Raw genomic sequence first — 54,265 nt, 5'->3', positions numbered from 1 at the left:
GACAGCTGGAACATAAGATGTCGTCAAGGGATCGGAACCGCATCACTCAAAAGATCTTGGACTTTGCGGCCGACAGAGACACTATCATACGGAGACTTATGGCCCTCCGGAGCAGCATGCAGGTACTTCGTCAACAGAGGTTACCGAGGGTGGTTTTAGACTATGTCCAGTTGTTACGGAACCCGAGGATTAACCCGGCCGTATACATCCGTGAGCCACCCCTGGAGGAAGGCCAAGTCAAAACCGACCTTATCCGTGAAACTGAACCCGACAACTCGGGAGGTAACGACGACCACCCTAACGTTTATGGCGCGGAGGATAGTGAAGAGGAGCGACAGTGGCAACTAGCCCTGCTGGAAGATCTCCGGGTAACATCAAGACTCTCAACTGAGCCTCGGTCAACGAGTGGACGAAGTAGGTCCCCGGTGAAACAGGTGTCCCCAACTAGGGCTCTGTCTCAACCGAACCGGTTACCCAGTATGACCCCTATCCAGCCTCCGCCACCGAGGTTTTCTCCAAAACGGACCCCTCGGCAAGCCTCACAAGAACGGATGGACACTTCGTCTCCGGCAAAACTGCAGATAGCGGCAAAAGAGCCGGGCAGCACAGCATCGATGTCAACCTCGGTGCCGGACATAGCCGCTGAAGTAACGGTTGAGAGTCAGGTACAACCGGCTGTGCAGCCCCAATTAGGGCCCGCGGTTAGTAACCAGACCCACCGCCAGTACCATGATGACCCGGCCATGGACTCCATAAAGGACTTAACCATGACCGAAAGGGACGATTGCATCAATCGGGCCGCGAGCCCGGAGCGTAACTATTACAACGCCCTCAAGAGCCGCCGCGACAACCTGCCCGACAATGACTCCAATGAGACCATCCGTGAGTATCATAACCTCACTGAACGGATGAAAGAGATTGTGCAGCAGATGGGCGTTGACTATCGGAAAAAGCGAGCCACCGGCGAAATCCCGGCACCGCACCCCATCGAACCTTCCCCGATTAGCGGGCAAACAGCCTCGAAGGCCACGGTACCCCAAAAGGTGTCCGTGGTCCCGTCAAAGAGGATGGTAGTCCCTAAACGGCGGCCATCCGTGGAGATAGAGGACGAAGAGATGCCCGCGTTCAGTGGCTCAGTGATCCACTCAGCCAACTCCACTACCGTACGAAAGAAGCGCGAGGCTAAGAAGTCGACCTCAAAGAAGGAATCTCCGAACCGACTGCCTAAGAAACCTCGCGGCGGCGGAGACACCGATGTCTCGGACGTAGAAGGCCGCCGGAACAAGGCCCGAAGAAGGGTTCGACCCGAGCTATCATCCTCGGACAGCGAGCCAGAGTCAACATCAAGCCGACAGGAACCCGACAAGAATCGGGGGCCTAGGCCTGAGCTTAAACCTGGCCAAAGCGTCGAAAATTGGATCAACGAAATCCGGAACTGGGCCGAAGGGAAGCCTCCAAAAGAGGTACCCAAGGTCAAGAAGGAGAAAAAGGAGTCACAAGGAGACTCCTCCCTTCCACCATTTCTCCAGCGGATGGTTGACAACATCCAGCAGAGGGACCGGGATTTAGAACGCTCGGCATCCCCGGAGATTGAAATGGATGATACTCCGGTCAGGCGGAGGCTCAATGAATCAGACCAGCTGGAACCGGGCTCGGCCAAACATCTGGCCGAGGGTCCCCATGAAGAGATGTGGGACTACCATGCTGACACCGATGAGTCCGACCTGCCAGCTCCGGATAACACCCGCAACAGGCTGCCAGACAGACAACCTGGCGAGCCGGAACCGACCTTTTCCAAGGTGATCTTTAAGGAAGACGTCCGGCGGATCATCACAACAGCTGACGCAGAACGCAGAGACGTCTACCAGGCCCTAGTGGAGAAGCTCACCGAAGAATACCGGGTGGAGCGAGGCCATTTTCTTACCGCACAATTTATGCGGAAGATCGTCAGTTGGATCCAGGACGAATGCATGGCCTTTATACTCCACCGATCTTGGGACCGAATGGGCGAACTGGTACTCCCGAAACCACCGGCCAAGCTAAGCCAGAAGGAAACACCGGAACAACGGATTGTTAGAGCCATCGGCTATTACAGGAACCCAAGAGGTACTACTCGCCTCCAGATTGCTCGGTTCCTCAACAAAATGTACACCTACGGCGACAAACCGAAAGGCGAGGCCGAGATCGAGGACACCATGAGGGAAGTAAACCCTATCCTCGAGGCTATGGTATTACGAAGGGAGCTGCAGACTACCAACGCGCAGCGCAGAGTCCACCTTCGGTACACCGTACCAAACTTCATCCCTGAAAAGAATCGGAGGGAACAGAAGCTTCGGATGTCGTACCTCCACACGAAGAAGTATGACCCGGAAGGAGCTGAGGTCCAGGTCAGACCAGAGGAAGACCCTGCACCCCAAGCCAGAGTGTGGCTGGAGCTGGCCAGATCAACGGCAGCTTCCTCGGGTAGCAGATTCCCCCAGGAACGACCAAGAGCCCCGGGCGACTTGCAAAGGTCTGTTTCAGCCGACCAAGACCCCAGCAGCAAACCTATTAGGCATTCGGCCCGGGATAGGAGAGGCAAATTCGTCAAAGACACGCAGTCGGCCCCTCCGGGATCCCCCATGGACTTGTCGACTTCGCAGGCTGGAACCTCAACAAGGGGCCAGTCTGTGACTAAGACTAAGAAGCGCAAGAACAAGGGAAGGACATCGCGGAATGCTCAGTCCCTTGAGGAGGAAGAAGAACCCTCCTCCGAGGACGATGATGATAAGGACGCCAAGTCAGAACAAGACTCTGACAAATCCGATGACTCGGATGGCGACGACGACGATAATGAAGATGGTAAAGGGCAGCCGCCAACAGCGGCACCCGAACATCCAGAACCGGATGATGAGCCTGGCAACCAGGAACAGCCTCCGGCAGATGACCCGGATGATCCGATGGAAGAAGCCGGATCAGAGGTACCTTCTCATCAACAATTTGCGAGCCTCTTCGACCAAAGGACCCCGAGTCCTCCGGCCGACCAGCTACTCATGAAGTGGCACGAAGATACAGCGCAAGTCCTGCCTCGGGAGATCCCGTCGAAGCCTATCATCCGGCTTCCCCGGCCGAAACAGCCGGCAACCATGCGGGCATCTAAGCCGAAGCCTCGGATCTCCGACACCGACCCCGGATGGGTGCATGTTCACGCTGCACTCAAGTCGCTGTCATGGTCGGGCCCAACCTATGCAACCCCGGAATTGGCTTACCAGCTGCTGAAGCATTGGCGCGTCGATAAGGACGGAAGCTGGTTCGACCTTAGCCTAGACAGGGTTAAGACCTACTGTCGGATGGCATATGAGACCGGTGCCATCCTCCGGGTGTATACTAAAACGGAACGGGCGTACTACGTCTTTCCGAGGGAAGAACAAGACCCTGCACCGAAGACATACCTCGGATGGCGGGATGCAGTAATTGCCTGCTTGCGGACGGATCGACACCCGGAAGGATTAACTCGACGGGAGATTTTGAACCACCTAATAGGTCGGTTCGAGTTCATCCTGATGTCCGCTTACCCTCAACTGGAGGACGCACGGTACCGACCGGTCCGACGAAAGGAAACTAACTTATACTACCTGGCCGACGAGCTGGAATATGTCCTGGAGCAAGCCTGCCGACAGAAGGTCCTCGGATCGAGTGAAGCCTACAAGACCCACGGGCAGCGTTTCTCCGTCTTCTATCTATCTGAAGACTTCGGACAGCACCTGCCTAAGACGCGGGCAAGCTCGGCAAGCCCACCGAAGGCTCCCACATCGGCTGAAACGGAAGCCCAGAAGCGGTTAGCCCGGGCCAAGTCGACCAACCCGGCTGACCTGCCGAAGAAAAGGAGCTAAAACGGAAGTACACCACTGGAGGTTTCTTGCCCAATAGGCGAGACCCTATAACCTCCGTAACAGGGATATTTCTCTTGCCCAATAGGCGAGAAGAAAAAGGATCGGACAAGACCTGACCGTACCCGACCGTTTAAGCTCACATCTAACCATAGAACGTTTAACCCAATAGGTTTACGTAATGACCCAAAAGGTTTAAAAATGAAAATAACTTAACAAAATTAAGTTAAGTGTTTCTGACCATAGCCGCCCCAGCCCCGGACGGAACCTTATGACTCGGGTTGCCAAACGTGCCGAGCCAACAATAACTCACCCCGGACACGCCAACCCTGCGCGGACTGCCTGTTACGACATATGGACAGACAGGCCGGGGAGGACCGAGTCACACGAAGGGACCAGGCTAACGCCCTGTATCTCCAAGTCGTCACCGGGAACCTGAGCGCGTATACATACTTGATCCATAACAGCAGAGTCCTCGACCAGTTGGAAGGCCGGGAGTTGCTCCATATGTGGGACCTGCAACGCTACCGCAGACGTACCCACGAGCCTGGTTGGGACAACACCCCACCAGTCCCGGACAACGCCCGACTGGTCCATGCCCGCGAACAACGACGGGAGCAAGAGCGCGAAGACGACCGCCGAGAAGTAGAGGCAGCGGACCGGCGGATTGCCAGGGCTCAGCGTGAGCATGACAAACGGACACGCCCGAAGGAGGATAAGCTCCCACCTATGGGTGTGGCCGGCGACTCATTGGCCCGACTAACGGTGGAACCCAATAGGTTGCCGGACGAGCCCTCCGCCCCTCATAATGTCTTTGCAGAAGTGTTGAATCCGGATGGGACCGCGAATATACCCAGCATTGGGAGTGCATTCTTTACTGGTCCCGCACCCCTTACCGGGATGACGGTCGCACTTACCGGACCCGACGGCCATCAATACATGGCCCAAATCCTTCACCCCCACCAGATGGAGGCTCAGCCGGCCATTCAGCGGAGCCAAGTGGAACAGCAATTGGTAGCCCCACAAGAAGGTGGCTTACCTCAGTAAACGGCCAGCTTACCCTCGCAGCCCCCGACTCAGCCGGTAATCCGATCGGCAGAGCCATCGGTGACGGCAGCAGTGACCCCAACAGGGTCCACTCCGTCTAACCGCAGAACCCAGAGTGTGTCGGACCTGACGCCCGGCGACTTACGCCATAGGATCGGAAGGGATCTACGGCACAAGCTAGAGGCCCAAAATAGGCCCGCGACGGCGCAACCACCAGCTGATAAGACTTTGAAGGATCGGACTCGACCCTCCCCCGGCAAGCGATCCGGATCGGAGGATAACGGGCTCGTCGTGGACTCCAACAGTAAGTCCCGGCGTAACCTTACTCAACCTGTGGCCCGACATCAGGCGGCTCAACACCCAGCCTTGCGACCACCCCCACCTTTGGAGCAACTGGATGAGTTGCCGGTGCCACAACGACCACTACCTGACCCAGAACCGATAGTGCCGAGCCAGCATGACCCTCGGTACGACCATGCACGCCGACAGGGTATTGCGGTGGAGATCCCACATCCGACAGAAAGGACGAATTATATCATGGCAACCATGCAGTACCGGGAAGACCGACGAAATCAAGTCTGGCACCTGGTTAATGACCTTCGAATCTTCCTCGACCACTCCGGATACCAACAGATGTTCGAACATCGGCAATGGTCCGAGGACTTTGAGATGAATGATCGGTTGGCCTATGGCATCGGATTCCCGTATTATCGGACGAACGGTCTGCCCAGCGCAACCGACCCAGCAACATTGGGACTGCCACTCGACCATCTGGATTGGTCTCAACTGAGCCAGCTTCCGGTGTATGCCTCGGAACGAGAGGTCACGGATCACACGGAATGGGTGGCGCAGTTCGTACTCACCGAGGCACAAGCAGCCATGGTGATCACTGCAGCCAGAGCGGCCCAGGGTTTGCCCGAATACCTTGGCAACACCGAACCCGAAGCCCGGGGAGATGCTCCGATGGCTTTCCAGACGGCTTTGCAACTGATTTTCGCGGCTCGACTCGGCCACCATCTCAGCCATTACACCCTGTACTGCGCATACCGGAACAACAACATTCCGCCCCGACTTCGGACGGCGGTGGCCCAGTTGAGTACGCCGATGAGAGATACAGTGGTAGGATTATGGCTGCGCGACTTCCTGCTGACGGCAGAGCGATGGCATAAGGAATACCAGTACCATCCGGACGACGAAAAAGACGTTGATGAGGCTTCGACCCTCTCGGAGTGGTGCCGGACCCATCGCCACTTGCCACCCGGGTTCACATCACCACCGATGCCCGAAGGCAAGTCATCTTACAGGTACAACATGTGGCCTGGTTCATCATCCTCGGGCAGGAACCGCCGAAGACGCGAAGCTCGCCGAACTAAAGCCGAAAAGCCCGGACAGGAAGCCTCGGAATCGCAGTCAACCTGTACCCAGGAGGCTACATCCTCGAGCCACCCAGGACGATGGGAAAGGGATAAAGACGATGACTCGGAAGGCTCTCACTTTGGTGGTGGAGCCCCGGTCAACGTGGACTTAGAATAAAGAAAGACCGGTAGCCGGACCCCAATAGGGTTAGGCTAACCGTGAAACCGGTCAAATGGACATGACGACGTCTCCAACAGAGGCGTATACCCCTGATGGAACCCAACCGAGGAGCCGCAGATCGCTGGCCGACCATCTGGTAGTTTGAATTACGACGAGCTACCATCGCAGACCGCGTCCATTAATCACGATCAGCTACCTAAACCGGACCCTCAATAAGGGACACGGTGGTAGACTTGACCCTGTATCACGACTTGACCTTAACTACGACTGACCAACCCGTCTTTCGATCCGAGCAGATTGCTCGATACCTCACCGGACCCTAAAGGCTCCGGGGTATGAGGCCCAATAGGCCTCCACCTGCAGAAGGATCCAGACCTCGGCACCATATAGGAACTCCCGTTCCTATATCTTACATAGCTCCAATCCATTGCCGAACCATGGTCGGAACCCCCTTCGACCCGAGCAGATTGCTCGATATCTCACCGGACTCTAAAGGCCCCGGAGTACGAGGCCCAATAGGCCTCCACCTGTGGATGAACATTCTAAGTTCCGTCCCTCCGACGCGGGAACGGAAATACCTCGGATCGAAAGACAGAGTCCAACGGGTTGGACCTGACCGGACTCCACCCCATAATGGGCTCAACAACTACCTTGTGAACCCAATAGGTTCCGAGGCAAGTGCCCACCTAGGCCTGATGAACCCTTAGGCCCTGGCCAGAGTAGGTTTGGCCGACTGGGAACCTGTCCACTCTGGCCAGGACCACCAAAATATGGATCTCACCACACCTTCCGGAAATGGACGGTTTAAAGCGAAGGCGAATGCGGCACACGAACCTATCGATAACTTCCCCGTGAACCCAATAGGTTCCAGGGAAGGTGCCCAATAGGCCGCCAGAAAGTTAGCGGAGCCTAATCCCCTACAGACGACTAAGGCAGAAATTTAGACCTCGTCGTCAGTAGAGGACAACCGAACCGGCAACCCTCGGACTACCGTAGTTCTGGAAGAGAAGCCTCCTAAACCTTGCTAGTCTGGACCTTCGCACGAAAGGCGGTTTCTCCGCGCAGATCAGCATGACCTGCTGTTCTGCACGGATAATCCACTCCGGCAGAAGACTCTGGAATCCAACCTCAGATGGATCCCTCGGATAGACCCGATAAGTACGAGTTCAACCTGGACCGTACCGGACGTCTCCCCTGGTTTCCCCTGGATGAACCGGACGGAATGCTCCGGTCTCTGGCGACAATGACAGGAGGCGAACCGAGCCAAGCAGCGAGGGGATGCAACCGAACTAAAGGGTTAGCCGACCCCCAACGGTTAGCTGGCTCCAGCTGGATCAGCGACTCCGCCGACCCGCTATCCCCGAAGCTAAAAAGGGAACATCATAGGCCGTGGTAGAAGCCCGACCCACCATTGACTCAGGGAGTAGACCCCAATAGGGATACCCCCGATGTCCAACCCTCCGACCCTCGGACTGGCAGGGTCGAACTTATTGAAAACCTCGGTTCACCGGGATAAATCGCACGAATAGCGGCTGGCTAGCGGTGAACTGTGACTACACAATTCATCTCTCGTCAGCCACTCCGGCAGAAGGATCCTGGAGGCTGATCCCCGGATAAAAAGGAACGTCATATCGGGAAGAATCGTACGAATAGCGACTTGGGCAAGCACAACTGCGTACGTACGCAACTGTCCTTGCTCAAGTCCCTCCGACAGAGGAACCCCGGATGATCCGTTCCGTAACTTGGACTATAGAGCCCAATAGGCTCTTACTCTCAGATCTTAATAGCCCGGACCTCGTGGATATAGGCAGCGAAAACGTCCTATATCAGCAAGGCCCTGGTGACAGCCTCAATATCGGACCCTTCGCACGAAAGGAGGTTGTCCAGGGGTTCCCAGCATGACCTGCTGAGCACTCCTGCTCAAACCCAGCCGGCAGAAGGACCCGGTGGACATACGGTTCCATAACTCCAACCCTCGGAGCCCAATAGGCTCTTATCCCTCAACCGAATGCGGACCGTCTGGATCGGGAAGCGATATCTCCTGACCAAGCAATCTGCACGACTCAGCCGAGTACGGATCACGGCGACCGGGGAAGAAATACACCCTCGGTCGGTGGATCCGTATACCCTATTTCCGGAACTCAATCCAAGAGGATTCCGCAAACATGGCGCTGAAATAGCGAATTTCAGCACCATGTTCGCCACCGACCCATGGACACCCCGGGAATCGGAGTAATAGCTGGTTGACTGACCGTCACTCGAAGTCAGCACGAGAGCCCAATAGGCCTCGGCAGCATAACTCCGGCGGAATCCATCGCACGAAAAGCGACGGGACGGTGCTGCGCGGCGCGATCCGCTTCGCTCCACCGGCCTGTCCCTCCGGCAGAAGGACCCTCGGAGGAAGCAAGCCATCGCAGATCGCGTATAACCACGATCTTTACCTCACCAAGGATGCCTTTCGAGGCCCAATAGGCCTCCATCCCACACCGGACACGGATGAAGTGGGACATTAGGGCACACTCACACCTTTACCTCAGCTCATGAAGCTGGTGGAAGGTGGGAGTGACCGGCATGACCATTTCACCGCGAATTGGACTGTGGTCACCGGAAGGATGTACCAGGACGTTAGGGCACTCGTTAGTCCCCTGAATAGCTATGACAGCCCGGCAGAGGATTGACGAGTCCGGCACGACTGCACGCCCAGAAGGAGGCTACGGACGCCCATAACTACGCCAACAGGCTTAATAGGCCTTTAGCCCCAGCATCATTCCGGCATCCCGGGTGTTTCCGCCTAAGTGGAAGCACGGGATCAGCCGAGGAACGGACCAGCATGGATTCCGTCTTTAAAACCCAGAGTGTCTACCTCGTGGCTCAGACCCAATTAGGTCTTATACAGCCGCTGAGGAGCCTCTTTTTGCATGATTTTTGCTAGTCGCCCGGTGGACATCTCCAGCAACAAGCGGACTCCCACCAGAGCATGTTGGGCCAGTCTCATCACCGAGGCTCGGACCCTGTCCAGAGGCATCAACCCTCTCCATGTTACCCAATAGGTGACGGGAGACGTTAAAAAGGGTTTTGCCCGGGCAGAATGCCTTAGGACCAGCCTTACCAGATGCTGACTACCTCACCACCGAAGCTACCCCGGACACAGAGGCTGCCCCGGGTAGGAACTTCATCTTACCGGTGCGACCCTCGGTAGAGTTGCCCAATAGGCGACCTACACCGTCAATAAGGGTTTTGCCGGGAGGAAATGACTATCGGACTATCAGACCGTCAACTATTAATCGACCGAGGCCAATCTACCCTTGGACCCTCGGACCTTAACCTTCCAAGTCCGGAACCCACTATCTCTGAGTCACCCAATAGGTGACAGGAGATATATTCGGGATTTTCGACCGGACAGAACACCCAGCACATCGCGTAATTACGCTCTGCCATCACAGCCGAGGGTACATCGGGACTTTACCTCGAGTACCGAGGCTGCACCCATCGACCTTCCGAACCCCGGCGATCATCCTCTCCGAGTTACCCAATAGGTGACAGGAGACGAACATAGGATTTTCAGCCGGACGGAACATCCTTGTACCCATTTGCCAGTGCAGCCGAGGGTACAACTCGGACTCTAACTTGAGTACCGAGGCTGCCAATTGGACTTAGACTCAGCAACCGAGGCTGAGCTTGGACTTTGATTTTGCAACCGGAGCTGACCCTCGGGTACCGAGGCTACCATCGGACTCCAACATTTTGAGGCTAACCGGATACAGGGTCGGACTCCCGCACAGAGACCATACCTTTCGACCATTCAACCCCAGGGAGACCAGGCATTAACCGGTCCTTGTTGTCCAATAGGCGACAGGACACACCTTTACGGTTTGCCTGGCTCGAACCTCGGATCACCGGATTTCCCCGGAGGATCCACCGATCAATAGACCCAATAGGTCTTATTCTGCACTCAGAGGGGGTACCTTACGGTATTCGCGAATGCGACAGTGCCTCTCCATCAACCTCACCTGATGAACCTCGGCTGGACGTAAGTACGACTCGTCTTACCCGGCTAAGAAGGTTCCAATCAAACTTCTACCGGAGGATCCCGGTCGGAAAGTGTGTTTCACGCCCGTTTCGCACCCGACAATGGAGATCCATACTCTTACCCGAAGTCAATAGGGTCGAACCCTCGACCCTCGGTGAATTGAACCGGTACCATTGGGTATCCCGAGAACCGATGCCTCGGACCTAGATGACCGGACTTCCAGTGGACTGGAGCCCCCGTGAAGCGGACGAGCTCTAGTCGGAATAAGCACCCGGCCCAAAGCCCCGGACCAAAGACTTTGAGTTTACTTTTACTAATCTCGAAATGATGTTCTCATTTTATTGATCTTTTTTTAACCTGCTCACCAGGAATTGTGATGTTATTTTACTAGAGAGAGACAGACAGATGGAATAATACTTTATTTTTTTTTTACTTTTCTCGCCGTTACGGACTCGACCAACAGATGCCTACACCGGTCCAACAATACCACCGACCGACCTTCGGATTTCGGCCGTGAGTTGTATCGCCACCACGGGTCCGGAGGAGAACGCGGCGCGAGATACCCCATCATCGGATACTTCCGAGGCGCAGCCACCGACCCCAATAGGGTCGTGTGCGGAGCGGGCACTGGAGCGGTATGAGGCCGGTCCTTCGCAGGGGCTCGGACTCCCGCCCAGAGGCATGTTGGGCCAGTCGCTATGGCAGCCTACGAGCAGGCAGCCAGCGACAGTCCCGCTTCCGGTGTGCTGACTCACACCGAGTCGCACTCGCTGTCGAGCGCTAGATCGGCCTCGACTCAGGCAGCTTTCCGCCCAGCCTTACGTCTCGGCCAATCATCGGCCTCGATGTAGGCGGAGCCACGCCCCACTTCTCCATCTCGGCCTATCAGCGTTCGTTCGCTCGTGTTGGATCTGCCCAGTATGCCGCATAGGCTTTTCCCATGCTTTGGCTCGATATGCCGTTCACTTTGTTCACTAGCATTATCATTCACTGTACTTTCACGATACTGCTCGCACCTCGAGCCTTTGTGTTTTGGTTCCTCACTTTATTGCTATCCACAATAAAGCCTTCTCTCACTATCGTGAGCCTTTGTTCGCCTGCTGTCACACTACTGCTGGTTGAGCGCTTTGAGGTTGGTTTTATCCATTAGTCAATACTGTCTATCTGGGGCGAATACGAAAGTTGCTAAAATTATAAAATACTGCGCAGAAGCTACCAACCGATCATTCGAACCGTCGCGGGAAGCGTTCGGCATCTGACCATGAGTACCATATAATGCAAACACGCAGTTGGAGGTCTTGTGGCAATCACACCCTTGATCACCCACCCAAACCTTGATAGCAAAATGTTTATTCCACACATGGAACTATCATATTATTGATTTTACGGTCACACCCATGCTTGTTAAAATGCGCCATCTGGCGCTGCACATATATCGTTGCCCTTTTGTGCTCGGGCACGCTTTCCTGGTCAATGGGTGCACTCTTTCGAATTTTCAACCGTTCATATCAGGTCATACACGTCTACGCTGGTTAACGTTGTTGCCGGGCGACCGCTCTTGCCGGCCGTTCTACTCCACTCATCTACGCCATTTAAGCATCTAACAAAACCCTTCGAGAGTCCGCGAGTTTTTTCCATTACGGTGATCGTATCGGCGGGATTGACACAGCTTAGCGGGAATGTTAAGATGGAATGCTCTTACATTGCATGTATCTGTATTGCGGTGCAGATTTTCTGCATCTTCGTTATTTTCTGCACCCGTTGTTTGTAAGTCACTGAAAAGAACGTTGCGACGCAAGAATTCAAAGGTCAGTTTAGATGGTTTGCGATGTAGTATGTATTTGTCGTACGACGCACTGCATGTGTGACACCATGTACCCATTCAGCAATTACATGGTTAAGAACTTAAGATCTGTTACAGCTTCCGTCCGACGCTTATACTCGTAGTTAAAATCCTGATTAGCACGTATTACAATAACACTGGAAGTTCACTGTACTTGTACGCTTAAAATACCTCGACAACCGTTGTATTCCTCCCATAAAAGTAATTTATTTAACCACACAGTACCTTTTTCCAAACCGGTGTCATAATGACGCAGTTACCGAGGACATGCCTGTGGCTCATCGAGTAAAAGTTATTAATTGGTAAAAGATGTGAAACGCGTCGGCCATGGAACACTTAATGCCACTTTGCCAAAAAAATTTGAACGTCATTATCTGTAAGTCCTATGAACTTTTGATTGGAGTTTATCTTGATACGGAAAATATGCCAGCATGCGCCTTGCAATAAACCAAACGTATATTTTCCGCACAACCTGTGCGTTCGGGTCTTCCATTTGATTTGACTATAACTTATGGTTCTAGAGCTATAACAGTATGCGAGTGTCCCAGACCATTTATATAATGGTGATAGCGCCGCGAAAACACGTCACATGCATCGCTGCAATTTTAGTAGAAGTACCGATTAACACTGTGTTGTAACCGTAATTATATGCACTTTCTTTTTCGCATAACAGTAAGGAAAATGGTATATGTGTAGGATTGGTGCGGATGGTTTTCCCTTGTCACGATGGGTTATTCCATTTCCGGCCGAGTTGTACTGCTCATGTTTTTTCGGGTAAAGGAAACAAAAATGTACCCTTTGCCAAATCATACAATTACATTAGCAGCATGGATGTTTTTCTGCAGATCCTGCAATCGAATGCGCAGATCTGGGGGAGCAATTATCGCATCGAAGTGCAGTTTGCGCGTTTTGACAATCCGTACGGCATAATCAGCAATGGAAAGCGCTGCGATGTTGCTACACGTTGCGACCCAGTGCTGTACTCGTATATCGATATGTGAGTCAAATTCTGCAGCAAAAAAGTTTGCATAGTGCTAATTATAATACAATCATGTCGGGAAGTACATTATTTGCACTGAATTTTAATATTTCGTGCACATCGCAATTATTTTCATCAGTTTTTTAAAATGTTTGAACTTTCTGTTAATTTTAATCCGCTTACATAGCTGACATAGCACTGATAATACTTCGTTGCAAACGCATTTTCCCGTTGCATTGATTTTTGCCTTTTGTTTGCTGTGGTAGTGCATATGAAATAAAGCATGCAGATATCTTTTTGTCGTTTTTGAAATTTTTTATAGATTGCACTAATTTTATTGGCGTTTAAATTGGTGCTAAAATATGTGTGCCACGTTACATAAAGACCCCCCAACGTTCGTGTACAATTGGCGATTATACTGACACTTTCGATTATTTTCAGCGATAATCCAAGCGGAAATTTTCCAGGAAGTGCGAGATCTCTGGGCGACTTTCAGTTATTTCTGGATAGGCGCGACGCTAATACGGTCAATATGAATGCACGCATCATAAAGAATGTCTGCAATCGACTGCGACTTCCTGAAGTTAGTAAAAATTATACACGACATCCATAATTATGATCATGATCGGTTACGGTAATTGGTATAACCTTATCAAACTGCATTACCTGATTATAAAGGTGTGGTACACTATAAAGTACCGTTGTATATTGTAATAGTTCTTTTAGCAAACAAAAACGGCATCAAAAGTTAGTTGTTTAAGGAGTTCTATCAACCATAATTACTGTCTTTATTATTGTAAACTTTTAGCTGCATATTGACAAATTATTTCGGGAAGAACGGCCATGTTCGTTTGCGATTCCCTTCTTGTTTGTATAATATAAAAGGAAATGTGTAAATCTCCAGCTGTGTGCATTCACCTTGTTCACTTTTTTCAGACGGTTAACGCCCGTGTGGAAGGATTTGATTATGATTATTTCACGCGTTGGGATGTCATTGAGAATTTTGAGTGCATATTTCCCTTCATACCATCGCCGCGCGAAGACATGATTTGGTCCGATCTGTCGGAATGCCGTTCCATTTACCAGCCCAAGCTGATTAAGTAATAATTTCACAACTTACAAGTTAGATGTAATTGGCACGTAAATCCGTTATTAGTAATAATTTATTGTACATTTAAACCTGCTTAGTACAAAAGCATTTTATATACCAAAAATTTAATCGATTGACCGGCGCGCATCATATGTACGAGTATGCAATCTGCAGTATAACTTGGTTAAATTGATGCATTTACCATTTATTTCACATACAAGAACCTCACATTATGCGAAGCCGCGAAAGCAAAAGTATTTACACATACATATTTACCAGAAAAATAAAATCGTAACAAATTATTTACAAAACAGTTGGCATTGTTGTACTTACGTTGAATAAACCTTAACTAGGAAATTATTTCACCAGATTGTACTACCGCTGGCGAATCTTCCCTATCCGCTACGGTGAATGTCAAAGCCAGCAGGAACTCCTTCCCGTGGCGCGTTCACCCTCCTCCCCACCGGTGCTGGTCCTCTCTCCCTTTATCCGCGGCCTGTTTCCGCAGACGACCCTTTCCCCCGGCGTGACCTTTCCCACGGCGCGCACCCCCGCCACCCCGCGCCCCAGCACGGCAGTACCCCTGGTTAACAGCACGGAGGAGCCGTTCTACGACTACCACGATGCCTATGAAATTATTCCAGCCGGCGAGGAGCGCTTAGTGGTGGATAGTATTGCGTGAAGCGCGGCATTGCAGGGTGAATGTGTTCAGCGCGGTGTTGCTGCAAAGCACTGATGTACATCAGTCATAGAAAACGGCCGGTGGTAATCACAGGTTGATCTAATAGATCTGATAACGTAGTGGAGTTAAATGTACGGGTTTTGGGCTTATGCAGTAGAGTAACAAGTTTACTTAATTGACGATTGCTGGATTGGCGCGTTTAGCGGTGTTTTCTTTTTTCTACTGTGCTTTTTAGGTTTTGTTAATACTGGCGTGATATTCACTGTGCACGGTGCAGAAGTTCCTATATGCATGTTTTATAATACAGATTGTATTAAAGTATTTAGAAGTAATTGACTATTCCTGTTTTGTGTACATTAATTTGTAGGAAGATATTGTGAGCTTGCAGTTGCTGTAGTTAAATCATTGCCATAATTGTGCTGCATTATGCAAATTTTGCATCAATGTGACTGACCGGAAGTGCCAGCTTTCGCTTCGTGCCTGGAAAATTACGATAATAACTGTCGGTAATTTATGACACACATATATTTCCTGTAACCGTATTTCCGTTTCTTTGAGCGACGATATTTATTATAGGTTCACGAACAGTAAATAAAGCAAATCTCTTTGTACGCACTACGCAGTCTGAGATCACCCAAATTAATGGGAATTAAATGCCGGTGCCGGGAAAAATCGATGTGTACGTGGTATGCTGCATGAGCGCATCCCGCAGTTGCGTTTGGATTTACTAATCATCTGCGCAATTTTTATGATGGCATAATCCACTTTTATACAGAACCGAGTTTTATTTCTGTTAATTGCTCATGTACAAATGAGTAATATAATATGGCGAGATTTCCATCGCGATTGCGTACCGCCGCGCGCTTGTTGACAACATGCTTATCCGATCCCATGCGCTGTTTCCCGTGAATATCAGCATGATTCACACCGCAGTACGACGTACTGGATACGAAATTAACGGCAACGTGTGTTTTGAAAGTAAAAAGGGTACTATAACTTCTGCAGCACGTATATAAGGTTCCTGGATTGAACCTCAGTTTTTTTAACAAATTTTTGATGAAGTAAAAATCCTTTATACAAGCTTTTCGCTTCCAGCTTTACTAACATTTCAATTTTCATTTAAGCGTCCAAGAAATTTTCTGAATAGATTGCTTTTTGATCGATTGCAGTTCCTGTTACAGTTCGGCACGTTTCTGTAGGTAGCGTGACATAGAGCAAAAATGGCTTCCTTCATATATTGCATTTTGTTTCCGGCTTTGGTAACGCTGCTGGTAAGTAAAAAATGTATGTTTTGCGCACATTCTGAGGGAAAGTATCAAAATAAAAATTAATTGCCGCATTGGCTTACGGTAGTAACTGGTAGTCTGTATATTAACTGGACCAACTTTGTTATTACCAATATTTCATCATATTCGTATGTGCACTGTTTTATGTATCAACTACCTTTATCAGTCGTATTATTAGCTGTAAATTGGGTGCTCCTTAGGTGCTGGCATGGGCTGACCAGGACAGGGAACAGGGCCACACATTCTACGGCATCGAAACGGAAATCATCGACCTCTTTAATAATCAAGGCCAGATTAGCAATGGGAAGTTTTGCGATGTTATGACGAAATGCGATCCGGTGATTTATGGATTTATCGATATGTACGTTAAATTTTCCATGCAGATAACAAACTTTAAAATTACGATTATATAAACCCTCGAGTGCAAAAGTGCGCAGTATTTAAGCATAAAATGTAATGCAAAATGCAGTTGCGCTATACAGAGTACATAAACGACAGAAGATAATTGAGAACCGTTACCGGATATATGTCTATTGCTCATGATGCATATATAGAAAATTATTTTTAGTGAAAAGCCTATTTCCCCATGGCCCGGTGCGATCCGCCGTCTGGAAGACCACGAGTACATTGGAGGTCACACCAACACTGACAATGTCAGACTGAATAAAATCATTGGCAAAGTCATCTGCGGTGGCGCCTTTAATGTACGTTTTCTATGCATAACTGTTCGAATCGTCTGAAAGATTTTAACAATACGTTGCATAGTTACCACAAAATCTTTATATCAGCTTTGAATTGAATTTTCTAACGACACTTTCACCGCTATGCCCATGCTCTTTCTTCCCGTAATGTCAACGTCGTGAACTATATTTATATCCTCGTTGACTTGCAGACAGTTAACCTGCGCGTAGAAGTCTACGACCACGACATCTTCACCCAGAGCGATCTAATCGAGCAGTTCAACTGCTTCTTTGTCCCGCACATTGTGGCCGACAGTCCATTGTTGTCGACCTGGAGTGAGACCCGCGTCTGCAAAGGCATCCATAATCCCAATAATACCCGGTATGTACACGTACAATCCCTGCTATTTCGGCATTTCTAATGATTTACCGGCAAATTCCCCTGAACGCTTTTCTTCCAGATTAACATATCGCTGGCGTCTGCATGCACTGCCGGCGTCCGCCTGCGGACTGCGGTATAACGAAGCGCTGACATTAGCCAGCCAGCAGAAACCCAAACGAGCTGTTGTATAAGAAGGACATGGGATGTGTTAAAAGATTAAGTACTTATTTGTTTTCTGATGCATTCACTGGCGGAAAGGGAATTAGCGTGTCGCTTGTAACGCACTTTTCTAATATTAATCTCAGACGAAGAATTGGGTTTTTACGTTTAATTATTCGCGTACTGAAAGCGCAGTACGTTAGTCCAATATTATACTGTACCGGCTTTGCTATGTATAATACATGATGTTCATCCAGATTCCAGAGCAAGTAAATTAAAGGGCCGACCAGTTCTTATGTACAGTTAAATTTATACTTTATACATAAAATATATTAAAACTTTATCGAAACGTAATAAATTCAGCTAAGATTACATAATACATAGCAGTCTGTACCCTTTTAAACATTAAGTGGTATAATTCGATGGAATCAATAACTACGAGTTCATGATATTGCACTTGTGGTTCATTAATGACTGCATTTAAGCTGAAAAAGATTAAATTTTCCGTTGCAGGCTTTCACGTACACAGAGCTATGCAGATCTAATGCGTGCAATGGGTGCGTTTGCATATAAAATAATGTTTACCATGACAAGCTACTTTAATTTTTAATCTTATGAAATACATTCCAGTAATGTAACCACAATTTCATATAATCATATTATTTGATTACCCAGGAGTGCGCAGAATCGTATCGCATAAGATTGTTTAAATCTGCTGCTCGTTAATTGAATTAAATTCTTGAGAAAAAATATAATAAGGAAAATTGTGTCATAATAACTATTATTTGATTACCCAGAAGTGCGCAGAACCATGTCGCATAAGAATTGTCTGCAGATCGATAATCGAATTAAATTCTTGAGAAAAAAATCGGTAAATATATTAAGGGAAATTGTGATACGTAACCTTTACAAATTAAGTGCCTTCACTTCCTGTGCGCGTCTATTGCTAAAGGGCAACTGTGTTGACCGGAAAGGAAACATAAGATGTAAGACATCTTAATAAATGTCGACCGACTGACGCAACATTCAACTGTAAGATGATATGTGCTACGGCTGGATGTTGAACGTTGTCCTATAAGCCCAACTTTGCCGGCAGCAACAAGCACGCAGCTTCCGGAAATTATTCTAATCACCTTGGGTTAGCGTTATGACACACGTCAGTTTGGACATAAAGCAATGATAATGCCGATAAAATTTTATACCCTTTTAATTTAAATAAAGGTTATTGAATCGCATAATATTGTTCAGTTTCCGCTGGTACGCAAATGACCCAGCTTATGTTATACAGATAAGATACTTTATTGATGTATATGCTTTGCAATAATTTTCATAAGACACTTCGTCGTACAGACGAACTATAATCGGTTTCATGGTTTCTTAAGGTTTCTTCTTAACATTTCTATACATAAGGCGTGGATGCTGTTAAAATAGAGAACAGCCCATTATTACTGCTATAATTTTTTTTTGTTTTTCGAACACAGACCGCCATCACAATGGAAGGTCAATTTATTAAGATACACAGCATTTGTTGTAGCATTATAATACATTTTAAGATTTTAACGATCCCAATACAGAGGCAATTTTGGGATTATCCAAATTAAGCAGCACAGGCGGCTAAGCAAATCATGCTAACGATTACATATTCTGGCGTTTATTATACAGGAGCTTGCTTTCCAAAAGGCGGATCAGCTGGGTTTTGCAAGCAGTATATTCCACACAGAAAATTCTCAATGGACCGCTGTTCATCGTTATAATGTTGCTCCCAAAGTCTCGTTCGGGTTTTGCAGCATCAGCCAGCCGTTCACCTAAAGGAAAACAAATATTTGTTCACTAAGGTTATCAGTGCAAGTCAGCTATTTTGCATCGCGAAAACTCTACTTTATTTAATTAGTTGCTGCATCAAATAGCTGTAATGTTAGTTACAAAATTAGTTACGGATTTTCGTAATTTCATGTCGGTTGCGGTAAAAAAACAATACTTCCATTAAACACAATTTCTTGTGCATATTGCTACTAAAATATTAAGTAACTGAATGATTACGGTACACTGGGTGCGCCTAATACTATCTAAGCCGAAAGGTTTTTAATTTTTAATCTCATAAAACGCATCTTGCAGTAAAGACACAATAACGTAATAAGATATTAGGTGCGTCCGATACCCGTTTCAACTGACAAGCTGCATTAATTTTTAATCGTATGAGATACGTCCCAGTAAGGAGGAATAATAATGAAGACAAAAGCTTTTGAATCTCAAGTATTTCATACAGCCTGTTCTGTAATACTATAAAATACTGTAGACAGCGTGCAGAGACATTCGGCGGCTACATAACAGACGCACTCTGCATGCTGGACTTTTTGTATTTTGACAACCGGCACAGAAGACAATTAGACCTCCATGCGCAGCGGCAATGAGGAGGCTTCGAAAACTACGATAATAACTAACCGGAAGTTTGCTTTACACCTACTGACACAAGACTTGGCAACCCTAGTGAATGTCACGCTAAATCAGAGTTAAATTTGAAAATAAGATAAAAGAACAGCTAAAGCAGATAATTATGATGACATTCACTGGCTGTAATTTTATTGTAGCCTCAACCAGATTTTCCATTTCCCAGGCGCATTAAGGCAAATGGAATTTTCTTTTTAAGGAAGAGGCTAGTTTAAAGCTTACTTATAATTTGTATGTTCCGTAGAGCTTAAGCGTTATAAAACTTTAATATGAAGCAGTAATATGATCTTTAATAATAATAATTATTCCACCGCTTTCATGTTCTCAATGCTCCGCATTTTGTTCCACTCCGTCATTTTAGCATATCATCAATGAAGAAGATATGTTGTTTCCAGTTATACGAATGCATGCATATTATTACATATATGTGCTCATAAGGTCATGAAATTTATATAAGAAAGATACTGGATAATATAGTATTTTACAGCTGCCGTTTATAAATAGTATCTTAGCTTACCGGCCTGTCCGGCGGCTCCAGCCTTGCCCAGGGCAAAGGGGAAATTGAATCCATGGACGGCCACAACCAACACCACCAGCATAACCCCACACTGTACGATCATCGAACCGGCCATCTCACGCGCACCAACTTCCTCTCGATCGTATAATATAATTCCACCGCGATCACCTGCGAATGATTACCGTGGCCACTGACACCGTGCTGCCGGCTTTTATACTATCCAGTCGCTCTCCCGTACTCCACACGCTACACCGGCGCGTACGCTCCTCAGGATGTCACACCTTATCCCGCTAATTCACCTGTACAAGCACAGCAGGCGACTGTACCGTTAACGCGCGTCTTTTGTATACACGGCCCAGGACTTGATTGTACCGGGTAATGGACGTCTTTTGTCCCGTGTAGAGCGTTTCGGATTGTTCCCTGAGTAAGAGACGCTAATGCACGACGGATATGGTCTTGTGGACCATCCGGGTAGCGTTGTTGTTGACGCGATACGTCACTGTCGTTTCATATATGCGTCTCGGGGTGACCGTGTGCCAGTGATCAACAAGAACGACGGTTGGCTAATGGGAGAAGAAGTTGCAGGACAATATAACAAAGCGCTGTTTACCGATTTCTTAACGTTGTGCAAAATATAGCGTGAGCAGAACGGCGAGTATGACCGGAAGCTGCATTTTGTTGTAGTACTGCCCCGGCTAATCGGATTATCGGGCGCACAGCAATTGCGCATTGGGAAGGATCCCAGTGAGATGTAAATAGGGAAAAAAATAAATTGAGATGATATTGGAATGTACTTAATGCAATTGGATGCGTTAAGCGGATAAACAATTACTTTCTCTGATTTCCGTCCGCGTGTTGCAAGACCGCGGGTGTGTCGGTGTTTCTCGTCGTAGTAATATGCAGGTATGGTGTTTGTGAATAGTTTTCGCAAATCACATGCATTATATGTAAAATGCAACATTTATTCGAGAACGTGATCCCGAAATCACAGAGCTTGCGTTTAAATAGGCAACAAGAAAGGAAATTTTACATAAAATACATGGACTTACAAGTTTATAACGGCCGCAAATTACGGTTACGCCGCCGCGATTATAGCGATTACTTTATACTGTGCATCCGCGTTAACGTGTGCTGCACCGAGTGCGCCAAAAACAGCCATTTAAAAATACCTACCTAAGGAGGTAAGCTTTTGAGCATTCAATACTAAAATGTCGTGAGAAGAGCGATCTATTTTCTGTATGATAAGTAATTTTTCTATGCATTTATTCATATGAATTTCCAATATATATAGTTCGGAATATTTTTTATAAGGCGTCAAAACGTATACCTGGATTCGCATCTAATGTAAAAGTGTAATATAATATCCAAAACGCAAACGCAAAAGTGTAAACGCAAAAGTGTAATATAATATCCCAGAATCAACTGGCCCCACAAATTTGTGGTAAAAAGACAGGTTCTAATTTTCAAATAGCGGACTGGCGTCCATGTGCATGTCTTTGAAGGTATATAGTGCAATTATTAATACGGTAGTAATATGGTGAATATATAATATTCATGCCTCCCAGTTACAACATGCTATGTTATCCTGTAGTCGAATAATTCGTTTGATTTGTGACAGATATTCTGTTATGCCACTTATCACTATCTAATTACATATTTACGAAATATTAAGACAATCACGAACAACAACAAAGCGGTTCGCACAGCTTGAGCGGCTATGGGTCAGACCAACGCAAAAGCTTCGATCAAGCGTCAACGGTTATGAATCCACGTATGCAGAACCATACGGTATCTTCGGCAAGTGAAACTCGTCGCTTGCGGCTGTGTTTGTACGGTACCGGTGTTCGCACCAAGTCTACCGCGTGCGATGTCCGGCACAGCCACGTCCAATAATTTCGCATTTTCCGCATATCACTTTCGTTCCTCGTGGTATGAGCGTGAGTTCGGCAAGTACAGCTGAACAACAACAAGGTATGATCGACAAACTATAGTAGAGCATTGTCCGCACGGCGGTGCTACCGAAAATTGTAACGGAATAAACTGTGATGCCGGCATCATGCCGTATACTGCAAGACATCTCTTGCGTTTCAGTGTGATTCTGGGAGCGATTTTTTTGCTAGCGCCTTTAATATTAATCGGCACGTCCACGGTTACCAAATTTTATCATCCTGAGACGAGTGTAGCAAAGTTTAATTATGGATTCGGCGATCCCGTTTCCGCATTATTTGTGGGCGACAATAAAGCAACCGCCAAAAATATCCTTGCGGATTTAGCCCGCCAAAATAATTCTTTGGATGTTTTAACGCCGTCAACGACTACGGAAGCACCCGAGCATCTGCTAGAAAACTCCGCCATTCCAGCGTATGTTGTAAGGAAAAAAATCCCGGGTCTACAAAAGCTTCCCGCCGATTTTGCTGCCTATTCCTTGAAACCGGCAAAAGTCGCGCCACAGTACAGTATTTCTCCTCAGCCATGTTCTTCCTATCCAGACCCGATATTTCTTCTGATTATCGCCGTGACCCGCCCCGATGGGTTTGCCCTACGGCGAGCGGTCCGGACAACATGGGGATCCCTGGCGGAACCCCGCTGCGGGGTGCGACTGCTCTTCATCGCCGCCCGCACCCGTGACCTAAAAACGCAGGTGGAGCTACAACGGGAAGCTGGCGAATATGGTGACATCATCCAGTCTAACGTGTTCGACGATAACTACCGGGCCCAGGCCCTAAAAGCCATTCATCTCTTCCAGTGGGCGGGAACCTTCTGTCCCAATGCCACATTTACCGCCAAAATCGACGACGATAATTGGTTGAACATCGAGAAGTATGTGGGGTTTTTACGGATCAACGCCGAACGGGTCGGAGCGTTTGGGGGAATGTTCTGGGCGGGTGGGGACGCCATCCGGGATGCGGAAAATAAGTACCATATCCCGCGGGAGGATTATGCACATAATCGATACCCGGAATATTTGACGGGGATGTTGTATGCGTATCCGACGAAAGTCCTGCCGAAACTGGTGTATTTTGCCCGGAAGTTGAATGCCGGGTTGAACGAGGATATGTTTATGAACGGACTGGTGGCGACGGCGGCGAATTTAACGCGGATCGCCGTGCCGGATTATGGGTGGGGACGCGAGCCGAAAGCAGAGTGCCAGAAGCGGGACGCGATGTGTGTGCATTATACGAAGGAGAAGGACATGTACGAGACGTGGAATAATACGTGTTATACGTATAAGAAACTATGCAGTTAGATATACGATATCTTCCTGATCTTTTCCTGTTCAATGTCAGTATATTATACTGCTCTTTAAAAGCGTATGCTTTAGTGTTCTTTAATTTTATTTCGTTGATTGCCGGTTGTGGCTATAATTTGTTTGTTCGAAACACCCAAATATTTTATCTGTGATTGATGAACGTTTCATATATTTCATGCTGCAGCACAATGACGAGAGTAGTATTCTATCGTTATTGTTGAGCATACGCTCATTAAAGTCGTGATTGCTGCGCATAAGTTTGGCATCCACGGACCGCGGTTAACGAACTTCGATTATGCATAGACTTTTGAACAGACAAGAGTTCGACAATTTGTTTTGAAAAAGACCACGCTGACATTAATGCACGGATACGAAACGGAACTACCTACACCGTCATGGCCATATATTTATTCATGCAGCACATTTGCAATGGAAATTTATTACGAAAGCAGTGTGGTAAATTATTCTTCTGTTTGAAATAAAGTTTTATTGGGCGGTAGCTGCTGCATCTAATTGGTAATAACCAAGTCAAATAGTTTTTATTAGTCCAAATTTGTTCCGGAAGTATATATACAGTTATTGCTATACAGTCAAATTATGTATTAGACGGAAAATTCATTTACTAATGTTCTACCAAAGAGAAATTGCTAATAATCACCCGAGTTATCAGCCGTGCTTAACAAAAAAGAGATCATACAGACTCATACTCCCTCTTTTCGTGCCAGTTCCAGACGACGATCCTTCTGTTCCCACATAAAGCAGAAGTATGCAAAGATCAGCCCAGTCAGCTAAGCAATAACAAACAGAATTAACGTCAGCGTTGTTTTTTTGCATAGCGCTATGCACAATGTGAATCCAGTGGCACACTTTCGTTCAGTGTCATATCGGACAACAAACGAGCTCATTACGACTTAAAATACGCAAGTGTAATTGCAGGTATCGTGTAATAGACATACAGACACACAGAGTACCTTGGCGGGTAGTGAGTATAGTAGTTTCGATCAGAATAATAAGCTATAAATAGAAATACTTGATTGGTCAAGCTTATACAGCAGCTTACGCTGAGCACTGTCCCCTGGGTTAGCGATCCTATTCCGATGACGTGGAGGTGCAGCGTGCGTTTGGCGAAACATACTTTAGCCATCCGATCCAGCAGCTCCACAATGTTTACCTGGCTCCTCAGCTTTGCCGGGAAGAGCCGCACTCTCGAGCGAAGCCCTTCCAGCATCTCGGTAGTTCGATGCTCCTGATTAACAGAAATTAAAATTACTTAAAAATATTTACTCACGTAATTAAGCAGTACCTCTGTCGACACAGCCAGCATGGCTTGAAAGGTCATGGTTAATCCAGCCATATACATGCTCGCCGATACAATGGCTCGAGAGCCGTTTATTCCGTTCCACGTCCCCGCATCCAAGATCTCTAGCATAACCGTTAACATACAAGCCACTTCGCATAACAGAAACGATGAAAATAAAGTGCACAGTTCGGTTCTGATTTTTTTGGCGATGCCAAGCGCCCTTTCTCTTGCGGTCCATGCCAGTCGCACTTCCTCTTCGCTCAGTGAATCCCCAAACTTTTCAAGGAAGAGTCGCGGTTGGGCCGCAATACCGCTAGCAAATTTAATTAAAAAGATGGAACAGTATGCAACGCACAGTATTCGAAGACTTTCGGGATAATTTCTCAATACGAACATAGCGTACTCCTGTACAGGCAAGGTCACCGGTAATAAGGTCAGCCCGAATGTTAAGTTAGCTGGTGCAGTTTCCACAAAGTACACACGGGTTACTGTCACCACGATGTTGTATGAAATGAAAATAGTCCAGGCCATCCAGACTATCGTATTTATCTGCTTTCTTACAGAAGCTTGATTAGAAACATCACTGGTTATCTCAAGATAAATTGTTCGCAAATTGCATTGATTTTTATATAGTACGATAAAAACTAATAAAGCGGCTGCAGTTTTGATAAAATATTTAATGTCATAAGCAAGATCCAAGAGGTTCAGCGAGGCACCTGCACGTAGCTGTAGACTCGTATCGGTCAAATTGAACAAAGTTTCGTAGAGGCAAGATGTCAAGGTCATTAAAATTATTAATAATCCGGAAAGTTTTCGAACGCAGCGGCATAGGGGTAGTCCTGCATAATTGAGAGGCTGAATTAGGCCCGATGCACCGAGAAAACCTTCCAGAAGGTTCTCCATGGTAGATCATTAACATCCTCAAACCACTAAAGCCAGCTCCGTAGTTTCTCTACATTTCGAATAACTTTGCCCAACACGCTAGGAAGAAACATGATGCAGTATGTTTGGGTTAGCACAGTTTGCACCCGTTCAAATTTTCTTGCACTGCGAGCAGCTTTACTCGACTGCCAAATACGATCATTCATATCCAGCAGCTCACTCAAGAGGAGGACATGCGCGGCTAAACTGATTACTTACACGAGCACCTTTTAATACTAACGGTTTTAATAATTTTGAAATTTAACGAATGCTGTCGCCTGTCAATATGCTCTAGGTAACAGTATCTCAGAGCAAACACACATATATGCATGCACTGCCACCGGACCTGGGATTGGTTCGATCTAGTATCTTTAACAAAGTCCAATAAACAAAGTCTGCTTTACATGGATATCTTGTTCAACTGTTCTCCAATCGAGCCTTCCAGAAAATCGGAGTCCAACAGCTTAACGTAAACTGCATTCCGTTTCTCTTCGGCACTCAGAATGCAAAAACGGTTTTGATCGTGAGCCTTCCGGCGCCATGTAGGTAGGTGGTATGAGGTACAGCTAGCGGCTCTGTTTGCGCCCGAATTCAAGGCGACGATCCTTCTGCTCCCACATGAAGCAGAAATACGCAAACAAAAGCCCAACAATCTGAAATAGAAAGCTGTGCCAAGACAGACATTTCGGCCTAAGGTGTTCAGTCAAGGGTCAAGGAATTAGCGTTACTGTCTTTATAATAACCATTAAGATTCACGCGCCAAAAACACCGCTAAACAAAGTGCAGGCTGGGTGACCTTCTAGTTACATCTAATTTAATGGAGACAGTGCGATCTGTTGCGCAAGTACTGCACACTTGCGATCACGTACGAACCGTGAGAACGGTGCCTTGTGTAAGTGATCCAAGGCCCCAAATGCTCAAATGCATTGTTCGTTTCGTGAAGCACACTTCTGCCATTTGATCCAGCCGGTTTTCAGTGGTCTTTTCTTCGGATTTTCCCGGAGACAACCAGAGGTGAGACTGTATAGTTTCCACTAACTCTTCCGTTCGTTGTTCCTAAAATCAGTTTTCATAGAATATACAATATGTGTAATAACGCATATTGTAGATTTCTTTATTAACGAGTAAGGTGATGTGGAGCGTCTTAAACAAACAAACCCTTTACGTAAATAAAGTAATACATTCACAGTTTTTTATGTCACCTCCTGTGATACAGCTCGCATAGAATGAAAAATTATTGTCAGCTCCATGGCGTAGAAAACAGCGGAAACTGCCATACGGGAACCGTTCAATCCGTTCCAAATACCTTCGTCCAAAATTTCCAGCATAATAGTCAGCAGACAGCCAGTAGCACCCATCACAAACACCGAAAACAACAAGCACAATTCGGTTTGAATCGTGTGCGAGATTTCTAACGCTTTTTCTCGCGCTGCCCACATTTCCAGTATGACGTTTTCTTCGCCTAACCTTTCGCAGGATTGCTCCAGAATTAAACGCGGTCGAGCAGCAACACCTTGGCCGAATTTTATCAGCAAGATAGAGAGATAAGCCGCGCATAAAATGCAGAGCGCTTCGGAGTAATTTCTCAAGAATATCACACTGTACTCTTGTGCCGGTAACGAGATCGGCAGCAGTGTAAACCCGAACGTTTTATTGGATGCCGTTGTCTCTGCATAATAAATCCTGGTAACCGTCATTGTCGTTGTAAACGTAATAAACACGATCCAAGCAGCACAGGCTACAATTTTTATCTGTTTCAGACGACTAACGCTCATATTCGTTTCCTGCTGGAGCAGTGGATAAATCTTCCACAGTGCATTTTGTTTAGCGTACGTAATGGATAAGATAAGCTGAGTGACCACGGTTTTTGTGAAGTACTTGATATCGTATGCCAGATCCAGAAGATTTAAAGCAATTCCTTGATGAAGTTGTAAGATAGTGTTGATCACGTTGAAGCATATGACGTACAAACAGGCGGCCAAGGCCATCAGCACGATAAGAAGACCGGTACATCTGCGTAAGCGCTGCCAGTACCAAGGATCACCGGTGGTCTGGGATCGAATCAAACCCAGAACGACGAGAAATTTTTCCAGTAGTTGGTCCGCAGTCATCGCAGTTTCTTGACGGTTTTTCTTATGCTGTGATAACAAGATGTGCATTCATGAAGAATAACACTTCCAATTTTTTCTGGTTTTAGTTTTCTTTGGCACTTCGAACTAGAGGTATCGACACGTAATAAGCTGGATGGAGAACACAGTTACGGATATACCGAAGTAGATGTTTTTAGGTAAGTATACGTACTCTGTAAATGCAGCAACCGTTTTCCCTAAGGGAATCAAACCAAAAGAGACTGGTTGCATATCAGGTTTATCGTCTCTCGAGGTATAACACCTCAAAGTACCCGCATGATAAAATTTGTTATCAGTATCACGAAGGTTTTGTTATTTTCGACTATTTTTGTTCTACAAAAATGAAACAGCAGGAACCAGTTACGGCGGCGGCTGTTACGCGCACCCAACAGCTGGTATTTGGCATAATTTGCACGTGCAATTGCTGTTATAGTTAGCATTTGCACATTGAAGGGAGCAACAACTCATGTACACGCAATGAACTGCAACAACGCCAGTTTCAATAACTTGGTTCATTTAGCAGCCAAAACGTCTCCATCGGCTCCTTATTCTTAATTTTAATAACACCACGAGAAATCATCCTGAACTGAGAGCAGCTCTTCCGCAATAAATCTGCCGCGATTCCAGTCATCTGGGTTTTTCCTGGAAGTCCGTGGCTCATCATGCGCGATGCGGTGTTAACCGTGTCACCAAATCTAAAAACAACTTTACTGACAAACAAGTACCCATTCACCAGCTAACGGGTTAGCTTACAAGCAGTATCTTGGCTTGCGAAATCCAACCATTCCAGCGGCAATGGATCCAGAATGCAGACCCATTCGCAACTGCATCTCACGACCCTCCAGCAGCTTCTCCAGCTTGCTGCGCAGTGATATGGCTAATTTACAGATCTCTCCGACATGTCGGCTACCGTTACATACGGGAGCACCGCTTACAATCTGCAGCCGGAATTCAGAAACTGATAATAGTTAGTATGTATACAACGTTACACGCTCCTATGTTAAAACACCTTACCATAAAGTTATCTCCTATTGCTTCTACTTTAAACGCGTCCACATCATTGACGCAGCTGTCCGTTTGACTTTCGACGGCATTTAACAGATCCATCAAATCAGTCAAACGTTTTTGGTGAATCGACACTTCGAAGCCATAAAGGTCGAAGAACATGATAGTGACGGAGTCGAAAACTTCCGCACCGACATGCTCACAGCGTCGTAATTTCTCAACGATGTTACTATAAAAAAGTTTACATGGTTATAAGTTATATGGTACATGTTTTCGAAGCTTGAAATTTATTGTAGTGGTACCCTGGTAAAATCTGTCGCAGTATAGTGTCGCATTGCGCTCTTTCCTTAATCAGATCGCTGGTCTGCTTAGCGACCCTATCCTCCAGTTCCGCAGCGTAACGATTTAATCGCTCCATGATCTGGTCCACAAGGCGATCAGAGCGTTTGGACCCAGGAAAAAAATTCTCTTCCTGTCGCAACAACGTTCTTAGAAGCTTCGCGACGGTCGGTCGTTTGTTTGGATCCAGATGAAAGGTCCACTCCAGACAAGCCAGCAAATCAGGGCGCAGCCGACGTATGTTCTCGTCCTTTTGAATAGTGAGAGGAGTGACAGCACCTGAAGAGATTTTTTCGAGCAGACCTAAAAAAGATACAAGATTACGAAAAAAATAAAACTTCTTGATCGAACACATCAATCTGTCACACACATTTGCATTCCTGCTCTGGATCAGGATACGGATAATCTGACGACAAAATCTCCAGCAGAATCACACCGACTGCGTACACGTCTGTCGCACGATTGGGCATCATCTGGTAATTCAGCATTTCCGGCGCTGTCCAGTACAATTTTTTGACGGGTACATGTATGGCTGTTTTTATGTGTTCGTTGGCCAATAGCGAAACTAAGGTTTCGCAGCCGAATTCTCCGATTTTCAATATGAAGTGTTTATCGATCAAGCATTTTGACCCGGTTAAATATCCATGGAAAGAAGACACGGTAGTGTGTATAAAGTTCATTCCCTGGAAACAAATGGCGCTAGTGTATAGTAGTATCTTTAACGTATAGAAAAATACTGGATAACACACTTCGCAAAGGTCATGCATAAAGGATTGCTGGAGATCGTAATCCAGCTTGCAGCTTCTATCGAACAAATCATGCAACGATCCACGGCTAGCTTTGTCGGTTAAAATTAAGCTCCGATCGTTGAGAGTGACTATTCCAATCAGTCGGTTTATGTTGGTATACGTATTCGCGTACCGGATCTGCTAAAAGAAATGTGAATTCTGATCGAAGTATGTTAATCTACATTCTACAGAGTGAGTCCGTAACCGCACTTAGGTACGAGTATCTGTAAGTACCCGTCTGATAACGCTGCAGAATTCTGTCGAGACGTTACTCGTATCCGCATGGTGCTGCAGATTGATGACGATGGTGGCCGTAATCCATACTGGCTGATTGGCATATGTTGCTTTCAGAGCACTTCTCTTCTGCAAACAAATGTTCGTGGCGGGATATAAAGAAGTCCGAACCAGGTAAGCTGATACCGCACTCAATCAAAATTACATAAAACTTACAGCTAGTGCAATGCTCATTTCTTTTCTCAGCATATCGGTTAAGAAGAAGTTCGTGTTGAAGGAAAACAGATTTGGACTTAGGGTCCACCAGTTGTCGCAAATATGTGCCATCCAATAAGAACGGAATCTACACAGCAAACCATTTTCTGTCTTGGCTTACAGCGTGTCCTTCCCCGGAAGGTACGAAGATGCGGTTTCTTACCTCACAAACAAGATTATGCCGGTCAGGAGAAATGCAAACACTATTGCGATGACGACAATGCTGATTGTATAAGCTCGGGCGAGCGGGTCTGCTGAAAAGCAGGCGAAAGGTTAGATTGTGCCCCAGTGCTACTACTTTCGGTCGACCTACATCCCAAACATTGGTCCCCAGAAAAACCGCATAACGGTTTGTCAGGCGGAAAATAATTCAGCAGCCCGTTCCATGTCCAGTTGGCAATGTGTTGCATGTTGAGCGTCTGAGCGTCTTGATAGAAAATTGGCTAAATAACGACAGAGACACAATGATTACTTCTCATTAAGAAGATTTTCTTGGAGCAATCTTGCCAATTCAAAATGTCATCAAATAATTTACCCTGTCACCCTCTGCCACAAACGCTATGGTTTGTAAATAAACTGTATTAAGACGAGTGGTACCCAACATATGGTCCCCTTGCGTTAATTTTTTCTGTGCACGCGGTGTTTAATTAATGTGCGGTCAATTTAACTATTGCCGTATGCCACCAAGATGTTGTGCTATCATATGCTAATTTTTCATGAAGTTTTGTAGGGTCATGAACAAAATAACGAGGAAATTAATTTTTAGCTTCGCCACCGGTAAAATATTCACTGTTCATCCGTTTAGGACGATATGTCGCCTTATGACAGATCTTGGTGTCGACTATCCGTTGCTGGGAGGGTTTTCAAAAAATTCGAAAAAACCGCTGCAGAACTTATTATCGTGGCTTATGGCCTACCTGTTATTGTTTGTTCCTTTGCAGTTTTATTATTTAACAAGGTATTTATACAGGGAATATAGATAGTTTGCAGACCAGACTGCCGCGGGAGAAAGATGACCGCTTTGACTGTATGATACTGAACGGCTCCCGTTCGCTTCGCATGCCCGATTGGTGTCCAGCTGGACTGGCCGGCAGATGCTGCCGCCGCCGGCAGACCTAACACAGCGCTTCTGGAAAATTTCTCTGTATCGCTTTTGTACGTCAAAATAACTCTTTCAGTTTTTATTATCGATTAGTGAAACGGGTATGGGTATATAAATCTCGTAACACTCTTCCCAACCATATGTAGCAGGAGGGGTGTACCAATTTAACCAGATGTTGGGTACCTCTCGTCTTAACGCACTGCAGTTGCCCTGCGCAAAGTACGATACGAACCCTAGGAACGACGTTTTCTCCATCGTATCTCATCACCGCTGCATCCATCAGGCGCTGACCGTAGGAATCAATATAAATACTTCCTGCAGCTGTGTCGAATGTCTTGTTAAAAAAATACTGGGCTAAAGTCGCACCATCACGCAGTAAACTGCTTTGATTGGATACCACCAGTTCGCGGACAATCTGTTAACCATAAGATTAAGGAAGTAGAACAGATATGGTGATGTACCCGGTTCTGCCGGTGGAATTAATGGGTGCAGAGCCATTGCACGCGCATTTATTTCAGAAGAATTAGTTTGTTATCCCTTACGTACCTGACCATACAACGTGATAGCCATGTATGCTGGCATTCCTACCAACTATAAAAAAATCAGCAGCAACGAAATGAATTTTGCCGGTTGAGGTTTCCTCCAGTTTCCGAAATATTACAGACTACTGTACACTTACAGCATCCATCGGCGTTATCGTCAAGTTGTACTGGTTGACTTCCCTTTTCTGAATTTCTGCTGCAAGTTCAAAGACAGACGGTCGCAGACTCCATGCAGCGTAATATTGGTCCACCAAGATCAGCGATCGGAATGCTTCTTTGGCTATCTGAGAAAAACATCAGCAAGTATATGTAGCTTCTGCGCAGTCCCGGGCACATCTAACAGTATAGCAACCCATTACACAAACCTGATCATCCGCATCGCCGTATTTCCAGGTAAAATTCCCGGTTGCGCGGATAGGTATTACCTGTGTTGCTATATAAACCTGCAGTGCACAAGCAAACGTATGTCAAAACCCAGTTGGCTCGGTATCGAATCTCATCGGCTTCTTACAAAATCTCCGTTTGTCATATTGGACAACGCTGCTTTAACCTGTCAAAAAATAAAGCAGTAATATGCGATTACTATGAGGCAGAGTATAATATTACTAAACTAACTATTAGTTTAGTAATATTATAAGCGGGGTATAGAAAATTATCTACTCTGATCAATGCTTATAAACCCTGCGATAGCCAACAAAATGTGGAAAGACGCAGACCGTTTGGGTACAGGCCAAAATGAAACTGTTTGTAATCGTTTGCCTATGAGCTTACTAGAATTCTCCGTAGAATGGGCGCGTGTCCGAAAAAGATGAAAACTAAAACGTAAGCCGATACATCCGAAAGGCCGTATTACAACGTAAAGCGGTATGCTGCCGGAAAAAATAAAAAGCCGACATAAATCCATGTACTACGGTTACCTCGCGAGACTTTTCTGAAATCTTGCAAAATGGCATCAAGATCAGGAGATTTTAAGGATGAGACCCGGCGAAGGGTCAGGGTAACGTTTTTCGCCATATTCTCCACGGTTTTAACGAAAGCTGCACTGGATTCCAAATAAAAGCCTAGCGACGCTTCATCGATAACCACGAATACCGAACTCCAGCGGAAGGTATGCAATAAGCTGAGGTACAGGCGCACGTAACCCGGTATGGAAGCAAATGACATGCTAATCCATGTGGGACCTTTACCGCGCTCCCGAATGGCCATATCGCTTCCGGCACTGCAAATTTGTAGAGCACAACAACATGTTTGCTCTCGTGATGCGGTAAATGCTGCTAAACGACTCAAATCTTCACAACCGCATGTCCGCAGAGATTGAAAATTATGTTTATCCATGGATTTATATCATACAGGGCCATAACACGAACTCTGATAAAGTATAAGGCAAATGGTATTTCGAAATTTCGTCTGCTAGAGATTACCCATAATAATTTTGGTAGTTTTTTGGTAGAATAATTACTAACCTTGCACCTTGTTAGGATTATATATTTTAGCTAACAGAAAATTTAAAATGGTGTAGCTTAAAACACTCGAACAGGTAAAGGTACGTCAGAATATTTCAAATCGGTCACCTTGTTATATAGAGAATGTTCCATGAGCCCGCTAGAAGCCTCGCTCTGGGACTTTCCAAACATGCTGAAAAGGGTAAAATAGCATTGTTTCTAAAGTTCAGTGCTTTATAAACGTATCCATGTTGTAGACATTTTTATGTTTATTAACTGTTACGTTTCAAGCGTGTGGCTCAGAAATACATCTTGTACAGTACACATACAGTAGATTTTTTGTATACTACTGAAAGATCCCTGAACACTCGATAACATGTTCGCGTACTTTCCAGAACATTCAAAATTAAATGAAAAGTTCATCAAAGAAAATAACAACTACTACTTTAATCTCAATAATCCAATGCCAGTACCTGGCCAGATAAATACTGGAACGGACTCTCTGCGACTTTGATTGTTGTGGTACCACTGGGATAAATAAAAATCACTCCAGTCAGCAACAGTCTCACAGCTATACATTTCCGGTCCGGAGAGACGGATATGCGAGAAATTCGCTACCGATCCATGAAGGCGACGAATTTCTTCCACAGCCAGATCCATGGCTGCTAACGATAATGACCATGGCGGAGCTTTTGGATTCAATGTAATCAGCGAAACAATATCGATATCGATGCTATAGACAGTTGTGTACTGTCCGGACAGCATGACCAGTGTCAGTTTGGTCAGAACAACAGCAAAAATGCCAGGAGGCTTCATTTTTCAGATAAAAATTAAAGGTCGGCTCTCTGTCTACTGCTGCACGATAGCGAGATCCTCCATGATTATGTTATTAATAGAGAATAATCAGCCTCAGTTATGTGCCAATAAAAATGATAGATTAAACGAATACCTAATATTGGCGTCACTATGGTATAAGTAATTATTAAGACGCATATGCGTGCGCTGAATCGCTGCGTGCTCATGCATCTTTAATGCACGCCTCATATGCGCCTGGTCATGGTACAGCACCACGATCGCCCTTTTCATGGTAGAATTCACAGCTGCAATAAATGCATTAGTTTCCGGAAGTAGATGAGGTTGTGTATATACATCTGTTTTGCTGGTGTTTCGGTTGTTTTCGAGAACCAACCCACATATCCGTGTGCCAAACCTGTTTTATGGTCGCAGCTCTCCAGGTGGGTGGAATTCCTTCGAGGATTTCTGACTTCGAGGTTTTGAATTTTAAATTGGTATAGCGTAAAGCTGCAGTAATACTGGTCTGTGGCCAGTCTTCGTACGATGAATTATATCCGAACTACCGGTAAGTATCATCTTCGATGGAAGTGACCCTTGATGCTTTTTCGTTTAATTCTGGTACTGATGGTGATAGTTTATTTAAGAATTTAATTTAATAAAAATGTGGATCAGATAAAAGTGTCACGGAGCAGGACACTAAAAATAAGGTGTCTAAATCCTAAATCCTAAATATTAACTGCCTAATTCCCATTTTGCTCCTTGCTCCATTAAGAAGTAGTTTGTCGTAATGTAACGCACCAAATAGCTTCCAGTTCGTGGAAAAGCATTAGTTTGTTACTTTGTAAGTTTTAATCCTTTTAATTTGCTGCGAAAAAGATAGTATCGCAAAAGTGTAACAGTCTAAATCAGCCAAAACGTTTCCATGGGGGTCTTATTTTTAACATGGATAATCCCTCTGGACTGCAGCTGAAATCCAGGGTAATTCTTCGTAAGTATCTCAGCTGAAACGCAGGTCATCTGGATTTGTCCAGGCAGTCCGTGACTCATCATACGTGATGCAGTATTTACCGTGTCGCCAAATCTGAAACACCCATGAAGCAACCGGTTAACAATTTTGAAAGATTTCAACGATCGAGGCATGGTCATCAAGGCATTCCGCGTACAAACAGTATTTCGGTTTGCGATATCCTACCACTCCCGCCGCAATTGATCTAGAATGAAGCCCCATCCTCAGCTGCACAACACTGCCATGTAGCGGCTGTTCCACACTGTTTTGTAAAGACAGGGCCAACTTGCACATTTCTGCAACATGCCGGGTACCATTTCGCACCGGCGCTCCGCTTACGACCTGTAAAAACGCTTGCTTTTTTCCATTACAAAATACAAATTGTCCAATTAAAAGTCTTGTCTTGTAAATTAATGTGCAATCTAACTAATTATGACAAACTAGAACTGTACTTCGTAGTTCGTACCAGAAAAGTATCAGCCACTGCTTCCACTTTAAAAGCGTCCCTTTCCTTGATGCGTGCATCCAGCCGGCTTTCGACAGTTTCCAGTAAGGTGGTGAGATCACCCAGATTTTCCATCCGGAATGTCTCAAAGTCGCAGAAATCGAAGAACATAATGGTGACCGATTCGAATATTTCGGCATCCACATGCTGATTGCGACGGAATTTGTCGACAATATTCCTTTGAAGGCATTTTTATATGTAGTTGTGCGCATATTATAAACTTCATGTACGTTGAGACTTGAGACTACAGGCTACTATTTACCCCGGTAGAATTTGTCGCAGTATGGCATCGCATTGTGCTTTTTCTTTAATCAGTTCGTTAGTTTGCTTGACAACCCTTTCTTCTAGTTCGGCAGCGTAGCGGTCAAGACGTGCCATAACTCTATCGAATAACCGGTCCGATCGGTGAAAAATATGCCCAAACTCTTCTCGTCCGGTTAGCACATTTTGGAGCTTCCCAATCGTTGGTCGTTTGTTTGGGTCCAGATGGAATGTTGACTCGATGCAAGCCAACAAATCACGCCTCAGTGTCAAATATTCTTGGGATGCCGTTAACGGAGTTATCGCTCCGGAGGCAATTCTATCCAAAAGTTCTAACAAAAAAAACGCGGTTATCAGCGTTTTAAGGTTTTCATTAATAACACAGACATGTATTTCGTCTTGCCACTAGCAAACGTCATTATAACTGATATATATGAAGCAAACTCACGTTTTCCGTCACATTCTTCGTTGTAGTAGGGATATTCACTCGTCAGTACCTCCACTAGGATCACCCCAATTGAGTATATGTCGGTTGCGCGGTTGGGTAAGGAAAGATAATTTAACATTTCTGGTGCCGACCAGTAAAAATCTTTTGGGAGGAATTCTGTAGGCAGTGCCCGCAGTTTGCCGTTTTCCATAAATGCCCTCAGCGTGTCGCATCCGAATCCACCAATCTTTAGCGTAAAGTGCTTATCAACAAGACACTTTGCTCCGGTCAAATGTCCGTGAAATGTTGACAGTAAACCATGAATAAAATTCATTCCCTACAAACAGGCTATAAAATGTATTAACCAAGTCTGCGTATGTTGCACTCGTATATGTCAAAACAGGCACCAAACAGCACTATAGATATACGAGCCAGATATACGAGTATGCCTTTTTAAAAGGTAGCAAACGCACAGTCAAATCTTCACCTCACAAAGGTCATTCATGAACGACTGTTTTAGATCCTGATCCAACTGAAAGCTCCTGTCAAAGAGATCATGCAACGATCCTCTTGCGGCCTTCTCGCTCAGAAGAAAAGTTTTGTCGCTATGCTTAAGTATTCCAATTAAACGGTTGATGTTCGTATGGGAATTCGCAATACGCACCTACAGTTTAACATCAAAAGAATTCCTGTAGTTTCCGTAGTTAGTCAGTTTCTACAATCTACAGTACCTAAGCCGAATCACGATTAAATTTTTATCTATACACTGAGGTATTGACCGTTAGTTTTTATACCGGTTTAACTGAAAGCTATAGAATCTTTTACCTGTTTTAAGGTGCTTCGAAATTCTGCTGATGGTTTGTTCAAGCTTATTTGATGCTGATTCGATGGAAGGTTAATAACTACTGCAGCCGTTATCCAGACTGGTTGATTACTGTAAGTAGCGCTGGAAGAATTCTTTCTCTGTGAACAGGTTTTTGAATCACCACCTTACCCGTTTACCCGACGCTCTCAGAATGCGTAAATTTATTGTAACAAATTTAATGACTTACTACAGAGGTATAACTCATTTCCCTTCGTAGGGTGTTAGTCAAGAGGCAGCTGTTGTTCAACGAGAATAAATCGGGATTAAGCGTCCACCATTTGTCGGTGGTCGGAAATATCCAGTAAGCAGGAAATCTAAAGATCATACAGCTGATGTTAATAGTAATTTCAGTTAAAAGAGAAAACAAATGATTGTACGCGTATTTCTACCTGAAGAAGATGATTGTTCCAGTTGTAAGGCACAGAAATATGAACGCCATGATGCCGATTACGACCATATAGATTGTGGAAACACCATCGTCTAAAACCAAAGAATTCCGAATCAGTATTCTATTCCGCAGATCTTGCCTCAGGTTTACGTTGTATACTAACACTGGAAGCATTCATTTCCAGTAAACCCGCACAGCGGCTTATCGGGAGGAAAATAGTTAAGGCTACCGTTCCACGTCCAGTTGGCAATTTGCTCCAATATCAGCGTTCGTGCTTGTTGGAGGAAGATCGGCTAAAAATGTATGCCGCGGCCCTTAAGCAAAAATGCTTTAAATATAAGTAAAGCGCTCGACTCGAGAACCCACCCTGGACGAACCGTCTTCTTCATCATACTTCAGTACAACAAGATCCATTAATCGTTGACCATAGCGGTCAATGTATACACTGCCCGCTTCGGTGTCGAGCGATTTATTAAAGAAGAACCGAGCCATTTCGGCGCCATCTTGGAGTATGGAGCTCTGGTTGGTGGTCACCATTTCGCTAACTATCTGCAGCGTAAAAATGTCTGTATTTAAAAGGTCAAAGTAATAACTATTTAGATTTGAGTATCCATCAAATCGCGTGCGTACCATTCCATACAACGTAATGGCAAGATACGAAGACATGGACGATACCATCTGAAAGAGGTTACATGTTTGAGCCGAATTTAAACTGTCTGGCAGTGTCTACTATATTTTCTACCGAGCCGGGTGCAGGAGCCCTAACTTACAGCATCTTGGAGCGATATGTTTAATTTATAATTAAGAGCTTGCCGCCCCTGGAATCCTGCCGCAAGGTTGAGAATCGTCTGCCTTTTTCTACTGGAATCGCGGAATTGGTCCAACAATAATACCGAACGGAAGGCATCTCTTGCTATCTGCAATAATTTCCAGTGCTTTCGTAATATGTCTCATTTCGCGTATGATTAACCACATCTTCGTGGAAATAATTTTCAAGAAAAACGGTCTTTGGGTTCACATTACGTGTATAAATTACAGCTGCCAGAACACGTGTCATCTTATTATTGTATTCCAGTTATTCTAAATTTTAACACGAATGATGTCAACATAGGTAATTGATTTAGTAACACACCTGATCTTGCGCGTCTCCGTACTTCCAGGTAAAATTTCCGGTGACGCGACTGGGCATTAATTGGGAAGCTATGTACACCTGCATCTCATATTAAAAAAGATCTGATAAGCGATTTATAATAATACTTATTACTGTCATGTTTCCAGTAAAACATCTGCGTGGAACAGTGTCGCACTTACGTATTCTCCATTTGTCATATTAGCAGCTGCGGCCTTAATCTGCCAAAATAATATATTCTCAAAATATTTACAGCAGGAAAGCCTTATTCCGGCTATGAAGTAGTAATTTATTACCATAATATTCCGAAGAATTGGTGCATGTCCAAAAACGATCATCACTGAATAAATAATAGTTTAAAGCTAGGTATTGCTGTCTTTTCGAACAATATTAAATTTTCCTCTGGAAACGCTTCTGAATTCCCGCAGTACTGCATCAAAATCGACGCCAATTTTTGCCGATGACACTCGACGAACCGTCAAAGTGATATTTTTGGCGTTTTCTTCCGTCGCCTTGACCAGTGCCACACTCTGATCCAGATAAAACCCGGTAGATGCTTCGTCGACAACCACAAACACGGAGCTCCAGCGGAAGGTGTGCAGTAGATTGATACACAGGCGCACGTAACCCGGCAAGGAGCCCATCGACATGCTAATCCACGTGGGACCTTTAATGCGGTCACGAATCTCCGTATCTCTTCCTGCGCTGTAATACAAACAGGACCAAATTAGCTCGAATTTTTATGACAACCTACTACCACGATAGTAAACATATAGCACAGCTGGCAGACACCTACGTTGTTATGAACAATGTATTCCAGGCAGCCGCCAAAAGTCGCACCTTCGAACTTTCCATGCAAGCTGACATAAATACAATAATTATTATTCAGTAATTTTATTGTACTGTTTCTGTCTTAATATAGCTGGACTATAATTAGGAAAATCGGTTTTTATGTAACACGGAGGTAAAAATTAAAATCGTAACGCATCAATCTGGTCATGGCACTTGAATTATTCACGTGGATATTGTTAAATGGTAAAGGCGGCTTCGCAATACATTTAAATACTCACGTATATACAAAAATACACATATTGTACACATATGTGCATGCAAAAACTAATTCGCGGAAAATCTGTACCTGGCCAAATGAATACTGGAATGCGGTTCTGTCTATCTTGGTAACTGTAGTACCATCGCGCCAAGTAAAAATCACACCAATCGGCAATGGTCTCGCAACTATCCATTTCCGGTCCGAACAAGCGGACGTGGGTGAAGTTGGCCACAGATCCATGCAACTGCTGCACTTTCTCTACAGCCATATCCATGGCAGCCAGTGCGAATGCTGATGGAGCAACTTTGGCACTGAATGTTATCAAAGATACGATATCGATTTCTAAACCGCACACGGAGGACTGACCACCGTATAGTATGAGTGTAAACCTTAATATCGTAATGTACGTTAAAAAGCTATGAGCGGCTACTTTCTGCAGCATCTCAATATAGTCAGCTAAGGTGACTGTAAGTACACACTTCCTACTCCAGCAGCAGCTGATCAATGGCCACAGAGTTAGAAAATAAATGATCCCTCATTGGTAAAATCAGTAGTAAAAGGCGATCGAAAATCCATAAACACAGTGACAGCAAATTATGTAATAACAATGATAAGGATAATCGTTGACTTAACTGGTGTCCATTGTGGAGTTCGATTGTACGAATACATATAGCTATAATGCCTTTGCATAAACGCTTCCAAACGACAAAGCAAGGTTGTAGTGCGTACTATGCTGTACGGTTTTTGCCAACACAATGTGCTTAAAGTGTGGTTTATTATACTCTATACATCAAATAAAACAAGGACTACGCATGTAAGACTGGAGAAAAGGTAATAATTGACGAGGGATACCGCCTCTAGCCGACGTATTCGTCAGTGATTGGCATAATCATGCCTCTACATCCTTTCGTGCCGTATAGCCGTACACAAGACGCCTGCGTCCAACCGGTGTAATGCAGCTATTCCAGGCATATGTTTCTGGTACGTACTTTAATTATATAAGATTAAGTACTGTTGTCTACTCAGTAGGTCTCCAAGGATTTGGAATTCGGGGATGTGTAATTCCATCACGTGCGAAATTCCGGAGAACCGTATGATACGATTTGCCATTTCTATTCCTCGAGATCTTTGGAAGTTCTAATTAAAACGATATCTAATTTGCAGTTTAATAATTATTATCAAATTAGATTCTTCTGCGCTAGCTACGTGTACGTGATTATACGAAATTGCCAGCTACAGTAAGTACTTATACGTGCTTATACCTGTACAAAACGGCTAGCAACGTACTTTTACGAAATGGCCTAATACTTGTCTACCGGCAACTTTTTAAAGTTGAACGAGGGGCAAAGTACTCAAAGCTTGCCATCCTGCCCGGATAAACTACCTACCTTTGTGAATCGAGCCGTGCAAAGGGTGTGTACTTGCGGCATTTACAAGAAATTTTGCAACTGCTCTTTCCATAAAGTTCATCCAGAGTGAACCTAGAGCAGTTGAACTTTCGTTCGCTTTTCCAGATGGTTGACCAAATAAACCACTAACCGCGGATCGGATCATTTCATTTCACTAAACGCGGATTCACTTGGACTCTTGTGGTACAGCATATATTTGGAGAGTCCCCAGGGAATGCTGCGAGTGTATACTGAGATCATGGGATACTGCCTTTCTGTAATGCTTTTCCTGATGGTGGGTGGTGTACGACTAATCAGTCAATATATCAGTTTATACTTTATATACTGTAAATTACAGTATATAAAGGTTAAACTGATATGTTGGCATTACAGTCTGTAATTATACCGTACAGGTGCTTAAATGTATACATACTTTGTGTTTATGCAATACTTTTGTAAGCTTGTGAGGCTTGCTCAATAAATTAAATTTTGCCGGTTTTGCTACGCAACTATCTGGTTTCTTTTCGGCATCAGAACGCTTTGTGCTGACTTTTGAGTGTGCGTTCGCCTTGTATCTTTACATTCTTTAGTATCCACAGAACTTGCTGTGAACTTGGAGCATCTTGTTTTGTAAAGTAATTTCATGAGCACGAAGCTGACAGAATCCTGTACATGTGACAGTATAGTTGCAAACGTTATGAACGTTGCCTTGACGGCGATAAGCTTTTTTATCCGAGTGTTCGTCGGTTTCTGTACAAGTATGGTAGGTACATAACACGAGGGAGAATACACATCTGGATTCTGGATTACATCAACCAGAACGTTTCCATAGGAGCTTTATTCTTCACTTGGACGATTCCCCTGGATAGTAACCGAAAATCGGGATAATTTTTCCGAAGCACGTCCGCCGAAATGCAGCTCATTTGGATGTGTCCCGGCAGTCCGTGGCTCATCATCCGCGAGGCGGTGTTTACCGTGTCACCAAATCTAAATTATTCACAAATGGATCAGCCCTAAATGGGGAAGCGGTCATAAAAGTTATGGTCCGGCAGACTCCGGCTTACAAACAGTATCTTGGTTTCCGATGACCTACAACTCCCGCCGCAATGGATCCAGAATGTAAACCAGTTCTAAACTGCAAACCTTTATCGTCCAACGCCTTTCGTAGTTTTTTCCGTAAGGACACCGCCAGCTTACAGATTTCCGCAACGTGCTGAGTGCCGTTTCGCACCGGTGCACCACTTACGACCTTTTGAAAGACATTTTTGATGTTTGTCTCTCAAGTCTTTGTTCGACTTTGCAATACAGTAATTAAGCACTGCAATCTGCGTACCATAAATGTGTTAGATACGGATTCTACTTTAAAGGCATCCACATCCAGAATGCTAATGTCCAACAGACTTTCCACAACATCCAACAAAACGGTCAAATCACGTGGATGTTTCGTTTGGATTAGTTCTTCAAAGCCGGGGAGATCGAAAAACATCACGGTCACCGATTCAAAGATTTCGGCATCCACATGCTCACTCCGCCGCAATTTATCCACAATATTTCTGCAAAGTGCTCCGTTTAGCAAAACAGTATCTTTAGGACGTGGAGTCATTTGTACGCATTACCCTGGTAGTATTTGTCGAAGTATGACATCACATTGCGCTTTCTCTTTAATCAGCTCGTTGGTTTGCTTGATGACCCTTTCTTCCAGGTCCGCGGCATAGCGATCAAGGCGCGCCATTATTTTATCAAGAAGGCGATCAGAGCGTTTAATAATGCGTCCAAACTCTTCTCGTCCCGTGAGTGTTCGCTGCAGCTTGAGCATGGTCGGTCGTTTGTTCGGGTCCAGGTCAAACGTTGATTCGATACAAGCTAACAAGTGGCGACGAATTATTAAGCCTTCTTTGGGCGCTGTCAACGGAGTGACTTCACCCGCAGAAATTTTTTCCAGCAATTCTGCAATATTGTAAGTTGTTACATTCTGTGTACCATATTACATGAAAATAAACAATAATATGTAAGTCGTTTACGTTTGCTGTCGCACTCTTCATCGAAGTAAGGATACTCGGACGTGAGTATCTCTACTAAAATCACGCCAACTGCGTACACATCGGTTGCACGATTGGGCATGGAAAGATGCTTCAATATTTCCGGTGCTCTCCAGGGAAAATCTTTTTCCAAAAATTCTGTGGTGACAATTTTGCCCTTTTCTAACAAGGACTTTAACGCATCGCAGCCAAATTCGCCAATCTTTAGAACAAAGTGCTTGTCGATCAGACACTTGGATCCCGTTAAGTGTCCATGAAATGTGGCCAAAGTAGAATGTATAAAATTCATCCCCTTAAAAATGGGTTGCTTTTAGCATTCCATAAGTTTAGTGTTAGCGTGTTTGTTTATTCTCTTAAATGTAGAGGAATTTCTTATTGAAATAAATAAAAATAAAACGAGGCATGCAGGGTACCTCGCAAAGGTCATTCATGAACGACTGCTTAAGATCCTGATCCAGCTGGAAATTTCTATCGAAGAGGTCATGCAACGATCCTCGTCCAGCTTTTTCACTCAGAACAAAGCTTCTGTCGTTCAGAGTAAGGATACCGATTAACCGGTTGATGTTTGTGTGCGAGTTTGCAGCACGTATCTGGAAAGATTAGCTTACAATTGTTAGATGAATAAAAGTTATGCTACATGTTGTCTAAGACGTTATACAGTTTTCACGGAGGACATTAATCATTTTTAATCTTTTGCTTAACACATTAAATCTTTTGCTTTTACAATGGTAAAATAACTTTTTAAATATTGAGCATTCCTAACAAAAACCTCGCACATTATCGTACTCGGTTAATGACAATTAACGAGTTAATTGATGTTAATGTTAGCTGGAGGACATGCGCTCCCGCTCTGTCTCCTTTCGCCGTGTGTTGCGAGTTACGTGAGTCTGTTGGTGGCGCTGCGCGTGCCGTGGCGCTTAGATCAAAGCGGCCGCCGACATGCACGGGCATGCTGTTTGCACTTGGTACTGTTCGTGTGCTCGCACTGCATGGTTCTGCAGTTCTCACTGCTGTCTGTCTTTTCTCCTTCGATATCGTGTGCGCGCGAGTGATCTCTATTCTTTTACCACCCGCCACACCCTGCTGTTTTCTTCTGCTGGTATTTCGCGCTTGCTCAATAAAGGGGCCTTCGGTTGCGCAGGGCACTGGTCGCTCTCTTCCACCGACCCCCGGTCGGCCGGTTTCTCGCTGACCCACGGTCACCGCACACAGCCGATCACAGAGACCACCAGCCTCCCAGCAGCCGGGGCTCCAGTGCCCCCAGTGGAGTCCGGAAGCGGTAACATTAATCTGCCGATAAAATATTTACCTGCTTAATGAAGGCACGAAAGTCTGCAGAAGGCTTATTTGTGCCTACTTCGTGGTGCAGGTTGATGACCACAGCAGTCGCTATCCATACTGGTTGTTTGTTATATGTGGCGTTCGAGGCATTCTTTTCTACAGATTTAGATCGTGTCAATAACATTGCAAGTAGTTTTGCTTGCAGCATTGCGTATGTTACTCCAATAGTGTTGCCCATTTCCTTGCGCAGCATATCCGTCAAGAAAATGCTGGAGTTCAGGGAGAATAAATCAGGGTTTAACGTCCACCAGTTGTCGAATACTTGAATGACCCAGTAGGAACGAAATCTAGATACAGAATAGTATTAACAACATCAGTATAAAGCTCGATCTTTTTCAGGCAAAACACTTGCTTCTGTTCTCCTCTAATCTTAAACGGATAGTAGAATGTAAGCGTAGTGTCTTACTTGAAAAATATCAACACAGCAGTTATGATGCAGAGGAAAATAAGCGCCATGATAACGATGACGATCGTATAAGTCTTGGCAAGGCCGTCCGCTGAAGGCAAAGCACCGATGTAAAGTGCTGGAAATACTTGATGCAAATAGAGATCTGCAAGCTACTAACACTCAAAGCAGTCATTTCCCGAGAAGCCGCATGGCGGCTTGTTGGGCGGGAAATAGTTGAGGCTGCCGTTCCATGTCCAGTTGGCCGTTTGTTGCAGAATAAACGTTTGTGCTTGTTGGTAGAAAATTGGCTAAATAAAATTTCCATTTATCAAACCGTGTAAAAATTTACAGCAAAAAACTTCAGTTTTTCGGAGTGATGAGTGTTTTATATGACATGTGTAAGTTGTCCCTTACTGGGCTGGAAATTTAAGTTAATTTGCGCACCCTGGGTGATCCATCACTTCCGTCGTATCTAATCACGACTAGATCCATTAAACGTTGGCCGTAGCGGTCAATGTAGATACGGCCCGCTGTGGTGTCGAACGTTTTATTGAAAAAACGCTTGGCCATTTGGTCCCCGTCTCTGAGCTCGTCCGTTTGATTGGAGGTCACCATTTCTGCGACAATCTATCAGACGTACGATAACTGGTGAATACAGTAATACATTTGCGTAACATTCTAAAACTATAGTGGGGCAATGTTCATTGATAATTCACCAATATTTACAATAATGGTTAACAAGACTGCTTCTTTGTAAACCAATAATTGTAAACTTTATTCGACAGTCAAATGCGTACCTGTCCATAAAGGGTAATGGCAATGTACGAGGGCATCCCAACCATCTAAAGAGCGCGGTTTACATGATATTACAGTGAAGCTGCTTAAACTTCTAAGTAGTTTCTTAAACAGATAAACTTACAGCATCGTTAGTTGAAATCGTCAGATTGTAGTCAGCTGCTTCTCGTCGTTGAAATTCTGTTGCTAGTTGTAGGATGGATAGTCTCTTGCTGCTAGCATCGCGGAATTGGTCTAACAGCAGCACCGATCGGAAGGCTTCTCTTGCTATCTGCAACATTGATTGCCTTCATGCGAAGTATGCCGAGAATTTAGGCTACTGAAGAAAGATTAGCATTTTTTTATTTTCAGCAGATTTTGCTAACGAAGACACCTCATAGAGTTTAGCAGAACCTGACCTTTTTGTTATTTGCATCTGTTATGCAACATGACCAGCCGCGTCATTGTGAAAGATTAAGTATAAGCATATGACTATAATTCGGCTGTAAACAAACCTGATCATGTGCGTCTCCGTAGTTCCAGGTAAAATTTCCGGTAACACGGTTGGGCATTAATTGGGAAGCCATGTACACCTGGAGCAAAAAGCTATTCAGATCATCATAATTAGCTGTTGCGCCATCATGCGGAAAATCCCCCAAAGAGTGTGTCCGCTATTATTTTACTTACAAATTCCCCGTTGGTCATATTGGCGAGTGCCGCTTTTATCTACCAAAACAAAACAAGCGCGTAGTTTTATTTTCCATTGAATAGCGGGAACTTGTGAGATCGCGGACAGAATACGGGTCAAAACTGCATCCGCAATATCCTGCTGCTGATTCCCTTGGGGATCACGTCTATTACAGACTTGCTCACCATGATATTTCGAAGAACCGGTGCGTGTCCAAAAAAGACCAATACTAGAATATAAAAATTAATTCCGATGAGAATTAATAAGTTAATACTAATAGGTACTATAAAAGAAAAAAGCTTTATAGCTTACAAGCTTGTGGTGAAAAACCAGTTTATTTACTTAAATACTGTTGTATTAATCTAAAAGTACAGGTACCTCTGGAGAGCTTTTTGAAATCTTGCAAAACCATTTCGAAGTCTGCAGATTTAGCGGACGAAAGCCGTCGCACTGTTAGAGTAATATTTTTTGCGAATTCTTCCGTTGCCCGGAGGAAGGCCGCGCTGGTTTCCATGTAAAAGCCGAGAGAAGCCTCGTCGATAATGACAAACACAGAACTCCAGCGGTACGTGCGCAACAAATTGATGTACAGGCCCACGTAACCCGGAACGGAGCCCATAGACATGCTAATCCATGTGGGACCTTTTGCACGGTCACGAATGGCCGCATCACTTCCTGCACTGCAGTTACCACAAACGGATCTTCAATACTTTTGAGACAGTGCTAGTCAGAATAAATAATTATACGGTGTATCGCTTATCTGCGATGTAAAGGTTGTTGCTGTGAAATGTCGCCCGTAATTCACGAGTTTGTTAATTACTTAGACTTCTTATGGATAAGTAGCAAATGCATGCATTCAATAGTCTCGGACCATATAACCGTATGTTAAATCAAAACGGGAAGAAAACTTTGACTTTTCAGGAACTATTTCAGTCATGGTAACATGTACTTCCGGTGCGCGTTCTAACATTCGTGAATGGTCATTGTACACTTTTAAACAGTTTTGGCTAATAACGATGACTGATCGGAAACGAGATTCGAAGTAAGACCATTCAAGCCACATTTCGAAGAAAAAACTCTCAACACTGATAGCAAGACCTCAGTATTTTTGTCGAGTTGTATGCACAACCGTGATATTGAAATAAGTAGTATTAATACAAACCTAGTTATAAACAGTATGTTCCACGCAGCAGCCAAGAGTCGCGTCCTTGTACTTTCCAAACACGCTGCAAACGATGTTAAGCAATTCATCTTAACATGGTCAAACTAAAGAACGTGTGCCGATAGGCCAAATAAATTTAGTAAAGTAACTCACCCGGACTGTATGGATATCTTAACGTATCAGAGTGCAGGTACTAATAATTACTGATGCATGTTAGCGAATAATATCGTTAGATTGGAAAGTATAAAAAACTCACTTGGCGTAGAAGGCAAAATTTTTGAATATCTATATATCTTCTGCACATCGAAAATAAATGCGGTGAAGAACTGACACAATACCTGGCCAAATAAATACTGGAAAGGCCTGCTGGCGATTTTGCCGGTGCGTGCCGTAGTACCATCGCGCCAAGTAGAAGTCACTCCAGTCGGCAATGGTTTCACATGTATCCATTTCCGGTCCTGTCAGACGAACGTGAGTAAAGTTGGCCACGGACCCATGAAGCTTTTGCACGTCTTCCACAGCCATATCCATGGCGGCAAGCGAAAAAGCCGACGAGGGTGTTTTTCCACTGAGGGTGATTAATGAAACAATGTCTACCTCAATACCGTTTACAACGGATTTTCCTGTGCACATTACGGAAAGAAAGTAAAGGACCAGAGTAAATGAGTGCAATTTTCCAAGTACTTCCAGCAACATTTCTGTCAGCAGTCTCGCAGTAAACCTTCAGTCTTGCTTGTGTAAACCCGCGCAGACGTATTATTATGAGTAAACCTTATTGTAAAAATCTGAAGAATAGCCTAACGTTGCACTAAGCGCAGCAGTTGTAAAGGGAACGATCTTGAAAAATTACTTGAAAATTACGCATTAATTACGGCGCCCAGTGCTATGCGCAATTGCCAATAAATTAGAAAGCTCATGCAGAGGATATTGAATGTAGTTCTTTTCTGCAGAAATTATGATTTTGGGGAAAATTATTAACCAGAAGCTACCAAATAACAGAAACGTTTGCACGGCTGATTTGCTTGTATGTGAGGTATGTGTAGGAATAGGGAGACAGGAACACATGATTTGTCGGTAATTTGCATGGTTAACTGGCTTCGATATAAGTACTGTTGGTACGAGTGAATCGTCGTTGATTAGTGTAATCAGTTTCCCCTTTCCCATGCATCCTTCCGTAATACGACGAAAGACAGTCCCCGTAATGGGAATTGGCTGGGTAGCGGTGGAGACATTATCTTTAAAATACTGCAGCATGCAGTATTAGGTGAAACTGACACGTACCACATAACATCTGGCCTCATCATTTGGAAAAAGCCGGCTAAAAGTATGCACGTGCAAATTAACTGAGCTCTGTAAACACGACCTTGAAACTGATAAAAAAATGCAGGACAAAATTGAAATAATATTATAATACCTATTTGTACACCAATGTAAGATTCGGTTTTACACTATCCTTAGCATTCATAGAATGTAATTCAAATCGGTAAAAGTTTTATGAACACGTTTCATTGCTGCTCGCTTCTAGAATGCCCGTTAATAACGAAGTAGCCTGTAGAACAGGCACCGGATGCGTTTACTGCATTACGAATACAGACGACAGAGTACTCTGTATCTATCAAAGAGTGGGGCTGGCGCATCTGACCCGGCGTGACTTGCACACCATTGACCTCTAGAGATGCGCTTTACATAAGTATTACAACGGCAACTTCCAACCCGGTTCGCCAGGTAGCACTTTTTTGACGTGTGTTGTGCAGATCCGAGACGTGACGGCGACAGTATGTTTAAGCAGAGTTATCGCGCAATGTTTGACGTTAATTGGTACGTCTGGAGTACGTAGACTACGTAAAATTACAACGAAATTGTTACACTTAAAACGCATCCGTCCTGGCTCCGTATTTTGACGGTGCTCGGCACATCTAATCCATGAATGCCTTTTTACGAAATCGAAGCTTATAAGCTGCCACTAGTGGAGTGGGTTAATCCACCCGTACCACGATAAAATGAGGTTTGATGGTTTGTCGGTGAAGTTACGAGTAAGCGAATTACCCAAAAATCAAAGATGCAATTGCGAGCATGATAACCGATACCGGCGCGATTGTCAAAGTGCACAAACATTTTTAATCAGCTGAAAAGTCATTCGGGAAGAGTAAGGGCAAAGGCAAGAGCAAGAATGATTTCAGAGAATCCCAGAAGTCTAGAAAATCCACGTTAGAACTGGTCATTTCGTACAAGTACACATTCAGATGTTTCCGGTTGAACTAGCACTAATGAGATGTACATTTTCACTACAGATCTCATTTGTACGGGTACAATATTTATGCAATAACAGCCTTTGTTGCGTAAACAACAACGGTTTTTGATTAATCGTTAGCTTTCACAGAGGGCTCAGAGTTCAAACAGTAGATAGTATGTAAACCGACACGCAGGTAGAACTCATGGTAACCCCTGTTGTAACTGCACATTGTCGTTAGCCTAAACGGATGTTCTTCATACTAACATAATAATTCTTTACCGAGATTTGTCCTGCAGCCATAATACAAATACGTTTTGCAGACAGGAAACGTTTTGTGATTAAATTACTCTATCGCACAAGCCCCTCAATAACAGTACAGATAATCGCACATAATATTAGGCTGGTTATGAGAGATAAGCTGGTGGCCAGGGATAGACAGTCGTGCGCTGTTCCTAAATTTATTCTGATTTACCACAACATGAGGATGACACGATTTCTGGCGATAATTAACCAATATTAATTTTAACGAGCTTTGAATCATGCTGCTGTACGTTTCGGTATCGTTGCCTGACAAGGAGTTCAAGAAACTGCGAAGTGCAGCATAATAAAACTGAAAATCAGATCAAACCGTACAATCGGAAGTACAACCTACAGAGTACCTGCTGGCGCAGTATAATTATTTTTGTACTTATCGTAGGACTGTATAGCAGAAGAGTTCTGATTGCACAAACGGAACCTGTAAGTGTACTTTGCAGATAAAGGACTTTGAACGGGCATACTTACGCAACAACACCTGTATTAATCTTAGTGTACACATGTATAACAAGATCATTGAAATTTATCACAGATTTTATTGTTGCTTATCGAGTATATATGTACGTGATATGCAATCGGTCACGCGATAGCCGTTTATCACAAATGACTTCAGAATCTGCGGTTGACGAACAGTGTACTGATAATGTTTCAGCCAAATCTTTTTGCAAAACGTTTCCAGAGTTTGATGCGACATTAGAATTCACGATTTCTCTTTCGCGTTGATCACTGAATCAAAAGTATTAATAAGAGCGTAGCTCATTTGCTACAGATTAATGCCTGCATCGTTTCAGTCTTGCTGCAAAATCTTTGGAAGCCAACTGCTAATAAGGATTGCGGATTGACGGAATAATTCCCTCATCTCCACTCTTTTGCTCATAACTCAACAAAATGGAAAGGTGAGCTCACGATCAAAAATTTGTTATTCATTAAAGACATTTTAGGTACACAATAGGCACACCAAGATAAGCATTAGACAGATAAATAAGTTTGCCAACCATGGATGTACTGAATTTTTGTCATTGTATTAAAAGCTTTTGTGTATTGCTAGCCCAATGGTAACAGATAAGTCGTAGCAAATTAAGAACTTGTTATCAATTAAGAACTTCTACGTATACTTCTGTGTTACAGTGCAGCCGTTAGAAATACAAGTACGAGTACGTGAATTTGTTTAGGATTCTGGTGGAAGCTGCTCATCTGCACTTGATGAGTGCGCCATCGGATGAAGCCGACGCTCTTGGGACATGGGCGAAATCTTTACGTTCCAGCATAACCGGGCTGCCGTCCCCACATCCTGCGAAGGACGCTTTATCGACACCGTCACCTGACCGACGCGCATCGTATGTGCCTTTACCCCCAACACCTGACCGGCGTTATGACATGTCACACGAAAGCCGCGGTGTCGCCCTAATAATCAACAACAAAGCATTCAACGAGGAGCTCGATCTCGGTTACCGTGCTGGAAGCGATGTGGACGCCAAGACGCTGGCAGACCTCTTCAAAACCCTAAAATTCAAAGAGGAGAACATCCACAGTTACGATGACCTTTCCACTGCCCACATGCTGGCGGCGATGCGTCATTTTGCCGAACAGAACTACGATAACATGGATTGTTTTGTGTGCGCCATTCTGACTCATGGCAAAGAGGGTGTGGTGTTTGGTAAAGAGGGTGTCATCACACTGGAAGCGTTAATGGAACCGTTCAAAAACAGTCGCAACCAGAGTCTTGTGGGAAAGCCGAAGATCTTCTTGGTGCAAGCGTGCCGGGGATCGCGATTCGATGGGGGAGTGGAAGCCATGGAGAGTCGGATGGAAGCCGATGCACCGGTGAAGGTGGCGCTGGAGGCGGATTTCCTGTACGCCTTTTCCAGCTCACCGGGATACTTTTCATGGAGGAATTCAGCGCGCGGTTCCTGGTTTGTACAGGCACTGGGAAAGGTCATCAAGGAGAATGTGGAGCGACTACACGAGATCGATCTGCTGAGAATCTTGACGAGGGTCAATTATGAAGTAGCCTATGGGTTTGAATCCAATGTGCCGGGTGATGCACTGAAGCACCGCAAGAAACAAATGCCCAGCGTGGTGTCGATGCTGACAAAAGAGCTGTATTTTGCTTAATTGCAAAAACACGGTACTCCACATGCTTTATAATCGCTCAGATTGATAATTTGCTTTACTCTAGTCTCATGGTTTTCTTAGGTTTCTCCTAATCAAAGTTGTATGTGCACTTTCTGCCTTTAATCCTTTTCCAGCATGTCAAAGCAAATTTTTTATCCAACGTTGAGGATTGGTAAGTCCACCGTTGTGATTCAAACGACCGCACCACTAACAAAGCTGCTTGTTATTATTAGTATAATTAGTTTTGTATCGTCCATGACTGAAAAAGACCTGTCGAGCAAACAGCGCAATCTGAACTCGCAGCTGCGCAACCAGAAGCCTGTTTTCGCAACCTGGAACGTTAAAATAAATCGGTAATATCTCATAAGTTCGATCCTTGAATTGTACGAACCTCTTAGACTAAAACCAGCATGGTTCGATCTGTCGTCGCTCAATCGTCGAAGCCCGAAAACTTCGCACACTAGACAGCTTCCTCTACTTGTGCGTTCATCCGGCCGCACAATAGGGGAGCTGTATCGGCCACATTATCGTCGCCGCATTGAGAGCTATTTACAGCTAATGACACTCGGTTACGAGGAAATCGCCAAAAATAGAATTCTAGGACATATCCAAACGGGCGAGGTATAAAGAATGAACAGCATCACGAAAAACTATTGTGAAAGCGCTGATTCTCTTTGTGAGTTGGGGCCGACCGGCATGTCACGTACCACCGGAAAAAGACCGGACGGGATGACACTGATACGGGATGGGTTGCAGACGGACCGTTGCAGACCCTCATGTCGCTGGAAGCTTCAAGAAATGTGGCAGCGTAGCCAGGCTTGCTGAAAATTCAAAGCACAGAAAGCATTCATTTTTGAAAAACGGTTACAGACACAGTGCCTTTTTTATCCTCTAGTAATGGAATGGAAACCCTGGGAGTATTTGGACCGGCTTTAAGTGAATTGTTACATTGTATGGGTCGCAAAATCAGGGACTTGACTGAAGAAGCGCGTTCTACTGCTTTTCTCAAGCAGCGATTGTTATTTGTAAAGGGAATGCCACGGCTTTTTTGAGTATGTTACCTTTAGCCCAATAGAAGACCGGGACTTTGGTTGCTTTTTTTAATGTTTCAGTTGTAGCTATCAGGTAGGGTGTCAGCGCTTGCATTTTTTGTTTATTTCCAAACTAACCGAAGTTATGAAAGGGTGTCAGCGCTTGCATTTTTTGTTTATTTCCAAACTAACCGAAGTTATGAAAAGCTATTAAACCAGATAAGTTAAATTTTACTTTCGTTCGCACAAAATCAGACTTGCAAATTTTGAAAGAACGCCTTCGTACCGCCGTGCCGGTGACTACTAGTACGAGTACTTACTGCATATCTCCGCCAGTCAAATCGAGCGGTACATACTGTCAAATTTGTGATTTGCAAGGCCGCGCCGCCCTGGGAGGGGTGGGAGTCGTTCGACTCGGTGACGACGCGAAGGCCCATAAAGGCATAAACTGTTAAACACGTCCTTTCTGATGCTCCAGCTCGCCTCACGCATCTGCCAACTCGATTCGC

General features: G+C 45.0%; 7 protein-coding genes across 10 annotated transcripts; 4 read left to right on the top strand and 3 right to left on the bottom strand.

Annotated features, from left to right (window-relative positions):
• Window positions 1-12,103: 12,103 nt before the first annotated feature.
• Window positions 12,104-15,412, top strand: LOC129592084 (uncharacterized). Of its 3 annotated transcripts, XM_055488039.1 has the most exons (7): window positions 12,104-12,290; window positions 12,548-12,701; window positions 13,022-13,099; window positions 13,171-13,322; window positions 13,746-13,887; window positions 14,241-14,404; window positions 14,764-15,412. In XM_055488039.1, exons 3-7 carry the CDS (start codon window positions 13,052-13,054, stop codon window positions 15,074-15,076), a joined length of 819 nt encoding a protein of 272 aa, XP_055344014.1. In that variant the 5' UTR covers window positions 12,104-12,290; window positions 12,548-12,701; window positions 13,022-13,051; the 3' UTR covers window positions 15,077-15,412. The 3 variants fall into 3 exon arrangements, with proteins under 3 accessions (XP_055344014.1, XP_055344012.1, XP_055344013.1); XM_055488037.1 differs by lacking the exon at window positions 12,548-12,701; XM_055488038.1 differs by lacking the exons at window positions 12,104-12,290; window positions 12,548-12,701 and having other exon boundaries at window positions 12,817-13,099.
• Window positions 15,413-16,044: 632 nt separating this feature from the next.
• LOC129592085 (uncharacterized) lies at window positions 16,045-17,869 on the top strand. Its single transcript, XM_055488041.1, has 5 exons — window positions 16,045-16,347; window positions 16,563-16,723; window positions 16,931-17,066; window positions 17,255-17,424; window positions 17,504-17,869. The coding sequence occupies exons 1-5, from the start codon at window positions 16,297-16,299 to the stop codon at window positions 17,613-17,615; spliced, it is 630 nt and encodes a 209-aa protein (XP_055344016.1). The 5' UTR covers window positions 16,045-16,296; the 3' UTR covers window positions 17,616-17,869.
• A 4,590-nt stretch (window positions 17,870-22,459) lies between these two features.
• LOC129592157 (lactosylceramide 1,3-N-acetyl-beta-D-glucosaminyltransferase-like) lies at window positions 22,460-24,074 on the top strand. The gene has a single exon (XM_055488128.1). The coding sequence runs from the start codon at window positions 22,605-22,607 to the stop codon at window positions 23,793-23,795; it is 1,191 nt and encodes a 396-aa protein (XP_055344103.1). The 5' UTR covers window positions 22,460-22,604; the 3' UTR covers window positions 23,796-24,074.
• A 4,410-nt stretch (window positions 24,075-28,484) lies between these two features.
• On the bottom strand, window positions 28,485-30,265 carry LOC129592208 (atrial natriuretic peptide receptor 2-like). Its single transcript, XM_055488176.1, has 6 exons — window positions 30,242-30,265; window positions 29,863-30,175; window positions 29,456-29,795; window positions 29,163-29,382; window positions 28,902-29,086; window positions 28,485-28,843 (listed from the first exon to the last, which is right to left on the bottom strand). The coding sequence occupies exons 1-6, from the start codon at window positions 30,257-30,259 to the stop codon at window positions 28,648-28,650; spliced, it is 1,272 nt and encodes a 423-aa protein (XP_055344151.1). The 5' UTR covers window positions 30,260-30,265; the 3' UTR covers window positions 28,485-28,647.
• A 542-nt stretch (window positions 30,266-30,807) lies between these two features.
• On the bottom strand, window positions 30,808-40,556 carry LOC129592096 (atrial natriuretic peptide receptor 3-like). Its single transcript, XM_055488062.1, has 10 exons — window positions 40,370-40,556; window positions 40,028-40,091; window positions 33,331-33,632; window positions 33,185-33,228; window positions 32,925-32,963; window positions 32,779-32,856; window positions 32,551-32,697; window positions 32,104-32,286; window positions 31,083-31,212; window positions 30,808-30,857 (listed from the first exon to the last, which is right to left on the bottom strand). The coding sequence occupies exons 1-10, from the start codon at window positions 40,554-40,556 to the stop codon at window positions 30,808-30,810; spliced, it is 1,224 nt and encodes a 407-aa protein (XP_055344037.1).
• Window positions 40,557-42,461: 1,905 nt separating this feature from the next.
• On the bottom strand, window positions 42,462-48,734 carry LOC129592095 (atrial natriuretic peptide receptor 1-like). The gene is made up of 18 exons (XM_055488061.1): window positions 48,401-48,734; window positions 48,063-48,126; window positions 47,279-47,580; window positions 47,086-47,129; window positions 46,900-46,938; window positions 46,728-46,805; window positions 46,358-46,504; window positions 46,236-46,280; window positions 45,883-46,065; window positions 45,617-45,746; window positions 45,457-45,547; window positions 45,019-45,337; window positions 44,123-44,299; window positions 43,692-44,001; window positions 43,287-43,617; window positions 43,004-43,223; window positions 42,735-42,919; window positions 42,462-42,657 (listed from the first exon to the last, which is right to left on the bottom strand). Exons 1-18 carry the CDS (start codon window positions 48,693-48,695, stop codon window positions 42,477-42,479), a joined length of 3,141 nt encoding a protein of 1,046 aa, XP_055344036.1. The 5' UTR covers window positions 48,696-48,734; the 3' UTR covers window positions 42,462-42,476.
• A 2,553-nt stretch (window positions 48,735-51,287) lies between these two features.
• Window positions 51,288-53,080, top strand: LOC129592148 (caspase-3-like). 2 transcript variants are annotated; one of them, XM_055488120.1, is made up of 3 exons: window positions 51,288-51,506; window positions 51,783-52,738; window positions 52,807-53,080. In XM_055488120.1, exons 1-2 carry the CDS (start codon window positions 51,499-51,501, stop codon window positions 52,723-52,725), a joined length of 951 nt encoding a protein of 316 aa, XP_055344095.1. In that variant the 5' UTR covers window positions 51,288-51,498; the 3' UTR covers window positions 52,726-52,738; window positions 52,807-53,080. The 2 variants fall into 2 exon arrangements, with proteins under 2 accessions (XP_055344095.1, XP_055344093.1); XM_055488118.1 differs by having other exon boundaries at window positions 51,783-53,080.
• The last annotated feature ends 1,185 nt before the right edge of the window (window positions 53,081-54,265 follow it).

This window comes from Paramacrobiotus metropolitanus, unplaced genomic scaffold (genome assembly GCF_019649055.1).
Source record: "Paramacrobiotus metropolitanus isolate TYO unplaced genomic scaffold, Prichtersi_v1.0 Parri_scaffold0000050, whole genome shotgun sequence".
NCBI lineage: Eukaryota > Metazoa > Tardigrada > Eutardigrada > Parachela > Macrobiotidae > Paramacrobiotus > Paramacrobiotus metropolitanus.
This window is presented reverse-complemented; position numbering and strand designations above follow the sequence as displayed.

What these genes read in the sequence shown, in the direction of transcription:
- LOC129592084 (XM_055488037.1), top strand. Translation starts at nt 12,162, where the DNA reads ATGTTAAGATGGAATGCTCTTACATTGCATGTATCTGTATTGCGGTGC. An exon ending in ATCGACTGCGACTTCCTGAA is followed by an intron (nt 13,888 to 14,240) that starts GTTAGTAAAAAT and finishes CACTTTTTTCAG; the next exon opens with ACGGTTAACGCCCGTGTGGA. An exon ending in TACCAGCCCAAGCTGATTAA is followed by an intron (nt 14,405 to 14,763) that starts GTAATAATTTCA and finishes TTATTTCACCAG; the next exon opens with ATTGTACTACCGCTGGCGAA.
- LOC129592085 (XM_055488041.1), top strand. Translation starts at nt 16,297, where the DNA reads ATGGCTTCCTTCATATATTGCATTTTGTTTCCGGCTTTGGTAACGCTG. An exon ending in CGGCTTTGGTAACGCTGCTG is followed by an intron (nt 16,348 to 16,562) that starts GTAAGTAAAAAA and finishes GGTGCTCCTTAG; the next exon opens with GTGCTGGCATGGGCTGACCA. An exon ending in CATAATCCCAATAATACCCG is followed by an intron (nt 17,425 to 17,503) that starts GTATGTACACGT and finishes CTTTTCTTCCAG; the next exon opens with ATTAACATATCGCTGGCGTC.
- LOC129592157 (XM_055488128.1), top strand. Translation starts at nt 22,605, where the DNA reads ATGCCGTATACTGCAAGACATCTCTTGCGTTTCAGTGTGATTCTGGGA.
- LOC129592208 (XM_055488176.1), bottom strand. An exon ending in TCCAGAGCAGGAATGCAAAT is followed by an intron (nt 29,796 to 29,862) that starts GTGTGTGACAGA and finishes TATCTTTTTTAG; the next exon opens with GTCTGCTCGAAAAAATCTCT. An exon ending in CTGCGACAGATTTTACCAGG is followed by an intron (nt 29,383 to 29,455) that starts GTACCACTACAA and finishes ACTTTTTTATAG; the next exon opens with TAACATCGTTGAGAAATTAC.
- LOC129592096 (XM_055488062.1), bottom strand. Translation starts at nt 40,556, where the DNA reads ATGGATATGGCTGTAGAGAAAGTGCAGCAGTTGCATGGATCTGTGGCC. An exon ending in ATATGACAAACGGAGATTTT is followed by an intron (nt 32,857 to 32,924) that starts GTAAGAAGCCGA and finishes TGTGCACTGCAG; the next exon opens with GTTTATATAGCAACACAGGT. An exon ending in CGATAACGCCGATGGATGCT is followed by an intron (nt 32,287 to 32,550) that starts GTAAGTGTACAG and finishes TATGGTTAACAG; the next exon opens with ATTGTCCGCGAACTGGTGGT.
- LOC129592095 (XM_055488061.1), bottom strand. Translation starts at nt 48,695, where the DNA reads ATGTGCACAGGAAAATCCGTTGTAAACGGTATTGAGGTAGACATTGTT. An exon ending in CGATTTCAACTAACGATGCT is followed by an intron (nt 46,281 to 46,357) that starts GTAAGTTTATCT and finishes CGCGCTCTTTAG; the next exon opens with ATGGTTGGGATGCCCTCGTA. An exon ending in CTTCGACAAATACTACCAGG is followed by an intron (nt 43,224 to 43,286) that starts GTAATGCGTACA and finishes AGCACTTTGCAG; the next exon opens with AAATATTGTGGATAAATTGC.